At 34.8% G+C, this 72,089-nt stretch overlaps 2 protein-coding genes across 2 annotated transcripts in view; both read right to left on the bottom strand.

Moving 5' to 3' along the window:
- The window catches only part of LOC136035101 (uncharacterized), a 19,047-nt gene extending 14,372 nt beyond the window's left edge, over window positions 1–4,675 (bottom strand). The window contains exon 1 of the mRNA XM_065716684.1: window positions 4,146–4,675. Coding sequence (XP_065572756.1) covers window positions 4,146–4,583 — 438 coding nt within the window. The 5' untranslated portion in view covers window positions 4,584–4,675. The remainder of the gene's footprint in view (window positions 1–4,145) is intronic.
- Window positions 4,676–43,868: 39,193 nt separating this feature from the next.
- Window positions 43,869–69,015, bottom strand: LOC136034293 (alpha-latrotoxin-Lhe1a-like). Its single transcript, XM_065715432.1, has 4 exons — window positions 68,830–69,015; window positions 59,816–60,006; window positions 53,877–54,430; window positions 43,869–44,377 (listed from the first exon to the last, which is right to left on the bottom strand). Exons 1-4 carry the CDS (start codon window positions 69,013–69,015, stop codon window positions 43,869–43,871), a joined length of 1,440 nt encoding a protein of 479 aa, XP_065571504.1.
- Between the last annotated feature and the right edge of the window lie 3,074 nt (window positions 69,016–72,089).

The raw sequence follows: 72,089 nt of genomic DNA, 5'->3' as shown, positions 1-72,089 counted from the left end.
TAAGTTTCTAAGTTAAGAAGACCCCAACACACACAAATTTCTATTCGGGGTAACTGTTTCCTTACGACTTGAAGTTTATAACTGAAACTCTTTTGGTCCAGGAAACCCAGGACCTATAAAAAAAAATGAAAAAAAAATAATGGTTTAATTGAAAATGAAGATGAAAAACGGATCGATAACAGTTTTGTACTGACTTGAAACTTAAAACCATAACTCTCCATGTCGAAATTACTCTAATGCACAAAAATACTTTAAATTCTTGCAACTTGCTTCGCTAAATTCCTTCAACCCCAAAGAACAAGATAAAATAAAATAAAATATTTTTTTTAACAGAAAATGGGCCAAAAAACTCTAAACTTCGTTGTAATGTGAGGAGAGCCTTAATGTATAGGTTGCTTTAGCTTAGGGGTACGCTCTAGTGGGCACTCACAATTTGGCCCGAAAATGAGCCAAATATTTTTTTTATGAGCCTTAAGGTTAAATCTGTAAATCTCAAGGACCCTTATGGATAGAAAAAACGATTAAAACAAATTTTGGCTCCTCCAGAAGTAGCCTAAAAAAGAACCAAAAGCTTTTTTTGAGCCGATCAAAATTTAGTTCGTAAGCACCTGGGCGAAGGCGGATCCTAAATATTGGCTTAAAGAACAATGATTGATTCTCATTCCTTATACAAATATAAAAAAATCAATTGCCGCAAACAATAGAACACTTATTGTTTGGATCAGATTGCAAAGAAAATTTACGAGTTTTTGAAGCCCTTATGGATAATAGGCATCACAAAAGCACTACTTAAGTAAAGAGCCAAGTGGGTTCAATGTATTATTTTTTTTTTCACCAATGCACTTCGTATGGCATGCATCAAGACGTATGACATGTATCCATAACCTTTGAATACTCATGGTGAATAAAATTTACTCCTGTAGAATTGAATCTATCTTTTCTCTTGCCCTGAGGGTTATAGAAAAGAACTGTGATTTCTTACATTTTATTTTTGATCGTAAAGAAGGTAGTTGGTCATTAGTATTGAATCTTGTATTGTATCAGACGTCAACGGCGAAAGAGATAGAGGAGGCGAGGGGATAAATTTTTTCCCATCTTTAGTATTTATGTAACTTTTTTTTTGCTTTCAGTCAGTAATTTGATTTTTCATTATTCGAGGCTCAATTTTTAAGCCTCAATTAAGGTTTTTTTAAAAATAAAAAATACCTTTTTTTTAGTTGCCTTATGTAAATAACGAGGTTGCATCAATATTAGGTCATATTTACTCAATTACAGCATACATCTCACCGGTTTTTAGTATTGTTACTGTGGCCCGTTCAGGGCATTTTTTCGGTGACAGGCCCAGTGTCCAGTTTCCGGCAAAGAAATTACCCAACTTTTAGAGGAAGATAAAGAAGATAAAGATGCACAAGCAGGCAGCAGTGACGGCAAAGACGATTCAGTTGAAGCAAAGGATCTAGAACTGTCCGACAGAAGCAAGGAAGATCCTGGTTTACCACTTCGACTCTGAAAAAGCATTAGAGACATTCTAAGGGTGAATTCTGTTCGTCAAACAACAGCCTCAGGGAAGGGCAAGAGGACAAACTGGCGGTTCTATCCACTCAGTAAGTGCCGCAAAAATACTCATCGCTATAACTCATGTTGGAAACCATTTTGTAGTAAACAACGATCTTTTTTGTGCCTAAAGTGCAGACCAGAATAGCCTAAAGATGTAGGAAAACCAGTTATTCAGAAAATCATTGTCTGCTTTTTCTCTGATTTCCATCCCAATCATTTTGAATAAACATTAGTCGAGATCATCAATGTCAAAGTAGAAGGAATATAATTTATCCATCTTTAATAGTAATGTTTCACGGTGCCCTTGTTTATTGTTCTTTAGTTAACGAATAAGCTTTTAAAACCCGAAAGACAAGCTGGTCTAGGTGGTAAAGACTTAGGAACTTCTACAAAACTAGTTTGCCGAGTTTATCAAGCATTAAAAGCGTCTTTTGATAGCCTATATTTCAAGAAGTGTTTGGTCATAATGAATTGTATGGGAGGAATAGAAAAGCTGATCTAGACAATACCATTAGGGAGTTAAGCTGCTTGTTAGTGCGTTCCCAACTATCTTCTTTCACGTCTTGTGTAAGACATACCTTTTTTGCATACTAACACAGTCGGCACGATTATAAATTGTGCTTTTAAAATATTATAAAGTAGTTTACCACTTGAAACAAAAGGTTTAACAAGTTGAAAAACTGTGGTTAATCCATTATTAATAATAAGTTATTAATAAGAGATTTAGTTAATATAAGATAAGAATTTGATAATGATAAAAAGGCTTTTGAGAGAACACACAAGCTTCTCATAAAATTTGGCTAGGTTTTGATAATACGAGTCAAGATTATGGGAATGCTAGGCAGTATTGTAGTAATATCAGACTGATATTTGTAATATCAGGCAAGTTTTTGATACTGGCTGACAAAATTCGATAAAATCAAGCAACATTTTCACAATAACAAATAAGATTTGGTAAAACAACACAAGAATTTGATTTTACCAGGTATGATTTTGATAGTACAGGTAAGACCTATATCGCGTAAGACCTTGGAAATACGTGGTAAAATTTTGATAATACCAGGCAAGATTTTTTAATGTTTGAGAAGATTTTGATATTACCTGGTAATATTTTGGCAAAACTATTTAAGACTTTTTGCGTGAATGGTAATATTTTGACAATTAAAGAAACAAACTATGTAATATATGGCAGGGATTTAGTCCATATTGGCAAAATGTTGATACTACAAGGCAAATTTTGGCAGTACCAGGCCAGATTTAAAGAATATCATACTGGATTTTGACAATATCATTAATGATTTTGATAATAACAAGCAAAATTTTCGTAGAACTAGGCGAGATTCGGATAATACATGGCAACATTTTGATGTTAACTGGCAAGATTTTGATAATACCACGCAAAACATGTAAAATACGATCGATATTTTGATAATAAAAAGTAAGATTTTGATAATACCAGACAACAAACTGATTAAAAAAAGGCAAAAGTTGTGAAGTATCTGGTAGAATTTTGATGATGCTGGGTAAGATTTTGATAATACCAGGCAGGATCTGGATAATTCTAGGTAAGATTTCGGTAATACCAACTAACACTTTGATAATACCATGGGCAATTTTGATAATACCAGGCAACATTTTTTAATGTTTGAGAAGATTTTGATATTACCTGGTAATATTTTGGCAAAACTATTTAAGACTTTTGTGTGAATGGTAATATTTTGACAATTAAAGAAACAAACTATGTAATATATGGCAGGGATTTAGTCAATATTGACAAAATGTTGATACTACAAGCCAAATTTTGGCAGTACCAGGCCAGATTTAAAGAATATCATACTGACATTATCATTAATGATTTTGATAATAACAAGCAAAATTTTCGTAGAACTAATCAAGATTCGGATAATACATGGCAACATTTTGATGTTAACTGGCAAGATTTTGATAATACCACGCAAAACATGTAAAATACGAGCGATATTTTGATAATAAAAAGTAAGATTTTGATAATACCTGACAACAAACTGAATAAAAAAAGGCAAAAGTTGTGTAGTATCTGATAGAATTTTGATGATGCTTGGCAAGATTTTGATAATACCAGGCAGGATCTGGATAATTCTAGGTAAGATTTTGGTAATACCAACTAACACTTTGATAATACCATGCGCAATTTTGATAGTACCAGGCAACATTTTGATAATACCTTCCATGATTGATCATTTAAAATAATGAGGTTAGATTGACTCGATATTAAAAAAAATCACTAAATGTTCAGGAGTTTCGCAATACTTTATTTTTATTTTTGGTGAAATAGAATAGTAGTTCAAACTAAGCCTTAGTCTCAGTATAGCTCAAATGAAAACTTCCCCATACTTATTTTTGATAATGTCTTTTCAATTATAATTTGGAGGGGTATTCCGTCTGTATTAACTTTTATTGATTTATTGCTACGAATATATGTTATTTCTAAGTCTGATGTAATAAATAACTTTTTTTGCTTATTATAGGTCTGAACTGCGCTTTTGACTTCCTTAGAAAAGCGTTTTGCGGAAAAGATTTTTCTAACCTTAACATGAGTAAAACCTTACAGAAAATTCAAAGGCAGGAATATTTTCCACCAAATCCACCGTCAGGTTTTTCCAATTAAATCCTGGTGTTTCAAAGAAATAAAGTGTTTCTAAGCATCCATTCAGATTGTTCTTAGCCTCAACAGTCAGTCTATCCACAGGGTCACCCATACTACTTTGCAAATAAGCTTCTATCTCCAAAGATATTTCAAAATTTCCTTTGAAAATTTCATTTGTGCACAAATATCGCGTTATATTTTCGGGCCCTGTATCATTAAAGGCCAAAACCCCAGTCTTTCCTTCAGGAAGAGGAAGGTAGGTATTATTAGTAATATACCAATCACCATTTTCATCCCATATCCTTTTAGACTCATCTATATTTTCAAAATCATCCAATATGGTGTTATCACTGGAAAAAACGGAGCCTATGAGAAAAAAGTGGAAAAATATTTTTAGCATTTTCAGTTAGAAAAATCAACTACTGAAGAACTGAATATTTTTATACAATCTTAGATGACAACTTTCTTATCAACTGCCGTTTGTGTGACAGATGGAATGCCTTAAAAACTTGACGAACTTTATAGTAAAATTTTATCTTTAAAAGGGATTTTATCTTTTTTGAAACAGCGGTTTCACTGTCAGCTAGAGAAAGATTAAATTCCAAGCAGTTAAAAAAATTTAAGAGGTGTTGTACAAGCAACTTATTTTTATATCTATCTACAAACTATTGGGATGGCGGTTCACGCCACCCCAACACCTATTTGGTGGGGCACTTCACGTCCCCCAAGCCCCCCCGCACGCGTAGGTTGTTACGTGCCATATTAGTTACGAGCCATTGTAGTTGTGTCCCTGTGTTCCACCTGTGATATATATATATATATATATATATATATATATATATATATATATATATATATATATATATACTAGCTGTTGGGGTGGCGCTTCGCGCCACCCCAACACCTAGTTGGTGGGGGCGCTTCGCGCCCCCCCAAGCCCCCCCGCGCGCGTAAGTCGTTACGCGCCATGTTAGTTACGCGCCATTGTAGTTGTGTCCCTATGTCCCACCTGTGAATATATATATATATATATATATATATATATATATATATATATATATATATATATATATATATATATATATATATATGTTTTTAACTACGTAAAACTTGCGAATATACAACATTCTTTGCTGTCCCATTGTCTGTGCATATAAATAGATTGTCAGGTTTACCGACTCTTGAACATGCAACATATAATGGTCCATGGGAAAACAATCCGTATTCAGATCTATACCTCATGATTCTAATGATTGCCCTTGAGCTTTGTTGATGGTGATTGCTAATCGACCATTCCCTGAGTCGCCATCGTCATTTATATATCCCCCTGTGCACCCCGGCGTCCCCTTTGTAGTTATGTCCCTGTGTCCCGGTCGTCATTTATATTCCCTGTGTCCCGGTCGTCATTTGTGTCCCGGTGTTCCAGTCTGTGATTTCTCTTTGAGTGTCCCGGGCGTCATTTATATTCCTTGTGTCCCGGTCGTCATTTATATCCCCCTGTGCCCCCCGGCGTCCCCATTGTAGTTGTGTCCCTGTGTCCCGGTCGTCATTTATATTCCCTGTGTCCCGGTCGTCATTTGTATCCCGGTGTACCGGTCTGTATATACATTCGTTTTTTAGTTTTGTTTTTCTCCTTTATTTTTTTCCTTTTTTCTTTTTTTTCTTTTTTAGTTTATTTAGATTTTTAGATTTTTTAGTTTTTTTATTAGTTTTTAGTTTTTTTGTAGTTTTTACCATTTTTTTACTTTTTTATATTTATTAATATTTTTTTAGTTTTTTTTTTCTCTTATTTTTCAGTTTTTTCCTTTTTTTTAGTTTTTTCTTTTTTAGTTTTTAGTTTTTTTTTGTTTTTTACCTTTTTTTAGTTTTTTAGTTTTTTTAGTTTTTTAGCTTTTTTAATTTTTTATTAGTTTTTAGTTTTTTTTTAGTTTTTGCCTTTTTTTAGTTTTTTCAGTTTTTTTTAGTTTTTAGTTTTTTACCTTTTTTTAGTTTTTTTTTAGTTTTTTAGCTTTTTTAGTTTTTTTCCTTTTTAGTTTTTTTTGTAGTTTTTACCTTTTTAAGTTTTTTTCTTCTTTTGTATTAGTGTGAAATAATTCAGAAGTCATATGCGGACAAACACGACGTCACTCGACAAACAGACAGACAGACATAACCCACAAACAACTTATTTTTATATAGCCTATATTTATTCATATTTTTTTAGTTTTCTTTTTCTCTTTTATTTTTCAGTTTTTTCCTTTTTTTTAGTTTTTTTCTTTTTTAGTTTTTAGTTTTTTTTAGTTTTTTACCTTTTTTTTAGTTTTTTTTAGTTTTTTTAGTTTTTTAGCTTTTTTAGTTTTTTTATTAGTTTTTATTTTTTTTGTAGTTTTTGCCTTTTTTTATTTTTTTCAGTTTTTTTTTTAGTTATTAGATTTTTACCTTTTTTTAGTTTTTTTTTAGTTTTTTAGCTTTTTTAGTTTTTTTTTCTTTTTAGTTTTTTTTGTAGTTTTTACCTTTTTTAGTTTTTTTCTTCTTTTGTATTAGTGTGAAATAATTCAGACGTCATATGCGGACAAACATGACGTCACCTAATCCACACACAGATCCACACACGGACAACTTATTTTTATATATATATATATATATATATATATATATATATATATATATATATATATATATATATATATATATATATATATATATATATATAAATAAGTTGTCTGTGTGTGGATCTGTGGATCAGGTGACGTCACCTGAAAAAACTGGATCAGGTGACGTCAAAACTGAAAAAACTAAAAAAAGGCAAAAACTACAAAAAAAACTAAAAACTAATAAAAAAAATAAAAAAGCTAAAAAACTAAAAAAACTAAAAAAAGGCAAAAACTACAAAAAAAATAAAAACTAATAAAAAGCTAAAAAACTAAAAAAACTAAAAAAAGGCAAAAACTACAAAAAAAACTAAAAACTAATAAAAAAAATAAAAAAGCTAAAAAACTAAAAAAACTAAAAAAACTAAAAAAAGGTAAAAAACTAAAAAAACTAACTACAAAAAAACTAAAAACTAATAAAAAAAATAAAAAAGCTAAAAAACTAAAAAAACTAAAAAAAGGCAAAAACTACAAAAAAAACTAAAAACTAATAAAAAAGCTAAAGAACTAAAAAAACTAAAAAAAGGCAAAAACTACAAAAAAACTAAAAACTAATAAAAAAATAAAAAAGCTAAAAAACTAAAAAAAATAAAAAAAGTAAAAAAAGGTAAAAAACTAAAAAAACTAAAAACTAAAAAAAACTAAAAAAAGGAAAAAACTGAAAAATAAGCTAAAATAAAGGTAGAAACCAATAAAAAACTAAAAAAAACTGAAAAAACTAAAAAAAGGCAAAAACTACAAAAAAAACTAAAAACTAATAAAAAAAGTAAAATTTTTTTTTAGTTTTTTCCTTTTTTTCTTTTTAGTTTTTTATTGGTTTTTACCTTTATTTTAGCTTATTTTTCAGTTTTTTACCTTTTTTTTAGTTTTTTTAGTTTTTTAGTTTTTTAGCTTTTTTATTTTTTTTATTAGTTTTTAGTTTTTTTTGTAGTTTTTGCCTTTTTTTAGTTTTTTTAGTTTTTTAGCTTTTTTATTAGTTTTTATTTTTTTTTGTAGTTTTTGCCTTTTTTTAGTTTTTTTAGTTTTTTAGCTTTTTTATTTTTTTTATTAGTTTTTAGTTTTTTTTGTAGTTTTTGCCTTCTTTTAGTTTCTTCAGTTTTGACGTCACCTGATCCAGTTTTTTCAGGTGACGTCACCTGATCCACAGATCCACACACAGACAACTTATTTTTATATATATAGATAGATAAATGTGCCGGTGTCCCGGTCGTCATTTGTGTCCCGATGTCCCGGTCTTTAATTTTGTCAGTCGAAAACATGACGTCAGTCAACACACAAACATGACGTCACTCGACAGACACACACACACACAAACAACTTATTTTTATATATATAGATAGATATAGATATATAGTCCTGTGGTGGCGCAGTGGATTTGACCTTAGCTTGGTAATACGAGACCCAGAGATCGAATCACGCTGCCGGAATGCACTGCAGGGCCGACACAGGGAACTTACTAGTCAAGAAGCTTCGGTAATTCTTGAATATATATATATATATACTAGCTGTTGGGGTGGCGCTTCGCGCCACCCCAACACCTAGTTGGTTGGGGCGCTTCGCCCCCCCCCCAAGTCCCCCCGCGCGCGTAAGTCGTTACGCGCCATATTAGTTACGCGCCATTGTAGTTGTGTCCCTATGTCCCACCTGTGAATATAGATATATATATATATATATATATATATATATATATATATATATATGTATATATATATATATATATATATATATATATATATGTTTTTAACTACGTAAAACTTGCGAATATACAACATTCTTTGCTGTCCCATTGTCTGTGCATATAAATAGATTGTCAGGTTTACCGACTCTTGAACATGCAACATATAATGGTCAATGGGAAAACAATCCGTATTCAGATCTATACCTCATGATTCTAATGATTGCCCTTGAGCTTTGTTGATGGTGATTGCTAATCGACCATTCCCTGAGTCGCCATCGTCATTTATATATCCCCCTGTGCACCCCGGCGTCCCCTTTGTAGTTATGTCCCTGTGTCCCGGTCGTCATTTATATTCCCTGTGTCCCGGTCGTCATTTTTGTCCCGGTGTCCCAGTCTCTGATTTCTCTTTGAGTGTCCCGGGCGTCATTTATATTCCTTGTGTCCCGGTGTCCCGGTCGTCATTTATATCCCCCTGTGCCCCCCGGCGTCCCCGTTGTAGTTGTGTCATTTATATTCCCTGTGTCCCGGTCGTCATCCCGGTATACATTCGTTTTTGAATTGGTATATGATGAAATAAATTTTTAATTTTTTCCCTTTTTTTCCTTTTAGTTTTTTTTTATTGGTTTTGACCTTTTTTTAGGTTTTTTATTTTTTTCTTTTTTCTTTTTAGTTTTTTTTGAAGTTTTTATCTTTTTAGTTTTTTTATTTTTATTTATATTTTTTAGTTTTCTTTTTCTCCTTTATTTTTCAGTTTTTTTCCTTTTTTTAGTTTTTTTTTCTTTTTAGTTCTTTTAGTTTTTACCTTTTTTAGTTTTTTTTAGTTTTTTAGATGAAAATTTTTTTAGTTTTATTCTTTTTTTTCTTTTCAGTTTTTTATTGGTTTTTACCTTTTTTTTTAGCTTTTTTAGTTTTTTTTCGTTTTTTCTTTTTACTTTTTTTTTACTTTTTATCTTTTTTTTTTTTTTTTTTTATTCTTATTTTTTTTATTAGTTTTTAGTTTTTTTTGTAGTTTTTGCCTTTTTTAGTTTTTTCAGTTTTTTTTTAGTTTTTAGATTTTTACCTTTTTTAGCCTAACCAGGATTTGAACCTGGGACCTTCATTCTCCGTTCTGACACCCTCTCTCACCGAGTGACTACTCCAGCATGTTCATTTTGGTGTTTTAAATGGTATATTATTAACCAAATTAATGTGTTTTACAATATACTAAGCATGGTCATCACAAAAATGACGACAACTAATTTCATGACGTCAGTCAACACAGAAATTAAGTTCTGAAATTAAGTCATGAAATTAGTTGCCGTCATTTTTGCTTTGACGGTGACGTCATTCAAGTTATATAAGACATATGTTCACGTAGAAATCTATTAATGTTTAAGTTTACAATGACTGATGAAGATGCTCAAAGAGTCTATGCCAAAAAACTTGCTGCTGATAGAGAAAGTCAGAAAAGAAAGCGTGCCGAGGAACTATCAGCAGCAAGTTTTTTGGCATAGACTCTTTGAGCATCTTCATCAGTCATTGTAAACTTAAACATTAATAGATTTCTACGTGAACATATGTCTTATATAACTTGAATGACGTCACCGTCAAAGCAAAAATGACGACAACTAATTTCATGACGTCAGCCGACACAGAAACATGACGTCACCTGACAACTAATTTCATGACGTCAGCACAGAAACATGACGTCACCTGATCCACAGATCCACAGACAGACAACTTATTTTTATATATATAGATAAAACTAAAAAAAAAAATTAAAAATTAAAAAAATTAAAAAAAGAAAAAACCTAAAAAGAAAAAACGTAAAAAAATAAAAAAGATAAAAAACTAAAAAAAAAACTAAAAAAGCTAAAAAACTAAAAAAAGAAAAAACTAAAAAAACTGGGAATTGCACAAATATTTCAATATATTTTGAAAATAGATTAAAGTAATTCGAAAACCTTAAAACAGATACCCCAATTTTGATGTTTAATTTAAATTATTGGAGCTTTAGCATGCTTGGCACGTAAAGATTTTTCCAAGTGTCAATGTTAGAATGAACATTGAGAAATTGAAGAAAACAAATCAATAAAAACAAGAAACTAAAAAAAGAAAAAACTAAAAAAGAAAAAAAACTAAAGAAGAAACTGTATCTTTATATATAAAAATCTATATATATAAAAATAAGTTGTCTGTCTTTTATGTCTGTTACACTATGTCTGTTACGCCAGATTATATCTTATCTATATATAAAAATAAGTTGTATGTATTTTTGTACTGAGGGTTTGCACATGACGTCTGAAAAATAAAGAAGAAAAAGAAAACTGAAAAAAATGGTAAAAAACTAAAAAAAACTAAAAAATAAAAAAAATAAAAAAAGAAAAAACTTAAAAAGAAAAAATGTAAAAAAAAATAAAAAAATAAAAAGGTAAAAAACTAAAAAGAAAAAAAAACTAAAAAAAGCTAAACAACTAAAAAAAGAAAAAAACTAAAAAAAAAACTGGGAATTGCACAAATATTTCAATATATTTTGACAAAAGATTAAGGTAACTCGAAAACATTAAAACAGATACCCAAAATTTTGAGGTTTATTATAAATTGTTAGAGCTTTAGCTTGCTTGGCACGTAAAGATTTTTCCAAGTGTCAATGTTAGAATGAACATTGACAAATTTAAGAAAACAAATCAATAAAAAGAAGAAACTTAAAAAAGAAAAACTAAAAAAGAAAAAAAACTAAGAAAAGAAAAAACTAAAAAAGAAAAAAAACTGAAATGAAACTGTATCTATATATCTATATAAATGGCGACCGGGACACTCAAAGAGAAATTACAGACTGGGATACCGGGACACAAATGACGACCGGGACACAGGGAATATAAATGACGACCTGGACACAGGGACACAACTACAACGGGGATGCCGGGGGCACAGGGGGATATATAAATGACGACGGGGACACAGGGAATGTTCGATTAGCAATCACCATCAACAAAGCTCAAGGGCAATCGTTAGAAAAATGCGGTATAGATATGAATACGGATTGTTTTCCCATGGACAATTATTATGTTGCATGTTCAAGAGTTGGTAAACCTGACAATCTATTTATATGGACAGACAATGGGACAGCAAAGAATGTTGTATATTCGTAAGTTTTATGTAGTTAAATATATATATATATATATATATATATATCTATATATATAAAAATAAGTTGTCTGTGTGTGGATCTGTGGATCTGTGGATCAGGTGACGTCACCTGAAAAAACTGGATCAGGTGACGTCAAAACTGAAAAAACTAAAAAAAGGCAAAAACTACAAAAAAAACTAAAAACTAATAAAAAAAATAAAAAAGCTAAAAAACTAAAAAAAATAAAAAAAGGCAAAAACTACAAAAAAAAACTAAAAACTAATAAAAAAGCTAAAAAACTAAAATAATAAAAAAAGGCAAAAACTACAAAAAAAACTAAAAACTAATAAAAAAAAATAAAAAAGCTAAAAAACTAAAAAAACTAAAAAAAGGTAAAAAACTAAAAAAACTAAAAACTAAAAAAAACTAAAAAAAAGGAAAAAACTGAAAAATAAGCTAAAATAAAGGTAAAAACCAATAAAAAACTAAAAAAAAACTGAAAAAACTAAAAAAGGCAAAAACTACAAAAAAAACTAAAAACTAATAAAAAAAGTAAAAAAGCTAAAAAACTAAAAAAACTAAAAAAACTAAAAAAAGGTAAAAAAACTAAAAAAATAAAAAATAAAAAAAACTAAAAAAAGGAAAAAACTGAAAAATAAGCTAAAATAAAGGTAAAAACCAATAAAAAACTAAAAAGAAAAAAAGGAAAAAACTAAAAAAATTTTCATCTAAAAAACTAAAAAAAACTAAAAAAGGTAAAAACTAAAAGAACTAAAAAAGAAAAAAATAAATGACGACACTGAAAGAGAAAGCGACCAGGACAAAAGGAATGTTCGATTAGCAATCAACAAAGCACCGGGACAAAGGGAGTATAAATGACGACCAGGACATAAGTAAAAAAAAACTAACAAAACTAAAAAGAAGGTAAAAACTACAAAAAAACTAAAAAGAAAAAAACTAAAAAAAGGCAAAAACTACAAAAAAAACTAAAAACTAATAAAAAAGCTAAAAAACTAAAATAAGGCAAAAACTACAAAAAAAACTAAAAACTAATAAAAAAAATAAAAAAGCTAAAAAACTAAAAAAACTAAAAGAACTAAAAAAAGGTAAAAAACTAAAAAAACTAAAAACTAAAAAAAACTAAAAAAAAAGGAAAAAACTGAAAAATAAGCTAAAATAAAGGTAAAAACCAATAAAAAACTAAAAAAAACTGAAAAAACTAAAAAAAGGCAAAAACTACAAAAAAACTAAAAACTAATAAAAAAAGTAAAAAAGCTAAAAAACTAAAAAAAATAAAAAAACTAAAAAAAGGTAAAAAACTAAAAAAAATAAAAAATAAAAAAAAACTAAAAAAAAGGAAAAAACTGAAAAATAAGCTAAAATAAAGGTAAAAACCAATAAAAACTAAAAAGAAAAAAAGGAAAAAACTAAAAAAAATTTTCATCTAAAAAACTAAAAAAACTAAAAAAGGTAAAAACTAAAAGAACTAAAAAAAGAAAAAAATAAATGACGAGACAAAAGGAATGTTCGATTAGCAATCAACAAAGCACCGGGACACAGGGAATATAAATGACGACCAGGACATAAGTAAAAAAAAAAACTAACAAAACTAAAAAGAAGGTAAAAACTACAAAAAAACTAAAAAGAAAAAAAAACTAAAAACTAATAAAAAAACTAAAAAATCTAAAAATCTAAATAAACTAAAAAAGAAAAAAAAAGGAAAAAAATAAAGGAGAAAAACAAAACTAAAAAACGAATGTATATACAGACCGGGACACCGGGATACAAATGACGACCGGGACACAGGGAATATAAATGACGACCGGGACACAGGGACACAACTACAACGGGGACACCGGGGGAAACAGGGGGATATAAATGACGACCGGGACACCGGGACAGGGAATGGTCGATTAGCAATCACCATCAACAAAGCTCAAGGGCAATCATTAGAATCATGAGGTATAGATCTGAATACAGATTGTTTTCCCATGGACCATTATATGTTGCATGTTCAAGAGTCGGTAAACCTGACAATCTATTTATATGCAAAGACAATGGGACAGCAAAGAATGTTGTATATTCGCAAGTTTTACGTAGTTAAAACCATATATATATATATATATATATATATATATATATATATATATATATATATATATATATATATATATATATATATATATATCTATCTATATTCACAGGTGGGACATAGGGACACAACTACAATGGCGCGTAACTATTATGGCGCGTAACGACTTACGCGCGCGGGGGGGCTTGGTGGGGGGGGGCGCGAAGCGCCCCCACCAACTAGGTGTTGGGGTGGCGCGAAGCGCCACCCCAACAGCTAGTATATATATATATATATATATATATAAATTTTCGGCTAATTTCGGAGGTTCGCGAAAAGTTGATGCAGCGCCATTTATTTTGAATTGTGTTTCTAATAGAGCGGATTTTTTTTAAAATAGCCACATGGTAATGATGAATTCTATAATTGTTTAGTTCATTCAGGTTTTTTGCAAAGAGTGAATATTTTTGATTTGGGAAAATTTATCACATTTAGTTAACCTATTGCTGCTAAACAGAATAATAGGATAATAGGATAAGCTTAAGGATAATAGGATAAGCATTAATAGGATAAGCTTTGTTTTGGTGTTACTTGGTTGTTCTACATTTGCTGGTTTTTTTTCATAGGCATGTATTTTGGGGATGATACCTGACACAGGGATTCCGAGGATATTCTGTGGTAGGCACGACACTTGACTGGGTAGAGAATTTAAAGTGCCAAAACCCTATAGGCAAGTGTATTCTCCTGATAAGCCATTGTGTTGGGTTGTTGCCTCTGAATTATTTGTCTTTATTGTTTTTATTGTTTGGCAAATGATGACTTATACTTATTGAGGACATGACTGTCTGTCCATGGATTATTCTTTATGGTTGATTGTGTATGGATTTGCTGTTTGACCTACGTGGTTGTATGGATGAGTAGGGTTAAGGCCTCATTCAATTACTGGTCCATATTAATCACTAATTTAGGAAAACGATTTTCCCTTTCTCCTTCTATCTCCTTTCCTTTTTCTTGTGTTTGTGCTGTTGCATTGATGATTTCTCTTTTCATTATATATATATATATATATATATATATATATATATATATATATATATATATATATATATATATATATATATATATATATATATATATATATATATATATATATACATATATATATACATATATACTAGCTGTTGGGGTGGCGCTTCGCACCACCCCAACACCTAGTTGGTGGGGGCTCTTCGCAACCCCGCCCAAAGCCCTCCACGCGCGTAAGTCGTTAAGTGCCATATTAGTTACGTGCCATTGTAGTTATGTCCATGTGTGCCACCTGTGAATATACATAGATATATATATGTTTTTAACTACGTAAAACTTGCGAATATACAACATTCTTCGCTGTCCCATTGTCTCTGCATATAAATATCTTGTCTTGTTTACCGACTCTTTAACATGCAACATATAATTGTCCATGGGAAAAACAATCCTTATACAGATCTATACCTCATTATTCTAATGATTGCCCTTGAGCTTTGTTGATGGTGATTGCTAATCGAACATTCCCTGTTTGACTTGGATAAGGTCATCAATGCCTACCAGATTTATGTTAAAAAAACAAAATTTGGGCGATATGTTTTTCATAGTGACGAAAGACAAGCCAAGGTAAAACAAACCAAACAACTTGAAAGTGATACCGATGATTAAAAAAGCGACTTTGAAAGGACTATCATTTCCCAGTTGCAACATATTTCCCACAAAAATAATAATTTAGCGCTTCTGTTCAAAACAGCAATCGAATTGATGCCCAGTGAAACACATAAATTTTTTTATTTCTGCTGACAAAGCGCCTACTGCTGAACTTGTATCTCGAGGAATAACAAGAACAACGTGAAAACAGGCTTGCGGCTCAAAGAGATAATGCCAAAAGGAAGCGTGCCGAGGAATCACAAGAACAACATGAAAACAGGCTTGCGGCTCAAAGAGATAATGCCAAAAGAAAGCGTGCCGAGGAATCACAAGAGCAACGTCAAAATTAATGCCTGGCATTCAGGTACAGACCAGTCGATGATTATAGCTTGAGTAGATATGTTCAAATCGGGACTATGTCTAAAATTTGTCCCTATTCCAAGGCCTTGAAATTTAATGGTAAAACAATAGGAATGTGTTGCGCCTCAGGAAAAGTTAAACTTCCTCAACTGGCTGCACCACCGGAGCCATTGAAGACTTTTAGACGTTACAGACCGGGACACAAAAAATTTAAATTACGACCGGAACACTCAAAGAGAAATTAAAGACCGGGTAACCAGGACACAAATGACGACAGGGACACAGGGAATATAAGTGACGCCAGGGACACTCAAAGAGAAATTACAGACCGAGACACCTGGACACAAAAGACGACCAGGACACAGGGATTATAAATGACAACCGGAACAAAGGGACGCAATTACAACGGGGCCGCTTGAAGGGCACATGGGGGATATATAAATGACGATGAGGACACAGCAAACATTTTATTAGCAATCACCATCAACAAAGCTCAAGGGCAATCATTAGAAAAATGCGGTATAGATCTGAAAACAGATTGTTTTTTTTCCCATGGACAATTGTATATTGCATTTTCAAGAGTTGGTAAGCCTGACAATCTATTTATATGCACTGACAATGGGACAGATATATATATATATATATATATATATATATATATATATATATATATATATATATATATATATATATTCTAGCTGTTGGGGTGGCGCTTGGCGCCACCCCAACAGCTAGAATAGTTGGTGGGGGCGCTTCACACCCCCCCCCCCCCAAGCCCCCCCGTGCGCGTAAGTCGTTTCGCGCCATTTTAGTTACACGCCATTGTAGTTGTGTCCCTGTTTCCCACCTGTTATATATATATATATATATATATATATATATATATATATATATATATATATATATATATATATATATATATATATATATATATATATATATATATATATATATGTTTTTAACTATGTAAAACTTGCGAATATACAACATTCTTGGCTGTCCCATTGTTTGTGCATATAAATAGATTGTCAGGTTTACCGACTCTTGAACATGCAACATATAATTGTGCATGGGAAAACAATCCGTATTCAGATCTATACCTCATGATTCTAATGATTGCGAAGAAGTGTCGAAGGCTCTGGAGACAATATTGGAACAAGATTGCTAAGAACAACTCACAGATCAAAGTAGGAAATTTGTTAATCCACATACAAAAAATGTTTTATTGAGATGTAATACAATAATTTATCATTGCCCAAGTCCAATAAAGGTGGTATCGGCTGAACGATTGATAAGAGCTACTTGACTTTTAATCTTTTGATATTGTATATTGAAAAATGCTGCTGTTTTTTCCATGATTCACATACCGTCAGGTTGATTCATAATCAACTTCCATATTGACCCCTTTCCAATCTTAGTCCTCGGGAGGCTCATTGGGGAACCATGATAGATTTGACATTTTTCAAAAACAATATTCCAAGGAAAGGCAGATGAAAAAGAAGAAATTCAATGCTGGTGATACAGTTCAAATTAATAGAACTAATCATTATGGGCCACTGAACTTTTTAAAGTGTTAAATAGATTGTTGATGGGTTTTATGAGCACGAATTACAAAAAGTTAAAGACAATACAATGTATCAAATTGAAAAGATATTTAAGGGTCGAACTTACAAGGGTAAGAGACACTTGCTTGTTCGTTGGCTAGGATGCAACTCTAAGTTTTATTCTTAGATTGCAGCTAGAGACGTTCACAATGTGCAATGATTTCTATGTGATATTTATGTCGAATATCTTTGACCCTCTCTACGATGATTTGAATAAAACAAGTGATCTTTGACCAAAACTTTCCTTCACCATCAAATTCTATTGAAAGTATGAAGTAGTTCTTGTTGATTGTACTCTCAAGAATACATATGATATCCCGAGAGAAGATCATGCATATGACATAAGAGGTACATCCAACGATATGGCAGTGAATGGTGACGAAAAGGAATGAATAAATCACTTAACTCTGATTTATACCCATATCTCACCCTAAAATACAAGGAATTTGGTAGCATGCATCATGTTTGTAGCACAATCAATAGAAGAATATCTGCTCATAAAAATGAATAATTCCACTTTAACTATTCAAAGGAATATAGTAAGATTTACATTAGCTTCCCCATTGAGAATCAAAGAATTCATCTCAACGATGATCTGAGAGAGATGTTTGGTTTTAAACAGAATATAATCAATAGTAAAAGTGCTAGAGTCATCAGAGGGTTGGGAAGTTTTACTTCTTCAGACTATCCAAATTACTTTTCGTTGGACAACTGTACATTTCTTTTTACATTCTTTGTGGAGACATCGACAGTTGGTAATGACAATGCCGCCTCCTACGTGCTTTTGAACGAAAAACCACCCATGAACACATTCACCACTAAATATAAAGCACATTCAATATAATTGAGTATAATTATTCAATTGTATTTTTATAATTGAATATAATCAATATAATTGATTATATTATTTAATATAATATTCAATAAAGCACCTTCAATTCTTGTAAACGCTTTATATTTGGAACTGTGCCAGTTAACTTAAAGAAGTGAATTAAGCGATCCTTCAGCAATAACAGAAGGTTTGGCTTAGATTAAATGAATTTTAGACCCAATCAAGATGACTAATAGAAGTAATACTTTGTTTGTCCTGATAGTGATTGATATGCTGCTACTCTTAGACGCGACAATTTGGTTATGAAATGGAATTCTAAAAGGGTCGTTTGTCAAAGTCGGGTTAAGGTCTTGGCAATGGGTTTGCCAAGTTGTTTCGCTTTGTTTTACCCCTTGCTAAGAAATATATTTCTCTCGTTGCCACGGAGTTTGTGTCCTCTACACCACAAAATTGGAGTTATGGGAAGGATTTACAAAATATGCATCACAAAATCTCTGGTCTTCCTTGCGATCCCTCGGCAAGCAATTAAAATTACAAAAAACGGAAAAGGTAAAAATAGATCACAAATACCTTATCAGTTATTAGTCTATACTTAGTTCAGAAACGAAAGACAGCACTTATAACAAAGAAGAAAAAATAAACAAAGAGGAAAATTTGTTATATCAAAGAGGATTTATTTTCCTTGACGAAAATGGTAAATTTACAACACAAAGAGTCCCTTCCCTCAGTCTTCTCATCATTGAATCTTTTCAATGCGGAAAATGTTGATTTGAGTGTAAAACATGGTTACTCTGAAGAATTCTATCCAACACGACCGCTCTCTGAAAATGTTCATTTTCAAATTTATTGCAGTGAAGACTATTTCATAGATTTGACTTCCACATTTACAGATTTGCATCTGATAGTCAAAATGTAACTATGAAAAACCAACAGGGCCTGTCCTCTGAAAATTTTGTACTTCACATTTGTTTAGACAAATAAGTGTCTGTATGCCAAAATTTGGCTTGTAGTATCAACATTTTGTCAATATTGACTAAATCCCTGCCATATATTACATAGTTTGTTTCTTTAATTGTCAAAATATTACCATTCACACAAAAGTCTTAAATAGTTTTGCCAAAATATTACCAGGTAATATCAAAATCTTCTCAAACATTAAAAAATGTTGCCTGGTATTATCAAAATTGCCCATGGTATTATCAAAGTGTTAGTTGGTATTACCGAAATCTTACCTAGAATTATCCAGATCCTGCCTGGTATTATCAAAATCTTACCCAGCATCATCAAAATTCTACCAGATACTTCACAACTTTTGCCTTTTTTATTCAGTTTGTTGTCTGGTGTAATCAAAATCTTACTTTTTATTATCAAAATATCGCTCGTATTTTACATGTTTTTCGTGGTATTATCAAAATCTTGCCAGTTAACATCAAAATGTTGCCATGTATTATCCGAATCTCGCCTAGTTCTACGAAAATTTTGCTTGTTATTATCAAAATCATTAATGATATTGTCAAAATCCAGTATGATATTCTTTAAATCTGGCCTGGTACTGCCAAAATTTGCCTTGTAGTATCAACATTTTGCCAATATGGACTAAATCCCTGCCATATATTACATAGTTTGTTTCTTTAATTGTCAAAATATTACCGTTCACACAAAAAGTCTTAAATAGTTTTGCCAAAATATTACCAGGTAATATCAAAATCTTCTCAAACATTAAAAAATCTTGCCTGGTATTATCAAAATTTTACCACGTATTTCCAAGGTCTTACGCGATATAGGTCTTACGTGTACTATCAAAATCATACCTGGTAAAATCAAATTCTTGTGTTGTTTTACCAAATCTTATTTGTTATTGTGAAAATGTTGCTTGATTTTATCGAATTTTGTCAGCCAGTATCAAAAACTTGCCTGATATTACAAATATCAGCCTGATATTACTACAATACCGCCTAGCATTCCCATAATCTTGACTCGTATTATCAAAACCTAGCCAAATTTTATGAGAAGCTTGTGTGTTCTCTCAAAAGCCTTTTTATCATTATCAAATTCTTATCTTATATTAACTAAATCTCTTATTAATAACTTATTATTAATAATGGATTAACCACAGTTTTTCAACTTGTTAAACCTTTTGTTTCAAGTGGTAAACTACTTTATAATATTTTAAAAGCACAATTTATAATCGTGCCGACTGTGTTAGTATGCAAAAAAGGTATGTCTTACACAAGACGTGAAAGAAGATAGTTGGGAACGCACAAACAAGCAGCTTAACTCCCTAATGGTATTGTCTAGATCAGCTTTTCTATTCCTCCCATACAATTCATTATGACCAAACACTTCTTGAAATATAGGCAATCAAAAGACGCTTTTAATGCTTGATAAACTCGGCAAACTAGTTTTGTAGAAGTTCCTAAGTCTTTACCACCTAGACCAGCTTGTCTTTCGGGTTTTAAAAGCTTATTCGTTAACTAAAGAACAATAAACAAGGGCACCGTGAAACATTACTAGTAAAGATGGATAAATTATATTCCTTCTACTTTGGCATTGATGATCTCGACTAATGTTTATTCAAAATGATTGGGATGGAAATCAGAGAAAAAGCAGACAATGATTTTCTGAATAACTGGTTTTCCTACATCTTTAGGCTATTCCTGTCTGGACTTCAGGCGCAATAACGATCGCTGTTTACTACAAAATGGTTTCCAACACGAGTTACAGCGATGAGTATTTTTGCGGCACTTACTGAGTGGATAGAACCACCAGTTTGTCCTCTTGCCCTTCCCCGAGGCTGTTGTTTGACGAACAGAATTCACCCTTAGAATGTCTCTAATGCTTTTTCAGAGTCGAAGTGGTAAACCAGGATCTTCCTTGCTTCTGTCAGACAGTTCTAGATCCTTTGCTTCAACTCAATCGTCTTTGCCGTCACTGTTGCCTGCTTGTGCATCTTTATCTTCTTTATCTTCCTCTAAAAGTTGGGTAATTTCTTTGCCGGAAACTGGACACTGGGCCTGTCACCGAAAAAATGCCCTGAACGGGCCACAGTAACAATACTAAAAACCGGTGAGATGTATGCTGTAATTGAGTAAATATGACCTAATATTGATGCAACCTCGTTATTTACATAAGGCAACTAAAAAAAAGGTATTTTTTATTTTAAAAAAAACCTTAATTGAGGCTTAAAAATTGAGCCTCGAATATTGAAAAATCAAATTACTGACTGAAAGCAAAAAAAAAGTTACATAAATACTAAAGATGGGAAAAAATTTATCCCCTCGCCTCCTCTATCTCTTTCTCCGTTGACGTCTGATACAATACAAGATTCAATACTAACTGACCAACTACCTTCCTTACGATCAAAAATAAAATGCAAGAAATCACAGTTCTTTTCTATAACCCTCAGGGCAAGAGAAAAGATAGATTCAATTCTACAGGAGTAAATTTTATTCACCATGAGTATTCAAAGGTTATGGATACATGTCATACGTCTTGATGCATGCCATACGAAGTGCATTGGTGAAAAAAAAATAATACATTGAACCCACTTGGCTCTTTACTTAAGTAGTGCTTTTGTGATGCCTATTATCCTTTAGGGCTTCAAAAACTCGTAAATTTACTTTGCAATCTGATCCAAACAATAAGTGTTCTAGTGTTTGTGGCAATTGATTTTGTTTATATTTGTAAAAGGAATGAGAATCAATCGTTGTTCTTTAAGCCAATATTTAGGATCCGCCTTCGCCCAGGAGCTTACGAATAAAATTTTGATCGGTTCAAAAAAGTTTTTTGGTTCTTTTTTTAGGCTACTTCTGGAGGAGCCAAAATTTGTTTTAATCGTTTTTTCTATCCATAAGGGTCCTTGAGATTTACAGATTTAACCTTAAGGCTCATAAAAAAAATATTTGGCTCATTTTCGGGCCAAATTGTGAGTGCCCACTAGAGCGTACCCCTAAGCTAAAGCAACCTATACATTAAGGCTCTCCTCACATTACAACGAAGTTTAGAGTTTTTTGGCCCATTTTCTGTTAAAAAAAATATTTTATTTTATTTTTTCTAGTTCTTTGGGGTTGAAAGAATTTAGCGAAGCAAGTTGCAAGAATTTAAAGTATTTTTGTGCATTAGAGTAATTTTGACATGTAGAGTTATGGTTTTAAGTTTCAAGTCAGTACAAAACTGTTATCGATCCGTTTTTCATCTTCATTTTCAATTAAACCATTATTTTTTTTCATTTTTTTATAGGTCCTGGGTTTCCTGGACCAAAAGAGTTTCAGTTATAAACTTCAAGTCGTAAGGAAACAGTTACCCCGAATAGAAATTTGTGTGTGTTGGGGTCTTCTTAACTTAGAAACTTAGGGTTTACGTCTCAAGCAGTCGGAAATTAAGTGTTTTTTGGTCCTTTTCGGGCCTAATTTTGAGGGTCCTCTGTTTTGTTATCCATTGGGTTCCTTTATGCCAAGGCGTCAAGGATAAAAGCCTCAAGCAGATTAAAAAAAAATTATTTAGACAATGTTTGATCCCTGTTTTGCAATTGAAAACTCAGATCTTTTCTGGACCCAATATCCTATTTTTCTCTCATAATAAATGTAAGATACCCATGCCAAAGAGCACAAACAGTGAAAGTGCCCATCTATTTTAATGCACAAGGTCAAACCTTACCTATCTTTGAACAAATGTTGGTTGATGTAGAGGTACTTTCAACCCTAGAGACGTATCAGGCCTTTTGACATTACCCAGCAAAATGACTATCTCAAAATTGTGGTCCAATTTCCTGGTATTGCAAGTGTATTCGGTAGCAGAAAAGGGCATGGAAGGTAGGCTTGGTACCTTCCAAATTGTTTCAGCACTCGAAAAGGGTACTAGATCTTTCAATTTACAATTTATTTAGGCCTCTTGCCTCTTCCTATAACTTTCTTCATAATTACCAAGTGAAAAACGTTTCGCTTTTCTTGTCCCTTTGTCTGGCCTTGTTTTAAGAGGGAGATGGACAAAACTACGTGTTTCTATTTTTTTTTCTACATTGGGACTTCCTCAGCCTTAGGATAAGGGTTTTCGGCCGGTCAAATAAAAGGTTTATTGGGTTTCTTTTGTTCTTCTTTTTTAGGCAAAGGAATATGGCCTGGAATAGAGTTTTGTACATTAGGTTCCTCTTGGTCAATTAACTTCAGGCTATACATTTCTAACTGACCAGCAAAATGTTTTTTGCCTATTTCTGCCCCTTCCTCCTCCCACAGCCGATTGCTTGATGTTTTTGATGGAGAGAGCAATACCTGAAAGTTTTGAGCCGAAAGCACGTCCAATATTAAAAAATCCTCCTTTAACGCTATAAACCCTATTTATAAACCACGATAAATTTTTTGCTTTATGAAAGACTTTTCCCCTGGAGTTTATAAAGGTATTCTATCCCTGGTTGCATACTCATTGGACCTTTTGACTATGTAAACAGATTTACTCTCTCAAGTTGTTTATCAGATATGCTGGAGATTATGGAAGGGGTAGCAAAAATCGTAAGAAGGGTGATCTAGGCCTTTCGGTCATTGTGCTCTTAAAAAGAGTACTGGCTCTGAAAAGAGCACATGAAAAGAGCCAGAACACTGTCTCTAATGATCTTGATGGTACTGCTAGTTACTTTTATTGTTGTATATCCATCGACAATTAAAGCTTACTAAGCTGTTTTGGCTACTTATTACGAGTAAATCTGTAAACTATATCCTATGATATTATAAATCAACGAAACAACCATATAAGATGCCTAGTTACGATATTATGTGGATGGTTTGTCGCTTGCGTATATGCATTTGTATTTATCAACTTGTCACTAATATAACAGCTGTCTATAAAAATAGAGTACAAGATAAAAGAATATCGTTTAATTTTAGTTATGCCTAGCAGCAAGATATGTTGACAGTCCAAGCCGAAAAGGCATATATCTTTCACGATTTAAGGCCAACCTTCTCGGTAAAGGCACTCAACCCACAGAACAACCGACAACAGAATCGCCAACAATAGGAACAGGAAGTTCTAAAACAACGTATTCCTCTGCTGAAACAACTGGTAAGTCTCCAAGATTCTATAAAAGAACAGACTGACAAGAGGTACCTTTGAAAACCAAGAGATAAATCGGATAACCAAGACCAAACATTAAAACCTCTCTGTTGTCAATAGTTGGTATACACAATAAAAGGACATTGCCCCTGAGGCATTGGGGGTGATGATAATTATCGATATATACTTACTAGATCTTTTTAAGTTTCTGAGAAAATTGACTATAATCAAATTTTGATTTAATCAGCTATCATATAGTTTACAGGGTTATGGGTAGCAAAAATAGCCACTTGAGTGGGAACAGCTATACCTCAAAATTATAGCTCCTCTTCCCCCTTATGTTAAACAAAAGTTTTAAATTAAAACCTTAGCCAATTTCTGATGTGTTGCAGATACACCCTTTCTATGGCACTTGGTATTTACCTAGTGACATATAGCGAGAGCAAATTCTGTCGGTCTGTCTGTCTGTCAGTCTGTCCCGGTTTTGCTAGTTTGCGCCCTTCCAGATAAGCTAGAACGATGAAATTTGCCAAGGGTATCAGGGATCAGACCAAATTAAATTAAAAATAGTGGTTTTCCAGATTCGACCATCTTGGGGGAAGTGGGGGGACGGCTAATTCGGAAAGATTGGAAAAAATGAGGTATTTTAACTAACGAACGGGAGATTGGATCTTAATGAAACTTGATATTTGGAAGTATAACATGTAGCAGAGCTCTTATTATAAAGTCCGACCAGATCCAGTAACATTGGTGACAGTTGGAGGGGGATTTTGTTTGGGGTGGGGCTGAGGAGAGGGGGCTATGTTGGAGAATATTTCCTTGGAGGAATCTGTCATGGGGGAAGAAAAATTCAATGACAAGGGCGCAGGATTCCCTAGCATTACTATAAGAAAACAATGAAAAATAAACATGAAAACTTTTTTCAAATGAAAGGAAGGAGTAGCATTGAAACTTAAAACGAACAGAGATTATTACGCATATGAGAGGTTCTAATAATACTTTAGCATAAAGAGCGAGGTATTTAAGAGGAGGTAAATACCTCGCGCTTTATGCTAAAGTATTTTTAGTAATTTCAACTATTTATTCTACGGCCTTTCTGATTCAGGGGTCATTCTTAAAGAATTGGGACAAAACTTACGATTTAGTGTAAAGAGCGAGGTATTAACGAGGGTACAAACCCCCTCGTATACATAATAAAAATATAAGGTTATGAAAGTTTGTTCCGTAAGTTAATTCTTAAGTTACGTATATTTTTTACTAATAAAAACGTTCGTTAAAAATTAAAAGTTCTAGTTGCCTTTTTAAGTAACCGAAAAATTGGAGGGCAACTAGGCCTCTTTCTCCACCCCTTATTTCTCAAAATAGTCTGATCAAAACTAAGAGAAGGCCATTTAGCCAAAAAAGAATTAATATACAAATTTAATTTTAATAATTTATGTGCGGAGAGCCAAAACCAAACATGCAATAATTCAAAAACGTTCAGAAATTAAAAAAAAAACTAATTTTTTTAGCTGAAAGTAAGGAGCGACATTAAAACTTAAAACGAACAGTAATTACTCCGTATATGAAATGGGTTGTCCCCTCCACAATCTCTCGCTCTTTACGCTAAAGTTTGATTCTTTGCCACAATTCTACTTTTTAGAACAATTAAAAGCTTTAGCGTAAGGAGCGAGGGATTGTGGAGGGGACAACCCATTTCATATACGGAGTAATTTCTGTTCATTTTAAGTTTTAATGTCGCTCCTTACTTTCAGCTAAAAAAATTAGTTTTTTTTTCTTCAAGACACGGATAGCTTATTGTGACCATTATTTCTTTTTTAGAGCGTTTATTTCTTTTTAAGCTCTAAGCTTTCGACAAAAAGTTATATCCGAAGCTGCTCTTCAAAAAAGACATCTTTCGGAACATGAATTCGGAAATGATTTTGTTTAAGAAACTGTCCAAAATCCAAGAATATTCCGATTTCAGACTGTCTTAGCGCATTCACATCTATTTATCTGTGGCTGGACTAACCACCAAATGTCCTGAAAATCATTTAATTAAGAAAATCACTCTTTAACTAGAAAAGCCTCGTTGCAGTCCATTTTACGCTTCAAATGTATCATTAAAGAATAATGTTCACTTTAGTTTACTAAGGAATAGATAAAATTTTCTTGTTTTCTTACAGTTCATGGTAACGAACAGTAAGTAAGGAGGAACACGGCTCAATGCTAACTGAGACTCTAAAAAAATAATTTTGATATCAATGAATACATCAAAAGAATTGGATTATTATGCTGATTCCAAATATATAAGACCCACCAAGCTTAGTCTTACCCATGAAAGGTTACGAGCCCGAGAAAATTTTGCTGGTTTCTGGAAAGGGGGAAAACACCCTCCTAAAATTCAATGAATCTCAATTTTAAAAAAAAAACATAATCAAATTCTGTGTTCCAGAGAACTATACTGTAGAGGTTTCAAGCTAATATCTGCAAAAATGTCGATTTTGTATTTTCGTCCGAAGAAAGATCACGGATGCGTCTTCATTTGTTGTTGTTCTTTTGTACAAATTCTTATGCATATTCCACCTTTTAATTGCATGTGCCTATGCCTCTTTATTCAGAGCATTCAACTACACAAATGGCTAAGCCCATAGACAAGGTTGTACCCACTGGGGGGGGGGTCCTTGAAAAGGCTGTTTTTACTGTGAGAGTAAGTCATGTTTCTAAGAGTGCCATTTTTTTTGTAGAATTATGGTTCAAAATTGATGAGTTACAGTAACCAGGTTTTAGACTATATTTTTCTCCCTGCATGAAGTGCAAGCCAGTCACACATGATTTAAGAATCATGGTCACATTCGGGGTATGGAAGTCATCACAACCAAAATTCGTATAACATTTATTTTTGGCAGAAGGCTCCTCCTCGCTAAAAAAAAAAAACAAAAAAAACAAGATACTAACATTTAGTTTCTTCTCTACATAAGGGTCTCCTTGACCCACTAATCCAAAGTTATAGGTTGATACTTTTAAGAAACAATTGTCAGTTCTTTCTTGGAAGAACCAACAATCTAGTAGACAAGAATATTTTGGAAGTATTATCACTTTCGCTAAACATAATGGGCAAAGTTACCTTGCTTGCCCTCACTAAGCTCTACCTAAAAGTTTTTGACTCGAGTCTCCCGGTTGTTCCTGAGCTATTGCAGATATACTATTTTTGTAGCCTGTGTTAATATTCTTCTGATTTATTTCACTACTTCACAATGAATATATTCAAAATTATACCGGGGATAATATTGCCAAAGCTTATAGGCTGATTAGAGACAAATTTCGTACTCCTAAATCTCTTCTCTCCAAAAACAAAATTGAAAGTCGTCTTGTATTCCCCTAAAAAAATTACGTTTTTCAATTACCGAGTATTTGCTACCGACATTTTTCAAATATGCTAGTTCAAAACCGATAAGCACAGTTTTCTTCGATTTACCTTTGGTTCTCTTCCCCTCCCCATTCAGAATGAGATACCCACTTGGCCCTCGCGTGCACCAGAGATTTCAAATTGATTCCTCAAGCTCTTGATGAGATACTGATGATGCAGTGTATTGATAACCTAGGTATAAATGGCTCTTTTCAATATACATTGCTGCTTTATAGGAAATATATTCTGGTCGAACTGTGGCTGATAGTATCAAGAAATATGTTAGAAATAAAAAATCTTTAGAAATCTTCCTTATGCCTCCACCCCCGAGTAAAGGTTGAGGCTCCTTTTCCTCCATGACCCACTGTGGTTTCTAATTAATCCCAATAGCTACTCCCAAGATACTGCATATATGTGGTTTTGGTTGTTTTGAAAGATATTGTTTCTTTTGATTTATTCTGCTAATAAAACCCTAATAGATTATAGGTCCCGCAGAAACTTACAGTACGTAAACAGGGTAGGTAGATAGGAGCAAAACATCTTAAGTCCCCTTCCTTAAGTTCAAATTTAATGTCTCTTTGATTACCTAACACTCCTTTGAGTTTTAATTAGACCTCCATTAACATGAGTACATTGTATCGTCTTTCTATTGCATCGATGCCTGGTTTGCTCTTGCTTTTATTGCTGAATATCTTGCTCTTACTTGTCTTTTGATTTACCTTGCTACTTAACTGTACTTAGATAATAGGTCCTATATTAACTTGTTGTCCAGAAAAGTTTAGGTTCACTGGAGACAAAATGAATTTAGCCCCTTCCCTGAGCGTAAGACTTGAAGTCTCTCTGTTTCCCTTCTAATATCTCAGAAGCGACCTGTAAGTTACAACTGCATCACCAAAGCGGTTCCTGAAATGTTGTAAATATGATGCATCGGTAACCTGAGTCCCCACAATGTGTTCGTATCTAAAGTGTATGAACAAAAAGGGTTTGGCAGATCAGAGACAAAAGCTGTTTAACCTCTTTCCTCTCCATCGTCAAAAAAATTTAAATCTTCTTAACTCCTTACCCCTCCTTTTCGACAAATGAAAGTTTCTGAGACTTGCTGTATCTGGAATTCCAAGTCATGCTCATGCTACTGCAGTTGCAATTTTGAAAGATGTGAATCAGCTCAGTGTTTTATAGTTTGCCTCTACCCTTTCCTTCAGTTCAAAATTTAAGGTTCGTTTGACCCATTCACATCCCACAACACTCTTTGAAAGGTTCAAATGTTTTCTCACCACTATTCCCAAAACATTAAAGATAACTTAAAAACTCGGGTTCACATAATGTATTTTGTTTTACTAAAACATTCAATTTTCCATCGAATGAGCTCCGTTTCGTAGTCAAACAGTTCGTGGTAACGAACTGTATAAAGGAGCGACCCGGCTCAATAGTAACCAAAACTCAAAAAAATTGAATTTTGATATCGATAGCTACATCAAAAGAATTGCATTTTAATGCTGATTTTAAATAAATAAGTTTCATCAAGTTTAGTTTTACCCATCAAAAGTTACGAGCCTGAGAAAATTTGCCTTATTTAGGAAAATAGGGGGAAACACCCCCTAAAAGTCGTAGGATCTTAACGAAAATGACACCATCAGATTCAGCGTATCAGAGAACCATACTGTAGAAGTTTCAAGCTCCTATCTGCAAAAATGTGGAATTTTGTATTTTTTGCCAGAAGACAAGGGGTCTTTTCCCCAGGGGTCATCGTATCGACCAAGTTGTCCTATAATGTCGCAAGAGGGCTCATTCTAACGGAAATGAAAAGTTCTAGTGCCCTTTTTAAGTGACCAAAAAAATTGGAGGGCATCTAGGCCCCCTCCTACGCTCATTTTTTTCCCAAAGTCAACGGATAAAAATTTTGAGATAGCCATTTTGTTCAGCATAGTCGAAAATCATAATAACTATGTCTTTGGAGATGACTTACTCCCCCACGATCCCTGGGGGAGGGGCTGCAAGTTAAAAACTTTGACCATTGTTTACATATAGTAATGGTTATTGGGAAGTGTACAGACGTTTTCAGGGGGATTTTATTTTGTTTGGGGTGGGGCTGAGGAGAGGGGGCTATGTTGGAGAATCTTTCCTTGGAGGAATCTGTCATGGGGGAAGAAAAATTCAATGACAAGGGCGCAGGATTCCCTAGCATTACTATAAGAAAACAATGAAAAATAAACATGAAAACGTTTTTTCAAATGAAAGGAAGAAGAAGCATTAAAACTTAAAACGAACAGAGATTATTACGCATATGAGGGGTTCTAAAAATACTTTAGCATAAAGAGCGAGGTATTTAGGAGGAGATAAATACCTTGCTCTTTATGCTAAAGTATTTTTAGTAACTTCAACTATTTATTCTAGAGCCTTTCTGATTCAGGTGTCAATCTTAAAGAATTGGGACAAAACTTACGATTTAGTGTAAAGAGCGAGGTATTAACGAGGGTACAAACCCCCTCGTATACATAATAAAAATATAAGGTTATGAAAGTTTGTTACGTAAGTTAATTCTTAAGTTACGTATATTTTTTACTAATAAAAACGTTCGTTAAAAATTAAAAGTTCTAGTTGCCTTTTTAAGTAACCGAAAAATTGGAGGGCAACTAGGCCTCCTTCTCCACCCCTTATTTCTCAAAATTGTCTGATCAAAACTAAGAGAAAGCCATTTAGCCAAAAAAAGAATTAATATACAAATTTCATTTTAATAATTTATGTGCGGAGAGCCAAAACCAAACATGCATTAATTCAAAAACGTTCAGAAATTAAATAAAAAAAAACTAATTTTTTTAGCTGAAAGTAAGGAGCGACATTAAAACTTAAAACGAACAGAAATTACTCCGTATATGAAATGAGTTGTCCCCTCCGCAATCCCTCGCTCTTTACGCTAAAGTTTGACTCTGCCACAATTCTACTTTTTAAAACAATTTAAAGCTTTAGCGTAAAGAGCGAGGGATTGCGGAGGGGACAACTCATTTCATATACGGAGTAATTTCTGTTCGTTTTAAGTTTTAATGTCGCTCCTTACTTTCAGCTAAAAAAAAATTAGTTTTTTTTTATTTAATTTTACACCCTAACCCTAACATCTAATGAAGTAACCGGGTAAGAGAAGTTTTTGACCAAATTTTGACGATTTGTTGTCCCCATTTATTTATTTATTTATTTTTGTATTTTGGAATCTTCTCCACTTACAGTCTTGGGGGTATGACTTTTGAACTGACTATGGAAGAGCTTTTGGCCCATTTTCGGTCCGTATTTGGAAGGAGGGACTGTTCTCGATAGCCTACACTATCTGGCAAAAAATGCAAAATTCTACATTTTTGTTGATAGGAGCTTGAAACTTCTACAATAAGGTTATCTGATACGTTGAATTTGATGGTGTAATTTTCGTTAAGATTGTACTACTTTTAAGGGGTATTTCCCCCTATTTTCTAAAATGAGGTAAATTATCTCAGGCTGGTTACTTTCAATGAGGAAGACTAATCTTGATGAAACTTATATATTTAAAATCAGCATTAAAATGTAATCCTTTTGATGTAATTATTGGTATCAAAATTCTATTTTTTAGAGTTTCGGTTACTATTGAGCAGGGTCGCTCCCTACTACAGTTCGTTACCACGAACTGTTTGATAATATTTTGTCCTTTTTGGCATAAGAGCTTATGACTTCAAGTAGCAAGCTAATCGGTGACCGCAACTTTTTTGCTCCGTTTCTATTCCCCTCCCTCCGTTCCCACAGCAAAAATGTGTAAGTTTTGACACTAAATAATCCCAGAAACTTTTGACTTGCTTTGAGCTCACGATTAAACTACTTCCCTTTTTTAATGAGACAATTAGCAATTTGCACAATTTCTGACTCTTACCCAAGTAATTGGTAGAAGTGTTATATAATCATAATCTATTGTATCATTCGACTATTCTTAACAAAATAGTTTCACCGAAATGACATCTTAGGCCAAAGGTTTGCCATGATCCAAAGTCAAAGCTGGGCGTATTTCAGATCTATGTAGTATTTTAATGTTGTTTCTCGTACATTCTTCATATATCTATTCACTTGTTTGTCCAAATCGTTTATGTTGTTGTTTTCACTTAGTAAACAAAATATGAACTCTGTACCTCAAATCCGGAAATTTTAATATTTCTTTTTTTACAGTCTTGCCTACCACAGCTGAGACAGGAACACCAGGACAACCTCCGTACAGCTACAGCGTTCCCATTGGCCTGGTGGTTTCTATCCTCGTTTTGAGTGGAATCACCGTATTTTTGGCGGTAGTAATTTTACTAACATTAAGAAGAAAACAAAATAAATTAGAAGCGATGATAGAAACCATTAATAGAACTCAGAAGAATGAAGAAACTATTAATAGAAATCAGAAGAATGAAGAGCTTGGTGAGCGCTTCCGTGGAGTAGCCCCGTATGAAATGACCGTGCCTGTTTGTTATTCTAACCAAGCCCACTTAGCCTAAACAAATAAATTGATTTCTAATCCTACGAACAGAAAACCCTTGAGTGTTCTTTATTGACTTAAATCACAAACAAGGTGATTGTATCCATAACTCAATTCCAACTCGTAAGATTAATATTGTATTCATATTTATGTTAATGTTTTGGAGTATTCTTAGTCTAAGTACTTTGTTTACCTTCGATTGTATAGAAAGTGGAATAAGAACAAAGTCTTATGTAATTCATACTGACTCCAAAGTCACAGCCGTAGCTAAGAGGAATGTTTTCCTTGGTCAAAGTTGAAGCCTTATCAGACAAAAATGAAGTAGCACACGGTATTAACATATTGAACATGCCGGAAATTTTGTATACTGTGTTAAGTGCATTAATTGAAGACAACGTTCAACTTTTCCACTTTTAGTGCACCTTGCACTAACGCAATAAGCACGACCTCTGTCGTGCTTATGATAATCCCCAGTATAGCCAAAATTCGCATTTTGAGTTATGATTCCTAATGTTTGTGATTTGAGAAAGGCAATTGATTTGTAGAAACCATCTTTTGGATGTGTTAAATACAATATCTTGACAGATGGAACAGAAAATATATTATTCACAATAAAAGGGTCTTATATAAGAGTTAAAAATAGCTCAATTTCACACAAGAATTGAAAAAAAGGTTTTATTTATAGATTAATGAGTCTAGATTGAACGAAAACATAGTTACATTTCAGTTTGGAAATTTTAAAGTACAATTTTCCTGCTTACCCTGAAAAGCACTTTTTAGTATACCAAGGGGTTATTTGGTGTTCAAATTTTTTCTTCGTATAAGTATATAAATAGCAAATCGAGATCTATTGAGAACTTTAGAAGAATTTTCAGAGTAGCCTCTGAATCTTTGAAAATTGCTTAAATCATTCTTCCCAAAAATCCGAATTACCAAAGTGTTTTTCATCCTATGTGGAGCTTTTAACATAGCTGTAATGAAATTTCTACTTTTTGGGGTTAATTAAAACTTAAGTCAAATACGGAATGGAAGGAGAAACTAGGCTTTTAGAACGCCAAAAGATACTGATTTGCCCATTTTTTGAAGTCTTTGGAATAACATACTATCATCAAAGGTGTCAAAAATAAAGGTAACTTATTGTGCTCGTTTTCCCTCTTATATAAAATCTACTGTTCTATTAAGAACAGGTGTTCTGTTTCTCTCAACATAACAAATATTACTCCAAAGAGTTTTTACATGCCAATCAGCCTATAATTAGGTAATTAGTGTATCGTGGTGGTAATTAGTGTATTGTCTTTTTGGATTTTTTTTTCTAATGCTTTTATTTATGAATAAATTTTTTATTTTTTTTGACAGCCTAAGATGTTTTTCATCGGTCACAATAGAATTTTACCAAAGATCCCTGTTAAAAGCAGCAGTTTCTTGAAACAAATATTAGGGCGTACAAAGGCAGCCAAGGAGTATATTCCTATTCCTTAACAAAAATGTTGTCGCTTAGAAATGGCCTACAGGCTCAAAGAAAATAAAATTTTTCACAAAAAATTAGGAGTGCCTGTAGTCAGGCACACATTGCCTGACATCTGACCTAATAATACTCATTGACCCTTTAAGGTTCTTAGCTGATTCATCTTAGCTGATAACAGATCCAAGAAAGGCGTCTTTTTTAGGTTTTGGATAGTCTTGACCTACTTATAAATTTGAACATCATGCTATTTTTGACTATATTATTCCATATTTCATAAGGAAAAGTAGCGTCAGTTCAAACCCAAATGGTATTACTTTAATTGTGGAATCTTACTGCTGTAACTGTATGTACATCATATACAGGTAGTAGCATTGAGATCTGTTAATGTATACACTGAGAGCTTATTGAAAAGCAAAGCGTTTCCCTGATACCCCAACAAAAATTATTAGCTAACAACTTTATTAGTAATCGCTTTTGCATGAATTAACAACGCATGTTAGTATTGGACATAAGCGTCGGTCAATTTTAAAAGCAGTTTTCAAAAAAGGAATATTGCAGCAAATTAGAATCACTCAGTTCTACGGTTTCTACCAAAATATCTCGACTCTACCAAAATTTCTACGATTTTTAATAGTTAGCAGGTTTTTTGACGGGTTTACTGCAGTCAAAGAAGGGAGAGTTATTTTTTGTCAGGTTTATTTAGAGCTGTAAATTCCTAATAAAAGTGTCAAATCCAAGCCCGAAAAGAATATGAAACCGCTAGTACAAGTTAAAAGGCTAGTCAACGTGAGTGTTCTTTACCATTAACTTTAAGTTTCAAAAAATTAAAAAAAAAAGGTTTTTGCAATGTCTAGCAATTTGCAAAAGTATAAAAGGCAACCCCAGTCTGTAAGAATCAAACAAAATTAGGTATTAAAATGTACTTTGCAGGTTAGGTTATTAAAAAAAGATCTAAAACGAATGAAATTAACTAGTTTCTTAAGATATTAGAAAAAACCGTAAATTGGATTTAGCAAAAGAGGACGGATGTCCCCTCGAAAAAGCTCGAAAAAAAAACAAAAAAAGGTTCTCGGTATGTTTGGGAACTTGAAGAAACATAACGGGCTTCGCTATATTTTAAGAATCAAAACTTAAAATTAGGTATTTAAACGTAAAAGTAGTAATTAGGAAGGTTGTAACGCTAATTGTAGTAGCAGTAGTATTTTATCAATTAAATATATCTCTCAACAAGCCCTGCAAGTTTTAACTTAATGCAACAAAAAATTGCTATAACGCTGCCAATATGCCCATTACCTGCGTACCCATAGTATTTTTTACTTAATTCTGCTTCCCCCTCAACATTTCCTGACATATTCATTTTAATAGATTTAATACTCTTCACCTTAACATATGTAGTTTCATGTAAAAGCCCAAAACCGATAAAAATAAGCCACATAGGAACCTCGAACCAATGCTTACAGAAAAATCCCCCCTCTTCACCTATCCCTACTCCTTCAGAAATACATTAATTAACCTAGCGGTAGGTCATCTCTTGTGTGCTTAGTCACGAGAAATTCCGTGTAACACAAGAACGGTACGCAGAATCTGCTGAAAATTGTCTGTGAAGAGCCTCAAATTTTGAAGATAATGTTTTTCGTAACTTGTTAAAATAGTGACAGTTATTCCGAAATATTGATTTCGTTTTGTTTTCTTCTGAAATACACCAAACTGGTTACTGATGGCAAAGTCAGGTTAAGACGTAGTAGTAAAACATTCGATTGTGTTTTGCCCCAACGCGCATTTGCCATTTTGTATTGTTATGAACGTGAAAGATATGTGGGTCGTTCTTATTTAGTATTTTTAAATGTAAATATTGCGTAAGCTGTACTTATTGACTCCAACCGTGGTTGAGTTAGAAAATCTGCAAAAACTATATTCTATGTAAAATAGCTTTTGTTCTTTATTTTTTTTTTAATGCAGTTTTTTTATTCATATTAAGTATTAAATTGGTTACCTAGAAATTGGGTATCAAACAAACTATTAAATAATTTTTGCTTTTCTAATTTTGCATTTTTTTTGCTGTTGTCATGATAAGCAGTTTTTTGTGATAGATGGATGATGATAAATAATATAATAATTATTATTATTGTCTATTTTTTAGAAGAAACTATGATTTTAATTTTAAATAGAAGAAAAATCACACTAAAAGAAGATTGATAAGACAGTATTTGTTTGACATCCTTAAAAAACCAGTAGGCTAGACTGCAAACACTCGATTTGCGAAGTGACAAAATTAAGCATGGTTATGTAATTTTCTAATTTTTATACTTTGGTTTTTGTGAATGTTTGACTATATCGGAAGATTTTGAGACTTTACAGCATTGAAAAAGCATTTGGGTTGATAATGGTGATTGGAAAATTACAAACAAACCTGACTTTGTACCTAAATGGAAAACAATTACTTTAAAGTTCGGGGACACTAACAATGAACTCAAAAGCCGAAGTTTATACACAAAGCAAATTATTGATAATTTCAACTATCTTTTTCTGCGAGTTGAAGTCAAAATACAGTCTTCTATTTTTGCAATTTCTAATAGATTCGAACTTGAAGTGATGGATTTATTCAATAGATCCTAGGTTATCTTGTATTTATTTGGTGATACAAGTTTGGCTCGTTGAATTATACCATGGACTATGAAAATACTCCACTGAGACAGTACTTGATCGTTATATACTTAACCCCCCTTCCTCCTGAAGTACAAAAGCAGGCCACAGCTGTTGAGGAAATAAATTGAACTTTAATGCTAGAGCTAACCGCCTGAATCTTAAAGAGATAAAGCATAGCCATAGCTTTTACACTTATAGTATAAGTTTTATGAAACAGATTCAATGAGTTGAGGCCTAGATGTCTAATAAAGTATAGAAATATTTTTGAAAAACAAAATGACGGTTGAAATATCTGCAGTGGAAGCCTCAAATAGTCAATAGTCAAATTTCAAATAGTCAAAATTACTGATCCATATATCTTCTGAACTATTAAATTAGTTTTAGGAATGGTTAGAGGTAAATTCACATAACTGTTACAGCACTCTAACGAGCTATTCTATGCTCGCCATATCTATCTAGGTTAACAAACGATTGATTCTACAGTAATTCAGTTACAGCTAATTGTATGAAGTTGAAATATTAAGGAAATTTTAAAGAGATATTGAACTTAACTGAAATATACTGTAATCACCAAGATAGTAAAAAGATATCGGGCAATGTATCAGGCAGAGCAAAGGGACTAAACTATCGGCTTAAGAGACAAGCTAAATTTTCGAAAGGATGAACAGATAAGACCAAATTAGATTTTAAATTCTAACTGGGAGGAGTAAGTGAAGAAATCAATGACAAAAAAGGGAATGAAAATTTAAGTCACTGTATTTGTTAGTTTTAAATATTTTGCTTTAAATATTGATCCTTTTAAAATCTAAGACCATGAAGACAGCTCAATTAAAGTTTCAGAACTTATAGAAACAAATCTGGTTGCATTGATTCTTTACATCTTATTTTATTTTGAATTTTAAACAACAAATCCGACCTGTTTTAAACAGTTTAAGCTCAACCAAAATATATTTATACAAATATACAGTTAAAATGATGTAGCACAATAAAATTAATATAATGAAAGGGTCGATCAATAGTCATCTATGCTCAAGTTTGTAACATGATGAAGGTCAAGACGGCTATAGCTCAAAAGAAGGCCACAATTAGACAATTTTCCAATCAATGTATTTGATTAAAATCCTACCTACCCATCATTCCAAGCATTTTCTGTGGGAATACTATTCAAGTTTATATAAATTTGCCTGACTAATGACATTTTGTAATTAACATATAACATAAATTTCTTAGTTCTACTCAGCAGATGTGTTTGGTATTTCAATCTCTTTTCATTTTTTTATTCTTGTATTAACGGCCTATTGACCATTAATCCTTATCCTGTAATTACTGTAATTACAGTAATTACTGCTTGTTTGAAGTTTGTTTTTTGTAAATCAATGTTCGTTATGAGTTTCATTTATTCATTGACGGTTGTTTCTGTTCGTTTTAAGCTTGAATGATTTGTATTTACTTCTGATCATCTTTGGTCAAGCGTAGCTCTTTACTTTTCACTGAGCAGTTTTTTTTTGTGGAAGGTCCTAAGGAAATTATATGTAAACAGAAGAGAACGCTTTAAAAGGCAAAGGCCACTAAGTATTTTAAGCACAAAAAAATTGCGAGAATTGCTGATAATTTGAAGGACAAAGATTTTATAACTGTTTTAAAAGATAATTTACAGTGCACTAAAGCTGGAGTATAAATTCAAATATATATTTTAAGTTCGTTTCAGTTTTAGTTTTGGATAAAAATTTCAACCAGGCCGTTGAATGGTATTGCATGAGGGATGATACAGTTAAATATTTTAGTTTTTATATCAATAGGTATATATATAGGTGTTAGTTGAATGTTTATTCCATATTTCGGTCCTGTGTGACAGCAAATTATTCTATAGACAGATAGAAAATCCTTGTCTTAAGATTATATGCTGGATCCACAGCACAAGACCGTAGGATCGACAGGAACATCTAAAGTATCCTTGAGATCTGCTATATTTTCAAAACCTAACTCCTTTCCAAGATGACAAAAACAGTTTTCAGTTGTAACGCTTTACTCTTCTTTAGATTTGTAACCTTAAAGGTGTGAGCACACAGTTTTTTTTTATTTTAAGCAACTTTTCTTCTTCCTAAATTTGAAAAACTAGCTCCTTTAAATGTCTGATTTGCCAATATTATTTTATTTTGTCCAATTACATGGATTTAGATGACGGTGAATCTTTTTTTGAAGGACTATACAAGGAAACTCTTAGAGAGGACTTCCCTAGGAAGATCTTTCCAAGTGGAATTGGAAAGTTAAGTAAAATAGTTTTTCAAGTTCTCTATTCTCGTCGTGTTGACGAAAATATAATAAGACCGATGTGTTTACCCAGAACTTTTTCCTGAGAGCACACTGGCTAACAATGACAAAATGGGAAAATTGTAAGGAAGACAGAACGATGGTAATTAAATCCAGTGAAAAATTGAAAAAAACCGTTTAAATATTTTAATCAAAAACTCCATGTGACCACCTTCACTGATGCATAATCAAAAAGTACTGATAAGACTCCAATGGAGAGTAAAAAAATTTAACCGTAAAACAAATAGTGAAACTAACATAAGAAGGCCCTTTCCAAGTAACGAAAAAACGGTGATTCCTAAAATCTAACTAACTTTCAGGAGATTATGACGTAGGTAGACTCATGTGTGAGAATTCGAGAGAAACTTTTCAGGAGCAGTTGGATATTAACCTGAAGAGTTTAAAATTTGACAATGTAGAACGAGTTCTGAGTTCTTTATTTAACAATACATTTCATAAACAAAAAATTAACACAAGGCAATCTCCCCCATAAGGCTCCATGGCCTGGAAAGAACAGGGGAGATAAAAATACCAACACACAAAAATATAAACAAAATCCAAAAAAATTTTGTCGCCCACCTTAATAATCCCCAAAAATGACAATCTAGACAGGGGGTAGCACATGATTTCGCCAACTCAATTAAATATCCAACTCAATCCAGAGACATCAACTTCAAGGGAAACCAGAATAAAAAAATTAATCATTTACTAGCTATCTCTCTCTAACATAATTTTTAAACATATCAAACGAGTGGCAGCTTCGTACAAACTCTGGGAGCAGGTTCCAGATCCCGTTGCAAGCTGTCCGAGGGTTGAAGTCAGACCTCACTGATGGAATGTGAAGAGCCAGTAAATTGATGGAAGCGTGGATATTATTAGTCGATTGATTATTAGTCGAAAAAATTATTAGTCGATTGATCAGAAATCAACACCCGAAAAACTAATTCGGGAAGTTGCTGACGGTGTTTTAGGGAAGACAATTAGAAACTAAGCTGGGAATATTAGTGAAAAATCTTTATATTTAATAGATAGAAGGGGCTTGTTCAAGAACTATCTGATTGGTAGATCCAATGAACACAAGAGGAATGTAAAGAAAGTGGAGAAAGCAATAAAATATGAACTTAGGAGGTGTGAAACGGAGACCATGGACATAATTGCTGAGGATTAGGAAGATACAGCTAGACGGCATAATAATAAGATATTGTGCTTGCATCTTGATAAATTGAAAGGGGGTAATCAATCTGGACTTGTCCCAGTTAAAGTTAGGAACTAGCCACAATTAGTTACAAGGAAGGAGTTAAAGAGAGATCAGCAGGAAACTTTGAATATGCACTAAACTGCGATAGAGTTGGCGGAAAAAATATGAAGAGAAATCAAAAATTTTTATTAGCTTTGATGTGAAGGAAGATTTATTTTGTGAGGAAGAATAAGCGACGGTATTAAAAGGATAAAAAAATTTGAATTACAATTTTTGAAAAAGTGGCTACGCAGAGATTTTTGGAAAACCTTAATTAAACGTCTGTATAAGAACGGTGATAAGAGGGAGTGTCTTAATTATAGATACATGATTTAGCCTGGTTTCAATAAAGTATTGGATCCACAAAATAAATTGAATCCCAAGATTTATAAACATGGTAAGACGTACATGTCTTGGATCAACGAAAAAGGACTTCAAATGAGCTACTGCGGTATCTAATTGCTCAAAATCTTTTCTGCTCTCAGTTAACTGTGTTTTCCGCTCCAAATTTCGGCGAGTATTAGCTCATTTAAAATTTCTCATATGCCTGATGACAACAATTCACTTTTTGCCATGTACAGGAGCTTCATTCTCATTCTATTACCTTAGATATGGTACTTCAAGATCTGGTTGATTTTGTTTGGTTCAGAAAATTGCACCTTTTTTGAAATGGGTCAATTAGGAACCTCGTTTTTTGTGTCTCTAGGGATGAAATTTCAAATGTAAACTGATAAATCCATTTTTGTAATACAGAAAAGTATACAGAGATTTAAAGACTTGAAAAAAAATTATCATGAATTCAACACTAATTATTCTGCAAGAAATAAGAATATTGCATAAGGCCTAATACACCAAAGAGGAGATGAGTCACCCATTTTCTAATTTCTCACTTTTAAACCTAGAAACTTTGCAATAATTAATAATTTTTTAGGATAACATTTATTTGAGAACTAAATTGAAGTCAATGTTTCTAATTATGGTAAGAAGTATTTATCTGTGGGTCTAACTCCTCAAAATTGAGTGTCTAGCCCCTGATAAGCTCCTCTAGGCCAAGCCCTGCTTACAACCAATCTGATCTGTGCTGTAGAATTAAGACTAGAAATGCTAGTCTCTGGAGATCCAAAGAGATGATTTCCTCAGAATAAATATGTTCAAGTGAATTGTAGAGGCGTGGGGGGTAAATCCAAACCTTTTTCCCTTTCCAAAACAAACCAGATTCTAACAAGTTCCTCTTCCCCCAGCCACACTAAAAAACGAAGCTTGTCTTAGTTTCCCTCTCCCATCTAGACAGTCCTGTTGTAAAGGCAGATCTAAAGCATAATCTCAGGATGGGGGGAGGATTTAGTAAGGGCACCAATAATCGACCAAATGGACAAGTTTATTAAAAGGGTGTAAAAAAAAATGAGGACATGAGAAAAATCTTTGGGGGGAAAAGGATCAGCTCTTCCCATGGATCTGCTGCTGTCCTGTTATCTTTTTTCAGAAGTCTGTATCTGCTCTTTGAAACATATTTATTTTTCGATTTTAACATTTTCAGTAGAATTTTTTCTATGCTCTCTTACATACTTAGCTAGAAATAACACATAGCAAGCTGGAGGCCGTTTGTCTTATCAAGGCAAGAAAATAAAGGGCTGCCAAATTTTTTTAAGGAGTGTGTCATATTTTTTTCAAAAATGTGCTTTTTGTGTCATCTCAGATTCCATAATGTGTCACAAAATGTGTCATATTTTTTTGCTACAAGTGGTATCATATTTAATTGTCAAATCTTTATTTAGAGTTTTGAATATATAATATTTTCCAAATCAGTTCAAAAAGGAGTAAACTTAACCTTGGCCTATTATCTTGGGATCATGACCTTTTTGTGACGTCATGAAAGAAATAGAAACATTCGATTAAATTAATGTTACACACTATCAATTTGTGTCTGGCGGCCAATGAGGCAAGTTTACATTTATAAAAGTTTTAGGGACAATCAATTCTGCCAGCAAATTGAAAATAGACTTTTCGTATGACGTAGTAATCGTAATCGGCTCTATAAGTAATTGGCTTTATTGGCTAAGCTTTTTATTTACTCAATTTGTAAGCCATTCAACCAGCTTCAATCTAGTATTTTTGTCATATTTTTTGGTGCCTTTTTAGGCTATTCTAAAGGAAAGACATCTCTGGAAATTTGTAATCTTGTCCGAGGTTGGATACCCCTCCTGTACTCCTAAAAATGGGAGTTGCTACTTATGCACACAGCATTGGTAAACTGCATACTGTTTAAATTTTACTATTAATTACGTAGCAGTTGGCTACATCAAATACTCAATCAAGAAGCCAATTGAGTTCAGATACTCTGCGTGCATTTTGATTTGAAATGTCCGCCTATGGCTGTTTTTTTCGCGTGGTTTAAATTTTAAATACGGTGATGGCATCTGTTCTGTATTTTGCACTGTTTGTGTACTACTGCCACCGTTAGGCAGCGCTATTCCCTTCCATTAATTTGTAGCTTTTCTGGATGTATAAAATTGAAATTTTACTTTTCTTTTATTACCCTTTAAAAATCAAGACTAGGATGGCAAAAATTTGTCATTTTTTTAAAAAATGTGTCATTTTCGTGGATTGTGTCATCATTCGTCTGAATGTGTCATTTTGTCACGCAACATCAAATTTTGTCATTTTTACAAAAATGTGTCAATTTGGCAGCCATAAGAAAATAGCGACTAAAACGCTACTCATCTCCGGATAGTAGCTCACTCAACCCGTAGGCTGTCATTAGTCTTTCGTTTCTAGCCCGTAAGGATGGGTATACAAAAGAGAAATTTCACAGAACAAAAATATGCTGGTCTAATAGCTGTAAAAATATTCCCAAATGGATTCAATGCGAGGACATGAGGTATTGCAAATACGTTGTATACACTGGCAAGAATACGCCTGCTGTAGCAAGCTTTACAGCAAACTAGCATACAAAACGCTTTTCTAAGTTTCTCGCTTAGATGAGAGATAAGGAGAGTCCTTGTTGTTTTTACACTATTCCCTATCAGGAGACCGAGATACTTGATACAAGCAGATGACTGATCACTTTGATTTTCTAAATGTGAGCATCCAACATCACTGACAGATTTGCCAAAAGCACCTTGCTTTTGGCAAATTTTGGAGTTCGCTCTTCGAACCATTAAAATTTTGGCATCTTCCCAACTAAGCAAAGAAAAAGTATTCTCAACCGGTACAGTTATACTTAAGCTCAGGATATCATCAGCGTAATGTACAATGGAAGGGTTCAAAACTCTAAAACTAATTCTAGCCTTTTTGTGGGGTGCAACCACATTATTATTATACAATGGTGGCGAAGTTACCCTGGCATAAATCTTGTATAAACTAACTTCAATAAAAAAAGAAAACAATCAAATCTGAAAAAATTCTTTTAAAGACATTTATATTTACTATAATTTGCATTACCAGAGAAAACAAACATAATATCGATTATTAAGGAAATTTTTTCAACTACATTTATTTGCTGTATACATGGTTTTTACAATTTCATAGTTCCCTTTATTTGACGGAAATACTTTTCAAAAATTGCCACTAAACTCTTAAAATAATGGTTCAATTTCTATATCGATAAATTTATGCCAGGAGCTGTACATTTTTCTATTCCTCCTTAACTAATCAAATGAGGCTCAAAAACATCTTTCAAATTATCCAAGTCTTCATTGCTTAGATGGCTAAATATTTTTTCAATACATAGATACGGCAACTCAGTTAGGTTCTTAAAGATATAATTAAAACTTCTATTGGCTGGTTCAAATAAGTCATTCCTTTCCATACCCTTTCTGAAATGACTTCTTAGTATGCTAGCATATAATGGAAATTCCGTTTCATAGTTTGCTGTTTTCAAAAACTCCATTACATTTTTATTTCTCAAACATTTTGCAAACGAGCTTTCTCCTTTTACTAAAATTTCATAAAATGATGTGCTGGAATCAGGAATTTTCTTCTTCCTGATACTATCTAGCTCTCTCACGCATTTAAACTGAAAATCACTTTCATCAGCAGGCTCTCTCCAATATTCAAGATCCGGCTGATTTTCTTCGCATACATATAAATTTGCCACTTTCATTTTAATTATGTGGTGAATAATAAATCTATGATATCTACGATTATTAGAAATAACAGATGGCAATTACCTATCTACACCCTTAGGAAAAGCTGTAAAACCGTTTTGACTGATAATATTTATGTCAGATCCAAACTCCAGAAGCGTTTCAACAGCTTCTAAACACTTTTTTGAACAAGCGTAATGAAGCGCTGTTTTTTCATTTTTGTCTCTAGAGTTAACTCTGGCACCAAATTTGAGCAATAGTTTCATACTTTGCGTGCATCCTGTTAAAGCAGCTTCATGAAGTGGACTTGCACCATTATTGTTTCTTACATTAACAGCAGCCCCATGGTTCAAAAGACAATCAACAATTTGTGTGTGCCCTCTAGAAATTGCTAAATGGAGTGGACTTGTACCATCATATGTTTTTACATCAATATTAGCTTCGTGCTTCAAAAGGCAATCAACAATTTGTATGTGTCCTCTAGAAGCTGCTAAATGGAGTGGACTTGTACCATCATTTTTTCTTACATCAATATCAGCCCCGTGTTTCAAAAGACAATCAACAATTTGTGTCTGTCTTCTAGAAGCTGCTAAATGAAGTGGACTTGTACCATAATTTTTTTTTTACATCAATATCAGCCCCGTGCTTCAAAAGGCAATCAACAATTTGTTTGCGTCCCATAGAAACTGCTAAATGAAGCGGATTTACATCACCTTTTTGTATGTTTTTTGCATTAATTGTAGCACCTTTTTGTAAAATCATCTTAATAACTTCTATTTCACTATAAACAACTGCCAAATTAAGTGGTGTATCACAACACGCTCCATATTCAATGTTAACTTTACAGTCGTGATGTAAAAGTAATTTAGCAATACCTATGTGATTGTTGATCAAAGCTTCACGAAGTAATGTGTATCCATCTGACCATTCTTTTGAGTAAGACAGCCCAAAAGTTGCGATTAGCCCCTCTGCTCTTTTTAGGTCTCCCTTACGTACTGAATCAATTAAACTTACGTTTACCATCTGCCTTTCTGCGTCTTCTTCTTTCTTCTTTTTCAATGAGACATTCTTCAAGCTGGATGAACGTAAAAATCTATCAACTGGTATTTTTGTGTTCATTTTCTTCTGTAACTCAAACGTATATAAAACACTTTTTTCCTATCTGTCATATTTGTTTGAAACATGACATCATGAATTTTGTACTCCTATGATGTTTTTTCCCCTTTTCAATTGTTTTGAATCAAAATGACGTCATTTCATCTGCAAGTAACAGATTACAATATTGTACTACATCATTCCTAGTGTACTGACCAACAGACTATTATTTCTTTATGGAGCCATATTTTCACAGATTAGACTGCTCATTGGAGCTTCAATTAGTTTTTTCAGAATCTCTGGTAATAGAGTAAATTTTTCACATGCATGTAATTTTTAGAGACAATTTAAATAAGGTGGTTTGAGACGGTGCTTTTAAATTCTACTACTCTGACGATAAATAATTTGATTTAAATGGGATTTCTGAGTAATCATATGCTCTTGATGACGTTGTTCTTGGTTGATTACTGGCTTTAACAATTGAAGAAAAAAGAATTAGAAAATATTAATGATGTATTAAATATAAAAAAATCGATATATTAAGATTTATAAAGATCTAACTGTTTTTTTTACTGCCCTTCCATTATCAAATAGTTTAAAGTGTTTTAACTGCTTAAAAAAATGAAATAACGAGGCAAAAGAATATAGAAAAAAGTTTTTTTTTGCAATATAAACGCTTGTGTCTTTTAGTTATGGATTATTGCAAAGGTAAAAGTCTATTGAAGGTAAAAAAGGACGAAAATTACTTGAAAACTCATGCATATACGTGCAGTCACTCCCTTGTGCATTTCACTGCTCTTATTCAGATTTCCGAAAGTCCTAATAGTTAAAGCTCTGATTTAAATCTGAGAAGTAGCTTGTATAGGGCAGTAATAGTTCTTTATCAATATTTTTTTTTTCAATAAAATGATTAATTTAACAAAAATATACATTCTAATCTATGAGCTAGCATTTTTTTTTCTAGAGCTGGCTGCATTATATATACTAGCTGTTCTGAAACAGCTGTCAGATTTCTGAAAGTCCTAATCGTTAAAGCTCTGATTTAAATCTGAGAAGTAGCTTGTATAGGGCAGTAATAGTTCTTTATCAATATTTTTTTTTTCAATAAAATGATTAATTTAACAAAAATATACATTCTAATCTATGAGCTAGCAGTTTTTTTTTCTAGAGCTGGCTGCATAAAACAAGATCAAAATTGACATTACGAACGTTTTGTTTAAATTTTTTTAAGTTATCAGATCGGACAATGTGACATTATATGTAAAAGTTTGGAGAAAAAAACAACAGATATATACAAGCCATAGAATTATTAGAAGAAGATTGAGAATATTTGAATCTCATTACGGATAGAAGTTTGAAATTTTCTAAAGTCAGACAGAGTTTAAAAAACATAAAAGTTATCCTTTAATTTTTCAAGAGGAATTCTCCCTTCTATCCCTTTTTTTTATATGACCAAGATTGAAAATTCAAAATAGTTTAAACCTCATATTGCGAAGCTGAAACTCAAAACAAACAAATATGATTTATCCAAAGCATAAGAAACATGCATTTAAATAACGTGATGAAAGTGACGCATAAGCAGTGAGAATGCTCTTTTTCTCTTTTTATTTTGTTACATATAATAATTTTATTCGTCATTTAATATATATATATATCTATATATATAAAAATAAGTTGTCTGTGTGTGGATCTGTGGATCAGGTGACGTCATGTTTCGGCTGACGTCATGAAATTAGTTGCCATCATTTTTGCTTTGAAGGTGACGTCATTCAAGTTATATAAGACATATGTTCGCCGTCATGTTTCGGCTGACGTCATGAAATTAGTTGCCATCATTTTTGCTTTGAAGGCGTGACGTCATTCAAGTTATATAAGACGTATGTTCGCGTAGAATTCTATTAATGTTTAAGTTTATAATGACTGATGAAGATGCTCAAAGAGTCTATGCCAAAAAACTTGCTGCTGATAGAGAAAGTCAGAAAAGAAAGCGTGCCGAGGAACTACCAGAGCAACGCGAAAGCAGACTTGCTGCTAAAAGAGAAAGTGAAAAAAGAAGGCGTGCCGAGGAATCAAAAGACCAGCAGGGAAACAGGCTTGAGGCTGATAGAGAAAGAAAGAAGAGAAAGCATGCCGAGGATCTACCAGAGCAACGCAGAAGCAGACTTGCTGCTAAAAGAGAAAGTGAAAAAAGAAGGCGTGCCGAGGAACTACTAGAGCAACGCAGAAGCAGACTTGCTGCTAAAAGAGAAAGTGAAAAAAGAAGGCGTGCCGAGGAATCAAAAGACCAGCAGGGAAACAGGCTTGCTGCTGATAGAGAAAGTAAGAAGAGAAAGCGTGCCGAGGAATCAGAGCAATCTGAAAGTTATCGCCTGGCATTCAGGTACAACCCAGTCGATGATTATAGCTTGAGTAGATGTGTTCAAATCGGGACAATGTCTAAAATTTGTCCCTATTGCAAGGCCTTGAAATTCAATGGTGAAACAATGGGAATGTGTTGCGCCTCAGGAAAAGTTAAACTTCCTCTATTGGCTGCACCACCAGAGCCATTGAAGACTTTCCTTACTGGAACTACGTCAGAATCTAAGCGTTTTTTGTCAAAAATCAGACAATACAACTCATGTTTCCAAATGACGTCGTTTGGAGCCCAAATCGAAAATCCAGATCAATTTATGTCTACTTTCAAAGTAAAAGGGCAAATTTATCATAAAGCAAGGTCCCTTCTACCATTCTCAGGCGAGAATCATAAATTTTTACAATTGTACTTCATCAGTGATAGAAATTCTGAATTGAATGCACGTTGCGAAATTTCTCCCAACGTTGAAAGGACAATCGTTTCCCATTTGCAACATCTTTTCCACGAAAATAATAAGTTATTGCGTCTGTTCAAAACAGCCATCGATTTGATGCCTACTGATACTCATAAAATTGTTATTTCCGCTGACAAAACGCCTCCTGGCCAACATGTGCGCAGATACAATGCTCCGACTATCGACGAAGTGGCAATCGTTATGGTCGGTGATCAGTTTTTACCTCGAGATATTATTCTACATAAGCGAAACGCTCAGTTGTTAAGAATTGCTGAAACTCATCGATGCTACGATGCCCTACAATATCCTATCATTTTTTGGGATGGAGCCGACGGCTATCACTTTAATATTAAATTGATGAATCCAGCCACTAACAAAGAAATGAATAAGAAATGCAGTGCAATGCATTATTATTCCTATAGACTAATGATTCGGCAGGATGAAGAAAATTATATTTTAAAATGCCGTGAATTGTTTCACCAATTTATCGTTGATATGTATGCTAAAATTGAATCAGAACGTTTGCTATATATCCGCCTGAATCAGACCAAGCTCCGCTCTGAACAATACATTCATTTGCGAGATGCAGTTATAAATGACGGTAATACCACAAACATTGGAAGATTAACAATTTTACCTTCGTCATATGCTGGCAGTCCCCGTCATATGCATGAATATGCTCAAGATGCTATTGCGTATGTTCGTCTCTATGGTCGTCCAGATTCATTCATTACATTTACATGTAATCAATCTTGGGACGAGATACTGCAGCTTTTACTTCAAGGACAATCGGCGGTTCATAGGCATGACATTACGGCACGTGTCTTCCGGCAAAAGTTGAAATCACTGATAAACTACCTTGTAAAACATGAAGTGTTTGGGTCAGTGCGATGCTGGATGTACTCAGTGGAATGGCAAAAACGAGGTTTGCCACACGCACATATACTAATCTGGCTACATAAAAAAATTACTTCAAACGAAATTGATGATGTGATTTCCGCTGAAATACCTGATAAAAATGTCGATAAGGGGTTACATGATATTATTGTTAAAAATATGATACATGGACCTTGCGGTGCACTGAACGAAAATTCACCGTGCATGGCCAAAGGAAGGTGCACAAAGCAATATCCTCGACTTTTAGTACCCAAAACAATTACTGGCAATGATGGTTACCCACAATATAGAAGAAGATCTACTGAAGATGGCGGTAAAACAGCAATAATAAAGAAGCGTAACGGTACCACCATCGAAGTAGATAACCAGTGGGTTGTTCCATATTCCCCTTTATTATCAAAAACATTTAATGCACACATAAACGTTGAATACTGTAACTCCGTAAAGGCAATCAAATACATATGTAAATACGTCAACAAAGGCAGTGACATGGCAGTTTTTGGCTTGCAGTCCGAAATCAAAGATTTCGATGAAATCGTAGAATATCAGGCTGGAAGATACATAAGCAGTAATGAAGCTGTTTGGCGAATTCTTTCATTTCCGATACATGAACGTAGTCCAGCTGTTGTTCACTTAGCGGTACATTTACAGAATGGTCAACGTGTTTATTTCACGGAAACCAACGGGCAACAAAGAGTCCTGAATCCACCGGATACAACATTAACAGCTTTTTTTTCGCTTTGCAAAAATGATTCTTTTGCAAAAAAGCTGCTGTATACTGAAGTGCCTTCGTATTACACGTGGAATACTAAAAATAAAGTATTTGAACGTCGAAAACAGGGTAAGTCAGTCGACGGCCAACATACCATCTTCAAAGATACCACGATAGGAAGACTCTACACCGTTCACCCCAATCAACATGAATGCTTCTTTCTACGCCTGCTTTTGGTGAATGTACCCGGTCCGACATCCTTTGAGTATTTGAGGACTGTAAATGGTACTATACATGACACTTACCGTAGTGCATGCCAAGCTCTGAATTTATTGGAGAATGACCAACACTGGGATAACTGCATCAATGACGCGTGCGAAACGTCAACCCCAAGTCAAATTCGTGCATTGTTTGGCATCATTTTAACAACTTGCTCTCCATCAGCTCCTACAGATTTATGGGAAAAATATAAGTCAAAAATGTCCGAAGATATACTTCATCGAAAACAGTTAGAGACGTCAGACATGACTTTTGATTTTACACCAGAAATTTATAACTACACTTTAGTTGCTATAGAAGATTTTTGCATAAGTATGGCAAACAAACCTCTTCAGGGTTTGGGAATGCCTTCACCTAACCGTATCGCTGCTGTTTCGACATGTGTAGAATTGGATCGTGAACAAAGTTACAGTACGAGTGATCTATTGTCGTATGTACAAAATAACATTTCCAAGTTAACGTCGGAACAAAAAGACATTTATGATACGATAATGCATTGTGTCGATAACAACGTTGGAGAAATTTTCTTTTTGGATGCGCCAGGAGGTACTGGTAAAACGTTTGTGATAAAACTGATTCTGGCATCAATTCGATCTAAAAATGATATAGCGTTGGCAATTGCGTTGTCCGGAATAGCCGCAACATTGCTGCCTGGTGGAAGAACTGCTCATTCCGCTTTGAAATTGCCTCTGAACTTGCATTCTACAGAAACTCCCACGTGCAATATTTCCAAATCATCTGGGATGGGTAAAGTATTGCAGCAATGCAAACTTATTATTTGGGATGAGTGCACAATGGCACACAAAAAATCGCTCGAGGCTCTGGATCAATGCTTGAAAGATTTGCGAGGGAAGTCGAAACCCTTTGGCAGCACCTTAATATTGCTTGCGGGAGATTTCAGGCAAACATTACCTATAATACCTAGATCAACTCCTGCAGACGAAATGAATGCTTGCCTGAAAAATTCTAATTTATGGGCACACGTAAAAACATTAAAATTAACTACAAATATGCGTGTCCGATTGCAAAACGATGACTCTGGTCAAACATTTTCAGATCAATTGCTGGCAATGGGAAACGGAAAGCTCCCAGTAGACTCAATTTCAGGACGTATACAACTACCTGGTGATTTCTGTAATTTAGTGACGTCCAAAAAAGAATTGATTGAAAAAGTATTTCCGAATATTCTAAAAAATTATAAAAATAATAAATGGCTAAGTGAAAGAGCGATTCTCGCACCCAAAAATATAGACGTCCACGAAATCAACAATATTGTTTTGACCAAGATTCAAGACCAGGCAGTCCTTTACAAGTCAGTCGACACAGTTTTGGAACCAAATGAAGCGGTTAATTATCCATCTGAATGTTTAAATTCCATAGATCTTTCAGGGTTTCCACCACACGTGCTACAACTAATAATAGGCGTACCAATAATACTTTTAAGAAATATAAACCCACCAAAGCTTTGCAATGGCACTCGACTTGCCGTAAAAAAAAACAATGGAAAACCTAATAGAGGCCACAATCCTGACAGGGCCTTTTGAGGGTGAGGCTGTTCTTATTCCTCGCATTCCCATGATTCCAACAGATCTGCCTTTTCAATTTAAAAGATTGCAATTCCCAATTCGATTAGCATTTGCAATCACCATTAACAAAGCTCAAGGTCAATCATTACAAAAATGTGGTATTGATCTTAATACTGATTGTTTTTCCCATGGACAATTGTACGTTGCATGTTCGAGGGTCGGTAAACCTGACAATCTATTTATATGCAGCGAGAATTGGACAGCGAAGAATGTTGTATATTCGCAAGTTTTGCGCAGTTAATTTGTATTTCGGAACCAAATGAAGCGGTTAATTATCCATCTGAATTTTTAAATTCCATAGATCCTTCAGGGTGTCCACCACACCTGCTACAACTAAAAATAGGCGTACCAATAATACTTTTAAGAAATATCAACCCACCAAAGCTTTGCAATGGCACGCGACTTGCCGTAAAAAAAAAACAATGGAAAACCTAATAGATGCCACAATCTTGACAGGGCCTTATGAGGGTGAGGCAGTTCTTATTCCTCGCATTCCCATGATTCCAACGGATCTGCTTTTTCAATTTAAAAGATTGCAATTCCCAATTCGATTAGCATTTGCAACCACCATCAACAAAGCTCAAGGGCAATCACTAGAAAAATGCGGTATAGATCTTAATACAGATTGCTTTACCAATGTACAATTGTATGTTGCATCTTTGAGGGTCGGTAAACCTGACAATCTATTTATACGCACAGACAATGGGACAGAGAAGACTGTTGTATATTCACAAGTTTTACGTAGTTAATTTGTATTGTATCTATCTATTTATCTATCTATATAAAAACGAGTTGTGTGTATGCATGTTTGTTTGTTTGTAAAAATAGCGTTTGCATATGACGTCATTATTAGTACATACGGCTTTGTATATGGACAGACAATGGGAAAGCCAAGAATGTTGTATATTCGCAATTTTTACGTAGTTTGAAACACATATATAAATCTATCTATATTCACAGGTGGGACACAGGGACACAACTACAATGGCGCGTAACTACAATGGCGCGTAACTAATATGGCGCGTAACGACTGACGCGCGCGGGGGGGATTGGGGGGGGCGCAAAGCGCCCCACCAACTAGGTGTTGGGGTGGCGCGAAGCGCCACCCCAACAGCTAGTATATATATATATATATATATATATATATATATATATATATATATATATATATATATATATATATATATATATATATATATATATATATATATACTAGCTGTTGGGGTGGCGCTTCGCGCCACCCCAACACCCCCCCAAGCCCCCCTGCGCGCGTAAGTCGTTACGCGCCATTGCAGTTGTGTCCCTGTGTCCCACCTGTGAATATAGATAGATTTATATATGTGTTTCAAACTACGTAAAACTTGCGAATATACAACATTCTTGGCTTTCCCATTGTCTGTGCATATACAAAGCCTTACGTACTAATAATGACGTCATATGCAAACGCTCTTTTTACAAACAAACAAACATGCATACACACAACTCGTTTTATATAGATAGATAGATAGATAGATACAATACAAATTAACTGCGTAAAACTTGCGAATATACAACATTCTTCGCTGTTAAATTGTCGCTGCATATAAATAGATTGTCAGGTTTACCGACCCTCGAACATGCAACGTACAATTGTCCATGGGAAAAACAATCAGAATTAAGATCTATACCACATTTTTCTAATGATTGACCTTGAGCTTTGTTAATGGTGATTGCAAATGCTAATCTAATTGGGAATTGCAATCTTTTAAATTTAAAAGGCAGATCCGTTGGAATCATGGGGATGCGAGGAATAAGAACAGCCTCACCCTGAAAAGGCCCTGTCAAGATTGTGGCCTCTATTAGGTTTTCCATTGTTTTTTTTTACGGCAAGTCGCGTGCCATTGTAAAGCTTTGGTGGGTTGATATTTCTTAAAAGTATTATTGATACGCCTATTTTTAGTTGTGGCACGTGTGGTGGAAATCCTGAAGGATCCACGAAATTTAAAAATTCAGATGGATAATTAACCGCTTCATTTGGTTCCAAAACTGTGTCGACTGACTTGTAAAGGACTGCCTGGTCTGGAATCTTGGTCAAAACAATATTGTTGATTTCATGGACGTCTATATTTTTGGGTGCAAGAATCGCTCTTTCACTTAGCAACTTATTATTTTTATAATTGTTTAGAATATTCGGAAATACTTTTTCAATCGATTCATTTTTGGACGTCACTAAATTACAGAAATCAGCAGGTAGTATACGTCCTGAAATTGAGTCTACTGGGAGCTTTCCGTTTCCAATTGCCAGCAATTGATCTGAAAATGTTTGACCACAGTCATCGTTTTGCAATCGGACACGCATATTTGTAGTTAATTTTAACTACAAATATTTAACTACCATATTGACAAATATTTAATTTTATCCATTGTCACAGCTAGTGACGCTAGGCACTTGATAGAAGCCAAGTCAGTGAAAAATTGATAATTATGTTCTAGCAGTTAACAAATCTACGTGACGGTTCGTCCATTTTTGACCAATCTCAAAAACACCGTAGCGTTGCGAAATGTAACTATTACGAGTCCAAATGAGGATACAAAGAAAATGCATGCAGAACCTATAGAACACCAATCAGACTTGCTTTTTATCAGATGCAGAGACCAATTTTCAAACAGGTTTCAAAAATAAGACATGCAGTTCGAAAAACATGTTATATAGCCGACCAGGGGCTCTCTTACCAAACTGGACCTTTACCTTGGCAAGAGGACAATAATATTTTCTTCTTTTTTCTTTCAAAGAAGCAATTATAAGCTGGCTAGTGCATCTAATTGAAGTTTCAAATGGCAGACCTAAATACCTAAATGAACTGGAAGATGGGATTGTGTGGGACCAATTTGGATAGTATTTGGAGGTGATCTCCAGTCCAAAGAAAAAAATATCAGTTTTTGAAGTAGCAATTGAAAGACCAATTTCCTTCATTCCGGAGCAAAGAGCATCAATAGCGTTGCAAGAAAGAGCATAAGAAAAGTGACTTGCGTCAATATATGGCTCAATTAAGCATGGTGGAATCTGTCGAGTACCTTCTCTAATAGAGTTATTAAATATTTCCAGATTAAGAACAGAACCTTGCTTAGCACCATGGCACACACGAATACAATTACTAACAGTACCTTGCGAAAGAATCGAAATTGTTTTGACACCACTACCACACGCAGGTGCAAACAAATGGATTATATCCACCTCTAAAGAGGGACAGAATTGCTTGGGAGTGAGTCGAAATGGAGTCGAAAGCCTTTGAAATATTAATGGCACAAACGAAGAGGTGATTTTTTGCCTTTTTATGCCTTTCAAGAATCGCTAGAAGAGTAGCATGGGCGTTCTGCAGGCAAAGACCTTCCCAAAAACCAAATTGGTTGTCGCCATGATCACATTTTGTGCTAATTTCATTATTGATAAGTTTCTCAAGAAGCTTGCCAATCGTCGAACATAAAGTAATTGTTCTATATGCGTCACAGGATTTTGGGTCTTTATTTTTCTTAAAATGCCCGTTACTAGATCTTCACATAGCGCATCAGGAATATGCTGCTGGGCATTACAAGCCTGAAATAAAATAGCAGAGATGTTCAAACAATGATATTGTCCCGTACATCAGATGTTCAGGTTGCAGGCCGTCTGAACCCGATGCTTTACCTGGTTTTAGACGGCAAATATGTGCCTGAATAGAAGCTGGCATGATAATCATATAGTTTTTAGCATGGTTTGGCTTTGCAAAATGACCCAAAAGTATAAATCTAAATGTTGTGTCAAGAGGAAATGGATTGTCAGAAAATAATGAGGAAAAATGACTTTTCCAAGAGCTTAAGTCAATCGTATTGTCCTCAGTAGAAAAAGTCGAGGTAAATTTTGACACTTGACGCTACAAAAACTGGGGGTTAATTTTGATACCCCGCGAAAGATTGCAGATTTGACGGTGTTTCAACTGCTGTACTGCCTTTCTATATACACGCTTCGTATATGTGACGATTTGAAATAAACAACCAGACCTTGGATAACCGCAGTCGGCCCAAATACGAAACCAGAACTTATGTCGATGTTTAGAATTCTGAAGTTCACCGTCTTCACCCCATCCATTTTTACGTGTCCCAACTCGAACTTTGGTTAAAGGAAGAGAGACTGATGCAGCAACTTTCATCAAATGAACTAATTCCGCCAAGTAAAAATCCAAAACCGTGAGTGTTCTCGTCTATGGACGTTCATAAAAGTTGAAATAGGATTGTGATTTTCGACAAAATAGAATCTAATGTTCTCTGATATAGAGAGAGAGATCAAGACGATTCCAACAAGGTTTAGAAAATCATTTGGGCTTTCGCACATGAAGAGGCAGAGAGTAAGTAAGTTGACACTGCAAACTTAAGTGATTGCTCGTTAGGATGTTGCTTGAAACGTCAACCGTGGTACTCTGCATGTGTTGGGCGTCTGTTTGAACAAAATCCAAATCGGAAGTGAGCCTCGAGTTGTGCACACACGAAAACGGCTTCGATTTTGGTAGCAAAATAACGCCACTAAGAAGGGAAGAAAGTAATATTTCAGTCAGTGGCACATTCTTATTTGCCAGATCCGTAATAAAATCACTGCAAATGAATATTGACACATTTGCTGAACGAACCCTCTGAATGGACTTTGAAATCAAAGCACAAGCTCTGGCAAATTTACGATAAGAGGAGTCACTTCGGTAATTCGTTGGCATATGCACACACATTAATACAAAAGAACCAAAATCAACTGAAATATATGCATCGGAAGATTCAGAAAGAGAGCATGAAAACTTCAAATTCACTGCATTTTCTAGGCCACCAGCTGGCCAAATGTCAGTTTAGCAGACCAAAGAAAAAACTTGTGGTCACGCAAGAGCTCTAGCTGTGAGACATTATAAGCACTTAATAGGTTTTCAGTGATGCACACAATTTCATAACTACTAAAGAGCCATTCGAGAGTTAGAAGCTTATCACAAGCACCAATAACATTTTGATAAAATAACGACATGGTTGAATTAGAGATAATCATCACTTAAAAATTAAACACGGGCAAATGAATTCAATCTTCCCATGGCTCTTTAAACGGGGAGGTGCTTCTTAAGCTCCGGACACACCAAGCTATTGCTACGTTGATTCCATCCACAAGTAGTGCACTTATTAATCTGAGAAGAACATGCCCAGTCCTTGCTAGAATGATCCCCTCTATATTTACTACATTTAACAGGGTTCTTACAGTCCCTTACAAAATGCTCAAATCCTTAGCAATTTAGGCACTGCTTTGGCTTTTACATTAGCAGAATGACAAGGAATAGGCAATATTCAATCTTGATACCAAACTTGATTGCGATATCAAGCTCTTCTTTAGCTTTAGAGTTCAGCTGCACTATTCTAGAACTTCCGTTCCTTTTTGCACTTACAACACTGCTATCAAGCCAAGGAATCTGGGAGACATCATAATCGAGATCCATCTATATAATACCGGCATGTTCAGTTTTAATAACCCCGGCACGAATTTTTAACGTGGAGGGGGGATGGCTGTGAATTCTGCATTGGCCAACTCTTCATCGATTAAATGAACAGCCAGTCCATTTGTTCGAATAAATATGTGCTTTACTTTATCTGCGTAGCCAACTTTTTGCATAACCTAACGCTGGTTCTTCGGGTTATGCACGTTAATATTTGCAGGAATGTTCGTTAGCACGACAGGAACGGTGGGTGGCTGACGTGAAGACACTGATGGCCAGACAGTTGAGACTGGAACCTATGAGCAATATTCTGTCTTTTCTACCAAGAAATTTAGCATGCGGACACACTCGTTTAAGAGTGAAGTCACATTCTTAGGCACATTATTTGGAAATGATGGCACATTCGAGGGGTCTGTAATAACCAAAAGCAGTGGAGGTTCATGGTGATGCACTAAACCAGCAATTAATTTGTAAATATATGATAGGAAAGACATAGCAGGGTGCGAACCTCTTCACTTTTCGATAATGTCCACTTGAAAATCCTTTTGCACTTCTCGATCACATACTTAATTGCATCTTTTCCAAAAAACTTTGCAGCAATTTGAATTATTGAGTCTTTATCTTTCGCTATATACCGCTGCAAAAAGTTCAACATCGGACGAAAAAAATAGAACCTGTCATTGATTAATTAACATCCAACCTGCTCTCACTTCACAATCGAAAATCATCGTCCTAGTCACTATGATTATTATTGCAACATGATGTAAATCTTAACATAAGATTAGATAAAAAAAAATATTTTTTTTAACTGAAAGTAAGGAGCGACATTAAAACTTAAAACGAACAGAAATTACTCCGTGTATGAAAGGGGCAGTTCCCTTTTCAACGCCCCAATCTTTACGCTAAAGTTTGACCCTTTCTCTCAATTCTACTTTATTAAACAGTAAGAAACTTTAGCGTAAAGAGCGGGGCGTTGAAAAGGAAACAGCCCCTTTCATACACGGAATAATTTCTGTTCGTTTCAAGTTTTAATATCGCTCCATACTTTCAGTAAAAAAAAACTAGTTTTTTATCTAATTTCTTATCGTTTTTGAATTAATGCATGTTTGATTTTGGCTCTCCGCATATAAATTATTAAAATGAAATTTGTATATTAATTCTTTTTTTGGCTAAATGGCTTTCTCTTAGTTTTGATCAGACTATTTTGAAAAATAAGGGGCGGGGAAGGAGGTCTAGTTGCCCTCCAATTTTTCGGTTACTTAAGAAGGCAAATAGAACTTTAAATTTTTAACGAATGTTTTTATTAGTAAAAAATATATGTAACTTAAGAATTAACTTACGTAACAAACTTCTATATTCTCATATTTTTATTATGTATATGAAGGAGTTTTTCCCCTCGTTAATACCTCGCTCATTAGACTAAATCTTAAGTTTTGTCTCAATTCTTTAAGAACGACCCCTGAATCAGAAAAGCCGTAGAATAAATAGTTAAAATTACTAAAAATACTTTAGCATATAGAGCGAGGTATTTAGGAAGAGAAGAGCCCCTCATATGCACAATAATCTCTGTTCGTTTTAATTTTTCATGCTAGTCCTTACTTTCAATTGAAAAATGTTTTTCATGTTTATTTTTTCATTGTTTTTTATAGTAATTCTAGAAAATCCTGTGCCCTTTTCATTGAAGTTCTCTTTCCCCATGACATATTCCTCCAAGGAAAGATCCTTCCACATAGCCCCCTCCCCTCAACCCTCCCCCCATACCTAAAAAATCTGAAAGTGTCTGTTCTTTTCCCAATACCCATTACTGTATATAAACACTGGTCAAAGTTTGTAACTTGCAGCCCCTCCCCCAGGGACTGTGGGGGAGTAAGTCATCCCCAAAGACATAGTTATTATGGATTTTGACTATGTGGAACAAAATAGCTATCTCAAAATTTAGATATGTTGACTTCGGGAAAAAAATTAGCGTTGGAGGGGGCCTATATACCCTCCAATTTTTTGGTCTTCTCTTCCCCCATGACATATTCCTCCAAGGAAAGATCCTTCCACATAGCCCCCTCCCCTCAACCCTCCCCCCATACCTAAAAAATCTGAAAGTGTCTGTTCTTTTCCCAATACCCATTACTGTATATAAACACTGGTCAAAGTTTGTAACTTGCAGCCCCTCCAAAAGGGACTGTGGGGGAGTAAGTCATCCCCAAAGACATAGTTATTATGGATTTTGACTATGTGGAACAAAATAGCTATCTCAAAATTTAGATATGTTGACTTCGGGAAAAAAATTAGCGTTGGAGGGGGCCTAGATACCCTCCAATTTTTTTGGTCACTTAAAAAGGCCACTAGAACTTTTCAATTCTGTTAGAATGAGCCCTCTTGCGACATTCTAGGACCGCTTGGTCGATATGATGACCCCTGTGGAAAAGAAAAGAAAAATAAATAAATAAACACGCACCCGTGATCTGTCTTCTGGCAAAAAATACGAATTTCCACATTTTTGTAGATAGGAGCTTGAAATTTTTGCTAAAGGGTTTTCTGATACGCTGAATACGATGGTCTGATTTTTGTTAAGATTATATGACTTTTAGGGGGTATTTCCCCCTATTTTCCAAAATAAGGCAAATTTTCTCTGGCTCGTAACTTTTGATGACAAAGACTAAATCTGATAAAACTTATATATTTAAAACTAACCTGAAAATCCTATTCTTTTTATATATCTTTTAGCATCAAAATTCCGTTTTTTAGAGTTTCGTTTACTATTGAACCGTGTCGCTCCTTACTGCAGTTCGTTACCACAAACTCTTTGAAAACATACTGAATTAATAATGTCCGTGCAATATCTTTAATATGTAAGTCAGTAAGTATAAGTATGGATTATATATGATAAATAAATAATAAATAATTTATTTCTTACCCACATACAAAAGGGAAAAAGTGTAAGGAGTATAGACAATAGAAAAAACAAAGAACTACAAATAACACAAACTACAAGAAAAATAAACAACAATTTAGCAAAAGAGGCGGATAAGACGATTTTTAGAGCCAAGACGGATTGGCACTTTATCAATTAATTTAGAACTTAGTTTTTCCACTGAGAGAACAATTTCCGTTGCCTGATATTTACTAATCATCCTTCGGTTCTGAAATGATCGTGGTAAATAAAGTAAGAACTAACAATACCGATAGTAATCCATCTTGACCCTCTTTATGTCACCTTTATTCAGAAGCATATAAACCCCAGCACAAAATAACACAGAATGGACACAGAAACTCGAGAACAGCTTTGTAAGGGCTTGTCGCCAGAAATGTCCAAGATTTCCAACAATTTTAGAGTACCCCAGTTTAAGTATAAATTGAATATCCCAAATTGTCTGAAAACAAAAAGAACTTAGAGAATTGTAAACAGAAATCCAAAGCCATCTAAAAGAAGCGACTTATGGTTCGGAAAAAGAACTGCAATCCTAACGATGAGACGAACAAACCCCATTCAATATAAAAAATTCACATCTATCCACGTTTAGCAATTATCCAATTCTTGCCAATGCATCAGCGACGGATCGGACAGAACGCGCTAAAACGGCATTAGTTCGACTAATAAGAAGTAAGTTGTAAGAATAAGTTAAGTATGATACGTCTGTGAATCCTGTAAAACAAGAACTACGTATACCAGACAAAACATTTTGAATAGAAGCATTAAAGATATGAGGAGAGAGAACTCACCCCAGTCTAACTCCACACATGACTTGTATATGTGTGAAAAAATCACCATTCCCTGACTTCAATCTTAGATAAAAGTTTGAATACCAGAACTTGAAAACCAGAATCACCGACATATTCACACCAAGTGGACTAAGAGCATACCAAGCTTCAGCAAAGCAAACACTATCGAATGCTTTAGAATATATCAAGGGTGTAAAAATGAAGACTACTCCGAGTGACTTCCTTAATAAGCTGCGCTAAAACATGATAAGCATGTTGACAGCTCAGACCTAACCTGAAGCCGTACTGCTTAGCCTTACAATTAACAAATTCATCGATATATGGAAGAAGAACAAACTCAAATAACTTACTTAGAGTAAAAGCGACGGTTCTCGGCCTGTACGAATTACCCGAATTTAGATCTTTTTTTTAATATAGAAGTAACACTTCCAAATAAAAATGAATCAGGAACAATAGATCTTGAAAGGCCCATCTGAAATAATAACTGAAGATGAGATAGAAGTTCAGCTGACTTCGGATCTAGATGACCTGCACAAATACCATCAAGGTCCAGGACTTTGACTTTAACAGTCGAAGAGATTTCAAAATTTAAGATTTATCAACAGGTATTGGCTCACACTTTTAGGAAGAACCTTCGCCACTAAAGTAGTAAAACGGCTATGAACATCATAATTAATCGCGGAAAGATGATTGTATAATGTTTAATCCACGATAATCTTGGAATAATATCACTAGAAGAAGATTCTTCGGTTTTTGGCGCTTTCAGCATATTTTGCCGCTGTTTACCATTAGTCGGAAATTCAACGCCCAAAAACCGAACTGCACGAAGATAACGCTTATAAGCGATTTTGTTCTCTGCTTGATGCTAAAAACTTGCCCACTAGAAGGTCTACCGCAAGCAATTCATATTTTCAACAAAAACTTGGTTTGGTTCTTCACTTTCTTAAGTTCCGGATCACACTTCCAAAAGGTCTTACGGGTGTTAAGTCGCACGCGAATCAACGGAAAAGCTATTGCTTCAGCTTGTTTAATTGAAGAAACAATATTTCTGTAGTAACAGTATAACTTACCACGAGCATCACTGACAAAATAACCAGCACCAAGAAGATGATAAGGCACCGAAATAGGGAATAGCAGAAAAGCAAGATTCGAAAAATAGAGCGACCAACTTGCATAATCCCAATCACGTTTACAAATCTTTTTCTTACGCCTAGGAGGAGCACTGAAACTGATTGTAGAGCTAATAGATAGATCTAAATTAAGAGGGAAATGGTCAGAGTCTCTTTTCTCATCGTCGACACGCACATCAGAGGGATGAAGAAGGGGCAAACACACACAATGGTCCAAATCAGAAACTTCTCCACTATTATGGATATATGAGAAGCTGCAATCTTTATTTATAATCCTATGCGCAGCTGGTAGAGCATTTAGCAGGGTCTCAGGTCAACTGGATTTTATGCGAATGTTGCAATTTAAATCACTGGCAAGAAGCCATGAATATTCAAGAAATTCAATTCCACTAATTAGACCTTGTAGCTTATCACAAGACTTGGCAAAACTCGAGAACGACTGTACCGACTTTTTATCATGCGGCAGGTAAGCATTAATTAGGACAGAGTTACCAAGTCTTACAGCTAGAAAATGCTCAGATGAGTGGTAGCACACCGGTGATAAATATGCAAGAGTTCGTCTGATATAACACGCCAGGCCACCATGTCTCTTCTATCTGAATGTTATTCTATGCAGGATGATATTCTTGCAAATACCTCTGTTGACTCCTTCAAAAGATTCAACAGACATTTGGAACCTTGTGGTTTCAAAACGAGCTAATTGAAAAGCAGCATATTAGATACCTTTCAGTACCTGTCGTCATGAATATAAGAATAAAAAGTGTTATAAGTTATGTCCCAGGGTCATATAAGGTTTTTAATGAAGGGATGATCAAATAAGTTTTGAAGGGGCTCATTTGTTTGGAAATCAAAAGTTTTAGTGCCCATTCTGAGAGTCAAAAGTGATTGGAGACCAATTAACCCTCCCTCTACACCTTCTTTACCCAAATATATCAGATAAATTTTGAGATAGCCGTTTTTTTCAAAATATTCCAAAGGTCGACTGAAAAAAAAATTTTGAGACAACAAAACCTTCCAGAGCCCAAGGCATGCGATATAAATTTTGCCTCGGGGACATATGACGCTTATGTTAGAGGGGCGGTCGTATAAACTCTGGAGCAGGCCTGTGTGATTGGAAATTGAAAGTTCAAATTCGCTTTTAAGAGCCAAAATGATCGACGGGCAACTAGTCCCTCCTCATATCCCCTTTTCCCAAAATTTATCTTATCAAGATTTTGTGTACTATCTTTAAAGATTTTACGTTTTCAAATTTTGTAACTTTACAGTTTTAAGTCGGTAGTTTGTTTTCTATCATGATTATTTTAAGTAGCTTTTTGTTTTTAAACTCTTAAAACGTTAGTTTTGTTTTGTATCTTGAACAGTGTATAAAGAGTATCATTTCTAAATTCTTTAAGTTTTTAGTTGTACCGCATTACATTTCTTGAGATTTGTAAGCTTACACTTTTGAGCATATGGTTTTTTTTGTATTTTAAGTAACTCTTTTTTAATCCTAAATTTGAAAAATTAGGTCCATTAAATGTTTGATTTCCTACTAATCTTTTATATTGTCCTATTACATGAATTTAGATGACGGTGATGCTTTTTGAAGGACTCGACAGAAAAACCTTTCGAAATAACTTCCCCAGGAGATAATTCCAAGTTGAAGTGGAAGGTCAGATAAAGTGGCAATTCAAGTACTTTGTTCTCGTTGGGTAGATGTTAAGATACTTAAACCGAGCTGTTTGCCCAGAAACTGATATCTAATCAAATATTTTCCGAGACCACTCTGTCTAACAATGACAAAACGAAAAGATCGTAAGGAAGAGAGAACGAAGATCAGTTAAATCCAGTGAAAATCGAGAAGAACAAAATAAATATGTAAAAATTAATATTAATATATTTATAAATTAATATTTTATATTATTTTATTTATATTTTATGTTATTAATATTAATATCAATATATATAAATATTGAAATATTTAATATTAAAGTCAGGAACGGCCAACAATTAATTATAAGAAAGGAGTTAAAGAGAGATGTGCAGGACTTTTTAGTGTTTGCTAAACGGGGATAGAGTTGCAGAAAAAGATATATTCAGAAATGAAAATTTTTGTGATATCTTGGATGTGAACCCTTAATTGGCAGTGTGGGGTCTATTAGATCTCAGTGCACAGTGTTTTACCGATCTTGTACCACCGTGTATAGCAAGGAGGGTGATATCACGTGAATTCTTCACATCAGCTGAGCTCTAAATTTTCATAAAAGAACATCCAAAATCACTTGCAGGTGCGTAGATACTGGGCCCTGTGGTTCGACAGACCCCACTCTGCAGTCTGTGTAACTTTTTTTTGTGGCTTAGCAGAGAAACTAAGTTTAATTTGTACAAGCATTTTAGGGAACAATGCGTTTCGTTTTAAGTTATTTAAAATAGTGCGAGACTAGACCCTTTGAGTATTTAACGTATAGGTATATTTTAAAAAAGACCAGGTCGTTTATCTTTCCCGACATGAGGAATATTATGATTGGTATTTGAAAATGCATCAGAAAAAAAAAACACCAACAGAATTAAAATCAAACTTTCTTTCTTAGTTATAACCTAAACTTGGTGTGACTTTAACTGATGCTACACCCTTTAGCTGGCAAAATAAGCATATATATATTAGCTGGCAATATTTCATAATACAAAAAAAACACAAAAAAACGTTGTATTGGTTTGACAGTCTGTGCTGTGATCTTCTATTTTTTTTTTTTTTTCAACACTCGGGTCTTTCTTTAGGACTTTAGTAGTTGTAATGAGTCAGAAGAAGTAAATATTTATGTATGCAAACTTGGGTCAAGGGCTAAAAGGGATTTAAATACTTGAAATATGCTCTTAACATGTGCCGATTTTTAAACCAGTTAATGCAAAATTTTGAGAGCGGCCACATTCAAAAGAACCTACGAAGTTTCTAGTGTCATATCTGGTCTAGATCTAGGAGAGAAAGGTCTAGGTTTCTACTGGAGCCTTTCTAGTTTATTTCTGTAGAATAATTCAAATTTTTTTCTCATTTTTAGGAGCTGAAACAGAAAATTTATATCTTGAATCTTGTCTAATATGAAACATCTGTCGTGCTAGAGGGATGCCACGAACAAGCTAAAGACTTCTTACACAGAAACGTTCTAGTAGACGAAGACCTAACAAACAACAAGGATTTCCGTAACGATCCAGACTTCATCGACAGGAGTGTTGCTGTCAGTTATTACAGTTCTTTAGAGAATACAAGCGAAGAAGATGAGAATCAAGCGGTCGAAAGACAATCAGGTGACAATGTGGAAGATATTCTTCTTGCTAAGCGGGTTCGAAAAAAAAACCATTAGAGGAACAATAGAAACAAGCCCTTCTTCATAGGCGAAGACAGGCGAACAAAGTGAAACAAGCCAGAGCCTTCTCAAAGCCACACGAGGGCTAGTAATCTATTATACACTTTCCAGGTCCCAAAGGTAACACGCAAGAACAGATACATAAAACTCCTGAAAAGGCTTGGGACCTTTTCATCACAGCAAAGATTCTTGAGAAACTCGTCCTTCACACAGTGCGAAAACTGACGAGTACCGTCTTCGATACGATTTGAACACTTTAGATAAGCAAACGTGCTTGAACCCAGTCGACACCACATGTATAGGAACCTTTTAAGGCCTTTTTTATCTCTTTGGAGTATTCAAGTCAAACAGTGAGGATTGCAATGGTCTCTTTGCGGCTGATGGAACTGGGCGGGAAATTTTCCGCCCTACAATGAACTTGAAGTGACTCCAGTATTTGGAAACTTTATTAGGCTCGATAACAAGCACATATGACACGAAATTAGTGGACCTCTAACTCCCACCAGAGACATTTTTTGACCTCTTCATAGGAAACTGCAAAACATATTACTCACCAGGCAGGTACTTGACGATTGATGAAATGTTAGTTTCATTTAGAGGACTGTGCAAATTTAAGATGTATATTCCCTCAAAACCGAATAAGTGTGGAATAAAAATTCAATGCTTAGGGGGCTTGTAGACATTTTATCTATCTAATAGATTCATCTACACTGGAAAGGAAACACGTATAATTGAAATCCAGAATGCGTCAGTTCCAACACCAACTGTCATGACCCTTTTTGATCATTTGAAGGTCTCGAACCGCAACGTCACAGCTGACAACTGTTTCAAGCCCATAGAGCTTATAGAAATGCAGTGATCCTTGGGAATCACCTACTCGGGTACAGTGAAAAAGAAGAAAAGGAGAAATCCCACCCCCTTTCATTGCTAGTCGTACAAGGGAAACCAACTCCTCCATTTCCGGGCCTAGAGACCATCTGACCCTGGTGTCGTTTTTCTAAGGAAAAACAAAGCAGCAATTCTTGCTTCATCGATGCACTTTCAAGCAGATATTGATCATGAGAGCAGTAAACCAGAATAAATCATCACGTACAATGCAACAACCAGTGGAGTAGACTCTCTGGCTCAAAATTGTCTTAATTACATGACTAGCCGACGGACGAGAAGATGGTCCATGGTGGTGTGGCATCCGATCATGTGTAATGCTGGAGTCAATGCCAGCATCATTCTGACTCACTCAAGACTCCAAAGAAATGACTTAAGCCAAAAAAAATGTCGATAGAGCTAAGAAGATGCCTCATCGACCCACAACTAATGATCAGAGTAACACTTCAAATGATCACACGAGAATTGCGTTATTTGTTCGACAATATTACGAGATTTTCAGCTGAGAATGTCCCCTGGGTGTCATCTTCAGGTTCCAATGACCGAAAAGGTCGTTGCATCATTTGCCCCCTAAGCAAGGACAGAAAATCAAAGCATACCTTTAGTGCATCCCACAAATATGTGGGTAAGGAACATACCAAACTCCTATACATCAAATGTGAATAGTAGAATGATCTTTCCATTTTAGTGTCTCCTAACTGATATATATGAGTGAATTGAAAGCAAAGTGGCAATAAATTTAAAACAGTGTTTTTTTCGATTGTTTTTAAGGGTTAAAAGGATAAAAAGATTTTGAATCACGATGTTTGAAAAGGGGGAAGCACCTGGAGATATTAGGAAAACTTTAATTAAATCACTGCATAAGAAAGGTGGTAAGAGTAAGTGCTTTAATTATAGATACATGATTTAACATGGTCTATGTGGAATAATGAATTCACAAAAAAAATTGAGTTCAAGACCTTTAAACATGGTAAGAAAGTGGTAACATGGTAAGTAAGACCTTTAAACATGGTCTTGAAGCAGAGAAAAAGGACTTCCAAATGAGCTACTAAAGTATCTAATTCCTTTAAATCTTCTCTGCTCTAAGTTAATCCTGTTTCTGGTTCGAATTGTGAGAAGTAACAGTTCATTTAAAATTTCTCATATGCCGGATGACATCACTTCACTTTTTGCCATGTATAGAAACCTCGTTCTCATTCTGTGACGCTAAAGATGGAATTTTAAGGTCAAGGTATTTACTTTGTTCAGCGAATTGGAACTCTTTTGAAATGTCTCTTTTAGGAACCTCTAAGGGTGAAATTTCAAATGCAAACTGAGAATATTTGTTTGTAAAACGGAAAAGTACCCAGAGCTTTAAAGATATGAAAAAAATGAATTTTATGATGAATCCAACGCTAATTATTCTGCAAGAAATAACAATGTTTCACAGGGCATAATACAAAAAAGAGAAGCTGACGCTCTCATTTTCTAGTTCCTCTAATTTCTCGTTTTTATACCTAGAAACTTTGCAATAATTTATAATTGTGAGAATAATATTAATTGGGAATTAAATAAAAACCAAGGTTTCTAATTATTGTATTAGAATACTAATACTAATAGAATACTAATAAAATACCCAAAACTGAGTGTCTAACCCCTGAAAAAGCTCCCCTAAGCTAACCCCTGCTCAGAACCAGTCTGATCTGTGCTAGATCATTAAGGCTAGAACTGCTAGTCTATGGATATGGAACAAGAATATTTCTAAAAATAAACTACGATCTAGTAAATTATAGATGGGGGAGGGGCAAATTTATATCTTTGTCCCTAACCCAAACCAACCAGCTTCCAACTAAGTTTCTCTAAACCATGCTAAAAAAGAAGCTTGTCTTAGTTTTTGTTTCCTGTTTGGACAGTCCTGCTCTAAAAGCAAATCTAGAGCATAATCTTAGGGTGGGGAGGTCAATGTGATAAGAGCACCAATAATCGACTGAATTGACAAGTTTATTTAAAAAGTTTGTAAAAAAAGAAAATATTAGGGCACGCAAAAAAAATTTGAGAGGGAGGAGAACCATGGTCCCCTTTGATCTGCCCCTGTCCTAATGTATTTTTTTTCTAAAGTCTGTATCTGCTCTTCAAAACATATTCGTTTTTTGATTTTAACAGTATTAGTAGAAATTTTCCATTTTCTATGTTCTCTTCTAAATTAATTCACTAGTTTTACATACTTAGCTAAAAATTTGAGAAAAAAGTCGGCAACGTTGCAATCAAGTTTATGGATTGGGTAACTGGTGAAGGGGGGGGATAGTTCAAAATTTGACAAGAATGAGCATAGGGCGATGGTCAGTGCGATCAGCGATATTACTTTAAGATAGTTAGAAGTGAATGGTTAGACCGTTTCTTAAGCGGTAACCATGCGCTACGCACATACTTGACTTGACTTAAACTTGACTTAATGCTCCTGCCGAAATGCTTCCGGCGTCGAAAGTGATGCTACATGGTGCCTCCATTTGGACCGGTCTCTTGCAAGGATGTGGACATCCTCCTGAATATTTGCCATGACTAAGAAGGCACCTGTCGTGTCCTTCCATCTGGTTGGGGGACGACCTCTTGGGCGTTTCCCGCCGTGCAGCATGGGATCAAAGTCAAAAATTGTTCGTGCGGGAGTGTCGGGGGGCATGCGAAGGAGATGTCCGTACCAGCGTAGTGTTCGTTGGGCGACTTGGACTGAGAAGGGTGTTTGACCAGTTAACGCCAGGATGTTCTCGTTGCTAACAAAATCGTGCCAACATAGTCCTTCAATGCGGCGAAGGTGTTTTGTTTGAGCTATATTTACGGTTCTAAGCACAGACCGAGTGGCTGGCCAAGTTTCGGCTCCGTAAAGAAGCACGGATCCCACCGAAACATTGTATATGCCCATCTTGGTCCTACGGCTGATAGAAGGTTTCCTCCAAAGGGCGCTTAGTCTTCCCACTACTGCTGAGGCTTTGGCAATTCGGTGCATTAGATCTTTAAGGATTGATCCGTCATTTTAGAGGATAGAGCCAAGGTATGTAAATTCCTCAACATTCTCAGCTGGTTTGTCACCGACCATTAGGACTGGCGGGGGACGCAGCGAATTACGGGGTTAAACAAACATCACTTTTGTCTTCTGCCAATTAATCGACAGCCCTATCTTTAAGGTTTCATCAGCAAGAATTTGTAGGGCTTCTGTGAGCTTCGACGGTGAATCGGAGACAAGAGCAAGGTCATCGGCATAGTCAGCGTCTGAAAGTACTCTATCACCGTAATGCAACCCAAACTGGAGACGGTTTATGGTCCGAGTCATAATGTAGTCGATGACACAATTAAATAGTTCTAGGGCAGCAGCACAACCCTGACGGACTCCAGTATTGATTTCAAAAGATGAGCTGCGTCTGCCATTGACTTGCACGCAGCTCTCAGTCCCTTTGTGGAGCCGCTCGAAAAGGTTGCAGTACTTCGCTGGTAGTCCTGTTGTTTTCAATATGAGCCAGAGTGATTGCCGGTCGACGGAATCGAAAGCAGCCTTGAAATCCACAAAGGCAACATATGCTTTTTTTAAATTCTCGAGTCTTTTCTATCAGCTGCCGGATTGTGAATATTTGCTCAACGGTGGACCTTCCTGGCATGAAGCCAGCCTATTGGATTCTTCGTTGGCTTCTGAGGAAAGTGGTACAGCGGTCCAGGAGGGTCATAACGAAGAGCTTCCCGGGCACAGAGAGGAGTGTGATGCCACGATAGTTAGAGCAGATTCTGCGACTGCTTTTCCATTTCCAGAGAGGCAGAATGATGCCCGCTCACCAGTCTTTTGGAATCCTTTCTGTACGAAATACTACGGAAAACAGTCCTTTGAGCCAGAGAAGGGTCGCTGCCCCACCATATTTCAGCAGTTCTGCAGGGATACCACAGACTCTTGGGGCTCGGTTATAGGTTGGCAAAGGGTCGGGTTGGCAAACATAGTCCATGGTTAAAAGTGAAGAGAAGTGATCCTTCCAGGCGGACAGTTGAGCGCTCTCGTCAATGATAATATTTCCATCATTAGATATGATAGGGGCTAGAGAGGATGGCTTTCCATCTGTAAGATCACGAAGGTGTTTGTATAAAGTGCATGTGTCACCCTTTCTGGCGGCCTCCTTGGGATCAGCTGCCTTTTTTTGGTGAACAGCTTTCTGTCTCTGTGGAGGAATTTATTTCTTACGCCATTTAGACGTCTGTAGGTAACCATGTCCTTCGCTAGGCGTGCTTTGCGACGCTGTTCAATAATATCTAGAGTTTCCTGCGATATCCAGGACTTTTTTCTGGGTTTCAGACCACCAATAGTACTTTCGGCTGAAAGCAGTACGCCGTCCTTGAATAGTTGACATGCTTCTTCAGATTCTGAAATTTGACCAAGACAGTCGAAACGGTTTGAGATGGAGACACCATAGACCTGGCACGTGTTGGACTTTGTGAGATTGTTCAGGTCTAATTTGGGAGGACGGTTGTCACTTTTCTGGGCTTCCAGGCGTAGTCAGGTTAGAAACGACAAGCCTGTTGTCGGTGTTTCCCAATTCTGGACTTCTGTAAGTTCGGCAATTAGTTATAGAGGAACGCCAGCGTCGGGACACGATTATGTAGTCTAACATCTTTCTTGTTCGTCCGTCATTGCTATACCAGGTATATTTGTGAACTTCTTTCCTTTGAAAAAGGGTGTTGGTGATCACGATATCGTGCATGTTGCACAGCTGAAGGAGCCTTAGCCCATTGTCGTTCAAGCAGTCGGGTGTTACAGGTCCTAGAACACTGTTCCAAATACCGTCTGTATCTCTGACAGTGCCGTTGAAGTCGCCAAGAAGGGTTAAAACATCATGAGGGGATACTTTTGCTAGGATGCTAGACAGCTGGGCGTAAAAACGATCTTTCGCCTCATCTGAGGCTTGGTTTGTTGGGGCGTAGCAGACAATGATGGTCCATTTTCCATGTTTGTGCTGGATTTGCGCTGTTAGTATCCTGTCTGAAATTTGCTCGTAAGAAAGGAGGCACCTCCTGGTCCGAGAGTCTAGCACAAGTGCGACTCCATTAGTTTTGGTTCTCTGGTCACCCGACCAGACTAGGTGATAGCCTTCACCGATGTCTTCAGAGTAATTTCCTATAAGGCGAGCTTCAGTTACGCCTGCTACAGCCACGCCAGAATGCTTGAGTTCTAAAGCAAGCATTGACTTTGCTCCAGGGAAGTTAAGGGTCAGAACATTCCAGGTGGCCAGGCGAAGACCACCTTGGTCAATAAGGTTCAAACGATGGTCAAATTTCGGTCCGGGGACATGCTGAAGTCTTGAATGGTAAACAGAAGATCGATCATCCGAGACAATAACATCACTATTCGTTGCAATTAGGTTCGGGTGGAGGGTTGCAAGCCCAACCGACCCTAGGCCTGGGACCTGATTAGCTAGAGTCTAACTATTGAGTGTCCCTTGGGTGGGCTCCAACCACCTTGTGAGGTCAAGGCCACCCTTTACGTGGAGCGTTTAGTTAGGGGATTCCCCCATATCCAGTGGTACGTGGTCAGCAGACCAAGGTCTGCTTCATTCCGGACGAGCTCCATCCACCACCAATATATATTTATTTTCACATGGGATCATGAAATTAGAATCGAATAGTTATGGGCATCAAGCCATGGCTGATTGTGGAAAAAGCCAAGACATATAGTCCGATTGAGTGAGAGGCAAATCTGTCATTAACCCTCTTATTAGGATTGTATAAAAAATGATATTAGTTCATTTGTTAATAGATAATTCTATCTATTATCCGTCCATGGAGGAATTTTTTTGCTCCAGAATAAAAATTCTGGAGCTTCCCCCTGTCTCTTAGAATTTCACAAAATAATTCCCTACATGTTTTAACTGAAGATAACTGTAATATATCTGTTTGCCATAGATAAAATCAAGTGAATATTTTAACGATTGCTGGTCTTTTCTGTTTTTATAATGCTATTTTTATGTTTAAACATACACGTGTGTTATTACCTAAGTGGTTTAGGTAAGTGTTTAAAAGTGGAGTTAATTTCCGTAACTACCCAACTAGAGCATCGCCGCTAGTTTGGCGACCTAAGGTTATTAAGGTTATTACATAGCGATCCGTTTTTTCCGTAAGACATGTTGGGACACTGTTGCGGGAAGCATTGCCTCAGCCTGTTTCAATAGTTGATGAACTACATGTATTTGACAATAAACTGAGAGTCAGGTTCATGTGTAGTAGTGACAAATTTGAATGAGTTGTGCCCTAATGCACAACTATCATTTTGTTATGTTTAAACAGTGAAAAAAATGTTGGCCGCTTTTATCTAATCATTTTGTATTGTGAATAATGCATAAGATGTGCTCAACTCCTACCGTGGTTAAGTTA

Source organism: Artemia franciscana, chromosome 13 (genome assembly GCF_032884065.1).
Source record: "Artemia franciscana chromosome 13, ASM3288406v1, whole genome shotgun sequence".
NCBI classification, from domain to species: Eukaryota; Metazoa; Arthropoda; class Branchiopoda; order Anostraca; family Artemiidae; genus Artemia; species Artemia franciscana.
This window is presented reverse-complemented; position numbering and strand designations above follow the sequence as displayed.

Excerpts from the sequence above, each read along its gene's own strand:
- LOC136034293 (XM_065715432.1), bottom strand. The coding sequence starts at position 69,015 with ATGACTCGGACCATAAACCGTCTCCAGTTTGGGTTGCATTACGGTGAT. Across the intron at positions 60,007-68,829 it reads TTAATTGGCAGAAGACAAAA|ACAATTTGGGATATTCAATT; the intron begins GTGATGTTTGTT and ends TTTTGTTTTCAG. Across the intron at positions 54,431-59,815 it reads GTCAAGATGGATTACTATCG|GCTTTCGACTCCATTTCGAC; the intron begins GTATTGTTAGTT and ends AATATTTCAAAG.